This window comes from Accipiter gentilis, chromosome 29, assembly GCF_929443795.1.
Source record: "Accipiter gentilis chromosome 29, bAccGen1.1, whole genome shotgun sequence".
NCBI classification, from domain to species: Eukaryota; Metazoa; Chordata; class Aves; order Accipitriformes; family Accipitridae; genus Astur; species Astur gentilis.
Window position 1 is genome coordinate 5094578 of NC_064908.1, and position 68901 is coordinate 5163478.

At 50.7% G+C, this 68901-nt stretch overlaps 4 protein-coding genes across 9 annotated transcripts in view; 1 reads left to right on the forward strand and 3 right to left on the reverse strand.

The window, feature by feature from the left end:
- Positions 1-2914: 2914 nt before the first annotated feature.
- On the reverse strand, positions 2915-36225 carry NUDT3 (nudix hydrolase 3). 3 transcript variants are annotated; one of them, XR_007509884.1, is made up of 6 exons: positions 35402-35520; positions 21331-21441; positions 13377-13421; positions 12514-12598; positions 10220-11573; positions 2915-4411 (listed from the first exon to the last, which is right to left on the reverse strand). XR_007509884.1 is itself a non-coding variant. In XM_049831752.1 (6 exons), the coding sequence occupies exons 1-6, from the start codon at positions 36190-36192 to the stop codon at positions 11547-11549; spliced, it is 591 nt and encodes a 196-aa protein (XP_049687709.1). In that variant the 5' UTR covers positions 36193-36225; the 3' UTR covers positions 11418-11546. The 3 variants fall into 3 exon arrangements, 2 of the variants coding, with proteins under 2 accessions (XP_049687710.1, XP_049687709.1); XM_049831752.1 differs by lacking the exons at positions 2915-4411; positions 13377-13421 and adding exons at positions 13488-13546; positions 36003-36225 and having other exon boundaries at positions 11418-11573; XM_049831753.1 differs by lacking the exon at positions 2915-4411 and having other exon boundaries at positions 9833-11573; positions 35402-35976.
- A 2112-nt stretch (positions 36226-38337) lies between these two features.
- On the reverse strand, positions 38338-44864 carry RPS10 (ribosomal protein S10). Of its 2 annotated transcripts, none has more exons than XM_049831756.1 (6): positions 44788-44864; positions 43547-43696; positions 42905-43076; positions 39447-39524; positions 38995-39050; positions 38338-38426 (listed from the first exon to the last, which is right to left on the reverse strand). In XM_049831756.1, the coding sequence occupies exons 2-6, from the start codon at positions 43694-43696 to the stop codon at positions 38385-38387; spliced, it is 498 nt and encodes a 165-aa protein (XP_049687713.1). In that variant the 5' UTR covers positions 44788-44864; the 3' UTR covers positions 38338-38384. The 2 variants fall into 2 exon arrangements, with proteins under 2 accessions (XP_049687713.1, XP_049687712.1); XM_049831755.1 differs by lacking the exon at positions 44788-44864 and adding an exon at positions 44051-44388.
- Positions 44865-46156: 1292 nt separating this feature from the next.
- Positions 46157-64141, forward strand: PACSIN1 (protein kinase C and casein kinase substrate in neurons 1). 3 transcript variants are annotated; one of them, XM_049831726.1, is made up of 10 exons: positions 46157-46408; positions 58936-59068; positions 59475-59631; positions 59777-60012; positions 60172-60327; positions 60678-60853; positions 61178-61298; positions 61382-61506; positions 61823-62016; positions 62372-64141. In XM_049831726.1, exons 2-10 carry the CDS (start codon positions 59006-59008, stop codon positions 62479-62481), a joined length of 1338 nt encoding a protein of 445 aa, XP_049687683.1. In that variant the 5' UTR covers positions 46157-46408; positions 58936-59005; the 3' UTR covers positions 62482-64141. The 3 variants fall into 3 exon arrangements, with proteins under 3 accessions (XP_049687683.1, XP_049687685.1, XP_049687684.1); XM_049831728.1 differs by lacking the exon at positions 46157-46408 and adding an exon at positions 52381-52479; XM_049831727.1 differs by lacking the exon at positions 46157-46408 and adding an exon at positions 58466-58684.
- A 1049-nt stretch (positions 64142-65190) lies between these two features.
- The window catches only part of SPDEF (SAM pointed domain containing ETS transcription factor), a 6004-nt gene continuing 2293 nt past the window's right edge, over positions 65191-68901 (reverse strand). The window contains exons 4-7 of the mRNA XM_049832909.1: positions 68210-68407; positions 68058-68105; positions 67457-67597; positions 65191-67361 (exon numbers count right to left, since the gene is read on the reverse strand). Of these exons, the coding sequence (XP_049688866.1) occupies positions 67183-67361; positions 67457-67597; positions 68058-68105; positions 68210-68407 (566 nt within the window). The 3' untranslated portion in view covers positions 65191-67182. The remainder of the gene's footprint in view (positions 67362-67456; positions 67598-68057; positions 68106-68209; positions 68408-68901) is intronic.

Here is a 68901-nt window from a genome sequence, read left to right on the forward strand (position 1 = left end):
ATAGCTAAAAAAAATAACAATCAAGTAACACAAGGCGAGAAAGAGGAGCCTGGAAATGGTGGATCTGGGGAGGGACACAGTCCCCAGTGCCCGGGCTGGTGGCGAGACGGGGCTCGGTGTCACCGCAGAGCACCAAGAGCATCCTGAGCCAGCGGGATGGCAGTGTCGGGGAAAAGCAGCTCCCGCTCTGCAGCCCCCGGGGTGAACCTGCCCAGCGAGAGGCCAACTAGCCGTACAGCTGAGGTCCTCCTCCTCCTGCCTGTACCACCTGCTCTCACCCCCTACCCAGCCCACGCCGTGTGATTTTTTTTGCCTCCTTGTCCCTGCACCAGCCCAGGGATGGGACTCAGGGACCATGCTGATGCAGCGTGGCCACCGGGGACTCTGGGACACAGGAGCAGAGATGCCCTTGGCCAGGCACGGTGTGGAGCAGGGGATGCCAGGACCCTTCCTGGAGGGTGGGAAGGGGTTGGGGTGTCTCACCCGCATGCTGGAGGGATCCCCCAGCCCAGAAAAGGGCACCAGCTGTCCTGAAAGCGCCCGATGCCTGCTGTCCCCAGTGTCCCGTTGTCCCCAGCGGTCCCCCTGGCCCTAGCAGCCCTGCTGTCCACAGCACCCTCACTGACCCCACTGTCCCCAGTGGTCACACTGGTCCCAGTGTCCATGTTGACCCTCCCTGCCCCATACAGTCTTCCCAAACCAGCCACAGCCTCAGCCCTCCCAGTCCCCCCACATTCCCCAAACGCATCCCGGAGGACCATCACCTCCATCCCAGCACCCATCTCGCAGTGGAAGCCGGGGCTTCGGTAGCACCAGGGGAGGCAGATCCAGGGGGGTCAGCGCTGGCAAGAGGGGTCTGGGGGAGCCTCGCACCCTGAGCGGGACATCACCCCTGCGTGAGCCGCAGCAGCTCTCCTCGGAGCCCATCTTCATGCCCGAAGCGCCCAGGATCCAGCCAGCACCGCTGCAATGGGGGAAACACATGGCAGGGCTGGACCCCCGCAGTCCCTCGCTGCCGGGGCAGGAGCCACATGAGGCAGTGGGAGCACATCAACACGGCGTGGGCCTCCCACTCCATCGCTGCCCATCCCCTCCCAGCCCAGGCGCTGCAGTACCGCGGCTAAAAATAAAGCCAGCAATTTCTAGGAAAGTTCCTTGGAGAGAGCAAGCGAGCGGGAGCGAGCGTGGGCTGGTGGGAGCGCAGGGCCAGCCCAGCCCAGCGTGTGGGGTCCTGGGGGAAGCAGGTTGCCTTGGGAGCAGACCAGGGAGGGTCACCAAGCCCCTCTGCATGGCCAGAGGTAGCCCTGGACACTCACATTATCCCCAAATTCTGGGCAAATATTTTTTCCCCATTCACCACTGCCCAGATCATCCGGATGAGTGGAGGCTGGGGCAGTGCAGGGGCTGCTCCTCCCTGGGGAAATCTCCCCATTACTTACCCCCAGCGTGGGGGAAGGATGCTGGGGGGCTGAGAGCAGCATCACCACTCATCCTGGGGACATGGCACCTTCATGAGCAGGGTGGGAGGGGTGTCAGACAAGGTGGCAAATTTTTAGCAGGCAATGAGAGCTAGAATAATCACACAGAGTATTTCTGCTCCAAAACTCGCTGTGAGAGACATCAGCCCCCTCTTCTCCACTGCTCAGCCCCCAGCAGATAATTGGGGACAGCTTTGCTGAGCTGCTAAGCTCCCATTTAAGCAGCTAAGCACGAGTGGCCGGATTTCCAGCCAGTGCATCCCTCCGGCTGCTCACCCGGCCAGAAATACCGGGGTGGGGGGAAAACACTGCTGCCCATCCCCACGGGGGCACAGCCATGAAGGCGTTAACTCCACCGTCAGCAGAGATTAATTTTGCCCTCGGCTCCGCTCTGCAGCTGCGAACGTGAGGGCGTTATGCATGAGCCCGTGTGTTTTCCCTCATTGCGATAATGCAGTGCAGGAGGAGCCCAGTTGCATTCAGATCCCAAAGGAAATTTGCAAAAGGGGGGGCGGGTAAGAGATGGATCTCCAAATCAGGATACATTCACTTTGCAGATAAACCTTAAGAGCTCCCATGGTTGTATTTACAGCTGTGATGGGGCTGCACATTAGCAGATCCTGCCCAGCATTTTGTTTCACATCCCAAAAGAGGGAGAAACCTCCACCCTGGCTGAGCGAGGTCCAGACCGGAGCCCTGGGAGTTGCATGAAGCCGCTTCACTCTTCCCCAGCCCCAAGGCAAGTCTGCTGCACTGGGGCTTCTGCAGAGCCCAGCCCCCAAACTGGGGGGAAACGGGGGCATTTGGGGTAAGGGACAGCTCCGAGGGGCCACACTGGGCACCCAAGGGAAAGTTTTAGGAAAGTGGTCAGACTTCAGTAAGAGCGTTTGTGCTCGCACACACGTGTAGAGCACAAACACTGCAGGTATTTGCAAGAATGGGGTCTGAAGCGGCTGACGTTATTTTTCCTTGACCTACGCTGGCACCTCTGAACACGTTTCTCACAGTCTCCAGCTCTCGCTGCCCCCCACAGCGCGCTCTGCCGAAGGCCGTCACCGCCAGCTCCTGGTGGGTGCTGGTGCTCTCGGTGCAGGCGGCACCCAGCCTCTCCCACAGCAAGGGGCTATTTCCACATGAAGGGCTCTTGGTAAGGACTTGAAACATCTGAGTGAGACTATGCCATGCCTTAAAATTCACCCCAGTTTTATTGCAGGGTGCCCTCCCCACTCAGACGAGCCCGTCTCAACACCAGGTTGTTGGTGACATCCCTCCAAATTTTCTCCTCCAGACTGTGAATGTACCAAGGCACTTTAGGGAGGGCTTTCTCCTCCGGTGACACTTCATTGCCCAGTCTCCAAGAGCGTGAAGTTCACATACATGGGTAACAGCGCTGGGAAGAAGAGACCACGCAGCAAGCAGAGCCGTGTGTGAAATACTGGCGTGTTTATTGGTTGGCACTAGATTACAGCCTACACTCTTGTCAAACTTGCATCCACAAATTTTTTTTTAAAATTTTTTTTTTTTAAATCTTTTAAAGACAGTGACGACCTCCCCCTCGCACACAATTCAAACAGAGGAAACACTTTGAGAATGGAACCAGACCGCCAGCTGCCATCCATCAGCACAGCTTCACACCGTCTCAACATCTGGCTCCAAACACACCCAGACTCATTGCGGAAGAGGGACGGGGGTTTGTAATGACACCAGAGCTGAGCATGGAGTGGATAGAGAGCCCTCTGGTCTTTCTGGAAATGCTATGGATGAAAAGGTCAAAATTATGTAGGTATACGCTATACCTGCCAGCCAAGACTAAGCAGGAGCAAGAGAGCACCTGCGTTATTCATAGGCTCAAACTAAGATCTGAGCCTCAAGGAAAACAGAATGTGTTTTCTACTGAATGCATTTGACTTTGAACAAATGTGTCGTAAGTAAGAACAAGTCCAAGCCAGTAACAAAAAGCATCATCTGAAATGCTAGATTTCCAAAGTGCCCTTGTAGTTGTAAAGTGTTTTTGCAAACCGTTTCAACCTAATATATCATTAAAAAAAAAAACAAAAACACGTTAACTTTACCAGAAGATTAGAAACACAAAGCACTGGAGTGAGGAACAGAAGTCTGCAGCCAGAAAAATAAACCAAAACAGATGACAGGAATTACAAGTCCAAAACCATCTAGAATTCACAGAGAATTGAGTATTTAACTTATGATTCATTGAAAATCACTGAAAATCTCAAGCTTGTTTTAATTCTAGTAAGTTAGCAAGTTTGTTCTCTACATCAGTTTTCCTCCTCCAAACTCACTGACATTTCCATGTGAAAGCTGGGCAGGCAGCAGAGCTTCCACTGAGATATCCCAACCAACACCACCACATCACACAGGAGCAGGAAACCCCAGGACATCACTCACCGCGTGCTGCTGCTGCCATCGTTCCCCCCACCCCAGGCCTGGACACCTGAATGACTCAGAAAAGTATCTGTAAGGTTTAAAAAAAAACAACAAACAAAACACAACACCCCCCCCCCCCCCCCCAAAAAAAAAAAAAAAAACCAACCCAAAAACATTTTCCATAGGGACTGCTCACGCTGGCGCTGCCAAGCAGGAGAGGTTGGTGCAGGTCAGTACCTGGATCGGTATCAAAGTCTTATCCTTGGTCACAAAGGTGAGTTCGAACGTACCAGCTCAGACATGAACAGAAGAGACAGTCAAAGCCCCGCAGCTTTGATCTCGGAGGTATCTCGGTTCGATAAGGAATGGAAAAGCCTAAGGCAGACAGGCTCATACCCACAGACATCCAGCTCGTGCCGCTCGCAGGGTGATGTACCCTGTTTTTTTATCCCACTGCCAGGCACACGCTCTGATGGGGTCTGGGATCCTGCTCTCCCAGCTCAGGGGTGCTGCCAGGGAGTCTCAGGTACAGAGAGTTCTTGAAAAGACTGAGCAGAAAATGCAAAGTGATCGTTGCAGGTCTTCTGATTTAATAAATATAAAATAGGACACACAGGAAGTTCAGCAAACACTCTTGGACCTCCCAAGGTTAATTTCTGAGGCAATTCTAGAGCCAATTTCTCAAGTATAACTTCAAAATTCTCACTTTCCCACCAAAAAAAAAAAAAGAAAAAAGAAAAAAAACCCCCTATCAACTAGCACCAAAAAGAGATTTTACAAATCTCCTAAATACATCTTCAATCCAGTTAAGTTTTTTCACCCATCTACACCTCTCTCAATTATGTACAGACCTCGTGACACTATACCCAGTAAAACACTACACGTATCTACACACCACCTTCCACCACTGAAGCCGAGTCCTCTCTAACTGTATTAAATTCATTCTAACATTGAGAAAAGTGAGGATATATATATATGTATATATGTACGTTATAGTCTCTAACACTGAGACATGATGAGAGCGTACACCAGAAGCAAGGTCACCTGCATCCCCAGGCTGTGATGTAGCCACTAGATGATGCTATCTTATTAAGCAGGAAGAACAGAGCCAGGAGGGAAAACCGAGTCATTTAAAAGCAGGACCAGAGCAGTCGGTGAATTATACACTGTTGTTGAGTATCTTTATAAGATAAAAGCTCTTCACACCTACAAGCGTCTGCAACAACTTCATTTCTTGGTGCAAGTTTGGCTAAAGAGACCGACAGATTTCAATCTTCTCCCGAGAATCGGCATAAGCCATAGCTTCCACTCCAAGAAAGTTTAATATTCAAACCCATCTTTCACAAACTCCCAGATCACCCACACTTGCGTTTACTGGATGCTCTGCACAGGTACAAACATTGCATCTGGCTGTCTATGCTAGATCTGGGAAGGGAACTGAGGATTCCTGACATTCCCTACCCACATTTTTAGCCACTGAATACTTCATGTCTGCACAAGGGAAAAAGCAACACTAGCAGATTCCAATCCCTTTTAATTTTTTATAGTTTGCTTTAAGGCACATTCAAGATCACACTGAATTAAACTGCCTTCTTGCTCAACAGAAATCTGGGAAATGCACCCAATGTCCATCTGCCAAGTAAAAAAGCTGATGTGAATGCTACAATTGCAGCTCCTTTCCAGCCCCCGAACCAGAGCTCTTACCTTCCTCCACAGCAGCGAGACTGAAGGCCACCATCAGAGGAGATGCAGCAGGTTGTTTGGGTGCAGCCCTCCACAGCCACCCATGGGTGAAGGAGCTCTGAAGGACAAGCCCCACCCCCCCCCCCGGTAAGGCTCTGCCCCTTCCCCACCAGCATCACTCAGCATTTTTATTTCACAGCACAGCCCTTAGAAGAACACACCCACCTTGCTAAGCTGGAACCAAATCAACCTAAGAAAGAACCGTGTCCCCAGAACAGAAGAAAAAGGAAACAAATCCTAAAGGATGTATTTTAAAGAGATGCAGAGACAGCACATGCATTCACCTGTCCATGCCACCTTCCTACAGCAAAGCAAGGCAAGAGATGTTATCTGAGGAGAGCCCTGGCTGGGCTCCCTTCACCTGTAAATCTAATAGTTTCTTGTAGTGTGACATACACAGAACTCAGTTAAATCACAGCAGGCTTACTACCAAGAACCAACGGCCACTCCCAAGTACTTCTTGCATCTTACCGTACTGAATGTACTGAACAAGGGATGGGGGGAATAGCAAGACTTCAATGAGCCAGATACATTATCCCCACCTGATCCACACAGCAGCTTAAAAAACTCACTATGAAGTGCCCCTCCATTAAAGCCCATATTTTTATGCCCTTCTATTCAGTTTTAATTACAGTTACTGGCTAATGGAGTTTATCAGTAATGCCAGTCTATGACTTCAGCTCTGTTCAACAGCATTAAACACAAGTGAGCTGACCATTAGCAACTTCTGAATTATCTTTTTGCTACAGGTAATGCAACTGCCCTACATTTACTGAACAGCCTCATTCCGACACTCTCTCTTTGGTAGATTCATCTCAAGATTACTTCAGTTGTAAAACCACTCAGAAGAGGTTACGTGCCTTGTTCTGAGAGTTCAAAATCACGAGTAAGTAATATTTACCCTCTCCAGTGCTCATGGCACAGCAGCCAGTGAGAATGACTGCCATCATGTTCCGCACCCTCTCAGCTGTCACTGCCTCAGTCCTAAAGAGTTTTTACAGTTCAAAGTCTAACGCATTTTCAATTTGAAAAAATATTTCTTTTTCAGTTTGCAAAGTAGCCATTAACTCAAAGGAATGTCTTGCCAAATGATATACCTGGAGAGGCAAATGCCAAACACTCGTACTTCTAAGAAGTCACTGCAGTTCTGAGCAAGGCTTTGCTGAGCTCTGCCAGAGAAGCTCTGGCTAACCCTAAGAAAGCACGAAACAGCTCGGCCAGTGCTGGTAAGTGGAAATGCTGTGCAAAGATAAAGGAGGTACAAACCTCCCCTGCCTTTGTAACAATACCGAGTTTCTCTATCACCAATAAACTATTGTCTAGAATTAAACAATCTATCTTTGTGAAGAAACCAAGACATCTTTGTGAAGAAACCAAGACATCTTTGTGAAGAAACCAAGACATCTTTGTGAAGCGACCAAAAGTACTTTAACAGCATTGAATACCAGATTTCAGTGAGAATGGGAAAAAAACCCCCTTCTTTCACTCTTCTCTAGGCATCTCCGAGGAAAAGGAGTCACCAGCAGTGTCACATCACAGCCTCTCACAGCCAGGCAGGAATACCAGCATGCACAGCCATGTGGCACACCTATTAAATACTGTGGGAAAGCTTCACCAAACAGAAAATGATGTCTTTTAACTGAAAAAAGGTTCTTCCTTTCGAAATGTGCCTTTGAAAAGCCTCAACATAAGCAAAGTCACATTTGAAACCCCAAAACCATCTTAGAGTAACCACTTCAAGACAAAGGTGCTGTACGTTTTCTACCGCACGCAATTTCTAAGCTGACATTAACTAATGCATCAAAATCCCTGCTCCACCACACAAAAACCTCATTTGAAAGAGACTTTCTAGAGCTTGATACATACGATTTCAGCTCCACTAAGTTTAATTACACTTGGCACTCTTCTGCAGAGGGATGTCCACCTGCATCTTGAGTTTCACACATCATTTAAGATCACCAGAAAGGTTCAGGATCTGTCTGACAAATCCTGCTAGAAGAATCAAGCAGCAGTTGCTGGAGACATTTGTACCCCAGGGGTGTCTTTTTTTCCTGCTCCCATGCTGGAGTCAACAAATGCCAGTATACCCTCTACCCAGCATCGGCTTAAACCACCAGCTAACATTTTCCTGCCACAGCAGTAATCTGAGCTGGTCTGTCAAATGCTTCCAGTGACAGGGATCCAGATTTTTAAAGTATTTTGAGGTTTAAAAGATCATCGTGCTAAGCAGTGATATCTAAGCGCTAAATGCACTTCTCTTCTCCCATTAAGGTCTCAAATACATTTAAAAATCCAGATGGCAGGATGCAACTCTGCTATACGAGGATTTCTAATTTTGACAATACCAGAGGAAGTGAATCAATGTTGAAGAGTGGGAACTGCTCAGAGAACCTCCCTGTGCTGAGCAGCGGGTCTCCCTCTTCCTCTATCACTCACCATCTTGCAATCCTGAGGTGACACTTAGGTGCATAGAGAAATCCAGTACTTGAGTGTTTCAAGGGCCAATAATTTTCCTCCTCTTCCTTGCTGCAGGCAGACTTGCTTCTTGATATATCAAGAGTGAGGTGTCCTTCTATATACCATGAATACATGCATGAAGAGTGGCAAGGGAAAAAGTAATCTTATTAGCGAAATTACCCCTAAGAAGTTGCAGAGGACACTGGAAGTTTTTCACGAGACCCCAGGGTTCAGAAGTGTGCCAAAAGGTAATCAACAGTAGCCCCTCTGAGCTGGAGGCTGTGCATCATCAACACGCCCGTCATTTATCCCACGCTGGATTTCAGAGAACCCAGACAAGCGTCTGAGACCTGCAACTTGAGGGTGACTTGACAAATTTGTTGCAAACTTGCAGGATGTCTAAATGAAGCATTGGTATTCCTCTGTTTTACCTACGAATACACCAGTGCCAAGTAAGATGGAAGCTATGTTGAAAGCCAAACTAAGAACACTATTCTTCAATAGGAAGCCAAGACACATTGTAATGCTCGATTTAAGGGATCAGGCTAGACACTACATCGTTTGAGGTAAGAATCACACTATCTCCAACACTAGCTCAATATAGCACCAGTTTTAGCAACGCTAGAAGTCCAAGTCTAATCCTACAGGGTTTTTTAGCAGTTGGTCATGACAGCAGCCCTAAGCAGTTTAATCAAGCAGGCACTAGCCTGTACTGCGAAACCCAGAGTGCACGCCGCCCTTTGAACAACTCTTTTGTCACTAATAAAGGTAGTTTGATTGTCGGTCCCAAACCAATTTAACATCATTTTGCATAAAATCGCTTAAACTGCTAGGGCACGCAGCTATACGAGTTACTAGAGAAGAACCTCAGATGCTGAGGAAGATGGTGCAGGGAGAGACTCAGGTAGCACAGGACTAAGGCCTGTTTTGAAATTCGCATCTGTTGAATAAAGGCTATTTCTACCCCAGGAGCTATTTCCAGTTAAGAAGATGTACTATCAGCCACTCGATGTTACTGTGTTAACAGCATCAATCATGCCACATTAAAACACTTTCTTGGCACAATTTATTTTTCTGACCCAAACAAATAAGCCATTAGCAAGTCATTAACAATATTCTACCCTAAATTGTCAGTTTAACAGCCCTGTAAAAACATTTTTAGTTTAAAAACAAAAGTGTGCATGCTGTTGATATTAAAACTGCAGTTACTCTTTCAGGAGTACCAGCTGTTTTGTTGCAAAGCATTTTCAACATACTAATCTGTACAATAAAGACAAAAACTCAATTGAAGGCAGTAGATGGCTGTGTTAGGTGCCACTCACGGCTTGGTAACGGCGGACTGTCTGAACTTCTTGTACACTTCCAGATACAATATTCAAGCCCTTTTAAGAGTTTGGTTCAGGCCGATCAGCACAGAGTAAGAAAGTATTGTACATTCGTCTCTAAGTTGAAGTGAACTGAACTGGTGTAATTTAGGCTCAATTCCAGATGCTTGGTTTCAAGCTACTTCTTGAATAATGCCTCTCAGCTTTTTCTTATGCATGGTTTTTCATGTTAGCGATCACTGGCACTGCTTTTGGCCTTGCTACTCCACACTGATGAAAGCAAGGAGAACAAGTAAAGGAACAGAATAGGATCTTAAAATGAACAGCTTCTTGCCAAACCAGCAAGGATACCATTCCCCCTTGTCCCAGGCTCCATGGATATTTCTATCAGATTTTCATATTGTAAGTGCTTCTCGGGAAGAGAGAAAACTCTGGAACAGTGAGTATTTATTAGAATATTTTTTGTTAAATAAAGAGGAGGGGGGGGAGAGAAAAAAAAAGAGAGTACTGCAGATTTAATTTCACATCTTGGCTATGCTCTGACAAAGGAGAAGTTACTGAATTCAGCAACTACTTCTTGTCCCAAGCCAGGGATTAATGCCCCTCCCAAAACTTGTACCTGTCCCAACCCACCCCCCAGCCCCAACCTTTCCCATTTTATTTCCCAACTAGACAACACTGTTGGCAAATCAAGACAGCATGAAACTTACATCAATAAAAACAACAACAACAACAAAAAAAAAAAGTGAAGTGTGCCAATGCATCAGGGGAACTATCCTATTAAACAGTGTACTTCTCCAACTAGCAATTCTGCTCGGGAGTCAGCTGTACCTTTCACAGAGGGAGAGTTCAAACATTTTGAGCATGCTCCATGGTGCAATTCTAAGTGCTGCAGAACCACAGGACAAGAGATTGAACACCTGAATTTTTCCCCCAGGACTTCTTTTCAGGGACACACATGGTTATCCAACCGAGGGCTCGTGCAGTAACACTCAGTAAGTACAATCCAATGCTTCAGCACAAATTACAAGTATCCAGTTCAGCATGGTATAAGGCATGTGGACAAGAAGAGACATCAGCAGAACGCAGCAGGATCAGCAGAACAGCATTGGTGATTGACGCTCCAGTTTGTCAGACTTTGACCCCACTTTGAATCCCTGATTCCTACCACAGACAATGAAATTCAGTTTCTATCGTAGCATTTCTGAGGCTATTTATTTTTGGCCAAGTGTTAAAAGACCAACTCCTTTTTGTTTCATTTTGATGTAAATGCAGAAACATTGGCAGAAGCTGTAGGAAAAGCAACGGAGCAGCAGGGATGTCTGCAGGTGATCAAAACTCTGCCCTCAACTTCAATTGTCACTGCACTAAATCAGGAGATACTGAACGGGGAGTAAACCGGCCCAGCCACTAGCACTGTCACAGAACGTGTATTTCTTAAAAAACAGAACAAAAGGCAAACAGATTAATTATGAACCCTTCTTTTCAGAAGCAGACCAGGATTAAAAAAATTCCTGCAAAATTAAAATGTTAGATTCTCCACCTAAAAAAAGTTTATACATACGTGCTGAAAGTGACCACCACACAGGTCTGAACAGCACCTTACAGTACAGACTAAGACTTAAAGAGCTGATCTCACATTTGAAGTCTTTTAATTAAAAAAAAAAAAAAAAAAAAAGTGGCTATGGCTGGGATGACACAAATGGGACACTTCAGAACACAAGGCAGAGGCGAAACTGGCAGCCTCGCTTGCCAGGCCATGGAAGCGGTGTAACGGGAAAGGGGCACTTCATGCACAAAATGTATTTTACAAAATACATATCCAAAAAAGCAAAAAAAGCCAACAAAAAAAAAATCCCACCTTGCACTAAATTGCAGCACTCTTAACACTTGCTCTGCCACAGGCTGCTGCCCATGCCTTGTTTGATAGAGGAGGCATGTGAAAAAGGGGAGGGGGGAGGGAAATCCACGTTTCAGTCTATTTTTCAAGATTTGTCTCACAGGGACGTCTTCAGTCATCTGATGTCAGACACAGAGCTCTCAGAGTACGTCGTGGTCATGACAGGAGTGCCGTTGTTTGCCAAACAACCTTGCCTCAAGGTTTCAAAATACGAGGCCTGCACTGGTTTATGATACTGCAGAACTTTTATGGCATCTTCTATCTTAAACCATTCCCTTTTCCTTCCTGTGGGTAAAAAGAAAAATCAGTAGATGCAGCAAAATGATGTTATCCTTTCCATGTTTAAATGTTACTGTTGATTAGCTTTCAATCGTTATCATGTGCACTAATGCTGCAAGAATAATTCCACTATGTGGCAAAGCATCAGTTTGAAAGACACAGGGAAATTTTCTCTCAGGATTCTCCGATCTCGAGGGCCACCTAGTCCAAACACCACACTGATGGCTCCTCTATCCCCACGACACATATCTGTTTACGGCAGTACATCCACTATGCAAACATTTGGTCTTGCATTTCCCAATTAAAAAAAAGAAAACAAACCCACAAACCAAACACATTTATTTTGCTATTTCTGCAATTGCTATTCAAGTCAGATACTCGTTTTAGGACAGCCCACATCGACACACACCATCACCCAATTTCCATCGATTTGTCTACCTCAATTTTTGGTAGACAGCATTCATTTCTTACTCTTTCCATAAAACCTCTTCTGAACACAGCCTCAGGAAAGTCAAGTTACAGGTGCTACAGTGCTACTGATAAACCTCATGCAGAACACCACATTCATTTTCATTTGGGAATCCAATTTAAACACAAAGATTTCAAAAGATAATGGGGAATGATTAATCCACACTGCCCACATATATTTTCTTCTAGTCTTAGAAAGGACAGCTCTTCATGCTCTTTGCTTAGTATCTTAAAGTGCAAGAAATAAATACAAAATTGCTGTAGAGGCAGCTGTACAGCTGAATTGACTTCTCTTGGGCCACAGAGGTTACAAAAGCATCAATTTAACCGCAATTTTTCTTCCCAAGCAACCAATGGACACACCACTGCAACTTTTCTCAACAACTCTCACAAGGATTCCAGCTCCCAGAGGGATGCTAAGCTGACGTGTTTTTGTCTGCATCCAACCAGTTAATGCTAGCAAGCACAAAGAGCTTACCAATATTGACAGAGTCCTCCCAGTCTTCCAACACTTCTGTGACAATAAGTACGTAAACATAAGTCCTGTGTTTCCTGTCCCGATTCTAGAAGGCAAAGGGAACAGAATAACAACAAAGCTATCAAGGGAAAAAAGGCAGGTAAGCACATGGCGACTACAAGTTGCAAGCTGCTTCACTATGATGCTGCAGTACCTTATGCGCAGTTTCTCTCACATTATAGCTCATTCTTAGCTATTAAACATTGTTGCGTTTTAAATGAGAGGTCTGAAAGTATTAATAGGGATTGCAGCCAAAAAGTCTAGTCCAGTAAGGCAGCATTTGGTGGATGGATATGCTTATAAATCAGTTCCTCAGCTGGAAAAAACAGCACAGGAAAGATTTTTATGTATTTCACGCAACTCTGAAATAGTGAAAAAACAACCACAAAAAGAGCTGTGTCTGGTACCTGTTGACTGCATCTCACTAGTACTCATCAGGTGTTACTGCACTCCTAATAGGAGCGCAGACGCTTCACCATATTGCAGAGGCCGGTTTGGCAACGGGTGACAGCAGGTGCTAAAGAACAAAGGAGAGCCACTGCTCCCCAGCTGGTGGGTGGCCTTTTCTAGCAGCAAGAAAGGTATGAAGGCACTGAGTATATTCACTGCTACGCTGGCTTATCACTCATGTTTTCAACAGAAGTGGAAATTGCAGATGATCAATATCACTGAAAGGATCAGCATGCATTTTTATTTAAATGGGGAGTTCCAAGTTTTCCTTCAAACAAGTTATCTAGCTTACTGCACAACAAATTAGGAAGTGATTTTTACTCTGAGACAATTTTTTGCATCAAAATTTCAAAGCCTCAATATCTGAAACTTACCTCAAAAATTCCCACTAATCTTCCTAATGTCCCTTTCACTCCAGCCTATGAAAAGTTCAAAGAGAAAAAAAAAAACACACTTTAACAACAGGTCAGTACTTATTTCCTTACTTGTTACGCAGGAGCAGTTCCTTTAGAACAGGAAGCAAATGCTGTAAAATTCTGTTAATCTGAAAACAACAAGAAAAATGACACAAACATATCACGAACTCTAACCATACATGCATTCCCAGGAATTTTTTCTTCTTTTTCTATATTGAAACCATTTTTTATTCGATCTGGAGGAAAAAATTATTCATTGAGTCACTAATTGCGTACCAATATACCCTGAATGACCAGAATCTCCTCTAAAGGTTATTATAGTCTAAGCATGGATAAAATTTGCTTTGGGGTTTAGCAGTTTTACCTTGTTAATATTATAGCTTAAGAAAATAACTTTAAAGTGTGTATAAAACATCCACTCACACCATCAAAGCAACATGACAGCTACCAGGTATTTCAGGGATGTCTTGCAAACATTTGAAGGAAGCTAATATAAACATAAAATACTTCCAATGTTGCAAAGTGGCCTCCGCAACAGGAACAAGACTATTTTTGATATAACACAAAACGCAGATGAGCACTGAAAGAAGACTTATGAATCAAGCACAGACACAAATCAAGAGAAGATCTAAGCGACAGTTTTGTCTTCAATTTGAATACTACTGAGGATCTACCCACTTTATCTCATTTGCTGTCACTTTTTATACATCCACTCATCGCTGTGGCTCAGTCACTTTCTCAAAGTGCTGTTTCTCGCCTCTGCTCTCTGGTGTTGCATCATGCATGCATGCAAAATGCCATCCCACTCTCCTGCCCCCAGACCCCTCCCTTTTTCCCAATAATTTACATTCCCTTCTTTTTACGACTGTAAATGGTTGGAATTCAAGTGCTACAGACAAGATGAGATTTTGCTCCATGACTTAATTGGTCTGAAACAACACACAGAATCTGGCATACAACCCAGCCACGTTTGGAAGGTAAATTCGGCTGCCGTCTCTGGCAGCTGGAACACATCCTAAACAGTTCAGGAAAATAGTGCCTCTGTTCTTGCAGCTGAGATATATAGATCTGATTATGTCAGGCTTTTTTTTTTTTTTTTTCCTTTTTTTCAAATGTTTGGGTGAGGCCAACTAAATATTTCATGGCAAGACAAATTCTCTGTCCTGAGTGGCTGAGATACAGTTTCCCCGCTTGCTCAGCTACTAACCAGTTGCTGTACAGTCATATGCTTTTAGAAAGGAAGAGCTTTTATTAATTAAAATATTTTACTGGTTAAGTTCCCAGCCTACTAAGTGAACACACACACAGATACCAAACAACACAGCCAGAGCACACCTCACTATTGCTTCTAATGATAGCTGATGGTAGAACTGCCCCAAGAGAAAAGGATTTGTAGCTCCCCCTACTACAAGCATTCACAGAAATCTATTTCTTTCTGTAACATGCTCCCTGACCTCTACTTCTAGGAAGGAGCTTTTCAACTGAATCTTTTATGTTGGTTTTGGATGCAAAATTTATTGTCTCATCAGTATTTCTGACATTCTGCTCAGTCCATAGGTGGACCACTGACTATTAACCACAAGGCTATTTCTGGAGTCAAATAGCAATTCCATGAAGGTCAATGTACGCGTGTATGCGCACACCAGCATGGCTAGGACAGATAACTGGTTTTGACCTTTGCAGATGAGCGATTTTACCTCATCTGCAAAACTGTTGCTGCTAACCCGGACTAATCTCTCTCAGAAGTGAGCTGGAAGGCAAATACTTCAGATAAATTTCATTCAAAGAACTCCTTCAGCAGCCTCGAACAGTGGGCTGCTTCTTTTTTTTTTTTTTTTGATAAGCAACCATATCAATCAGCCAGCAATAACAAACACAAGGCTTCCACCTTCACAACATGCATAAATATATTAAAAGGTGAAGTGTAATCAAATGTTTCAGACAAATAATTGTCTTAAGCCAATTTTCTTCTCTTGCTCCTGGAGAAGGCTATTGAATTTCTGCTCTCCTTACTTACCTACAGAGGCACTGAATCAAAAGCCAGGGATGTTGTTGTGATGGTTTAGCGAACTCTCAAGCCTGACTAGAAACAAATTTATCTCCAGGCAACTAGCCAGCCTGGAAACTAAGCATGAATACTGCACGACCAGCCTTCCAAGCAGTTTATCCCCAGCTCTAAAATTGTGCTTGAAATAATACAGACAGGTGAGGAGCCTTTCCTTCTGTTCTGGTTAAACACAGGCGATGGAAATAAGGCTCTGTCTGCAAACTAGGATCCTTCTTTGTTCTGCCTAGTCTTATTCACCCAAAAAGGCACAACAAGCGATGCCAAGACAAACATGCACTGTAGGAAAATCACATTGAATTATCATCAGACAACTCGAAAAAGTGCTAAGGTTTTCTTCACATATTAATTTATCACATGCAGTAGTAAATGGTGACATAAATTAATGGTTTGATTCAAACAAATATTGAGCTGATTTTATAAAGCAAAGCACAACCACCATTACATCCTGGAGTCTGATGGCGCTCTCATCCTATTTTACTGGTATAGTGGATTTTAAAGACAACATATAGGACATCCAACACATCAACTGGATTGTTATACACCTATTTTTGATAAAGCACTTAATTTACACACAAATAGGAAAGTCATAGTCTCTGTACAATCATGTACTTTGTTTGATGGAACAAACAAATGTGGAAGTGGAATTCAGTCTCACACAAGTTTCTAACATAAAAGTTGCCCAAGACATCCAAGAAAATAATCTATAGCTGTTATCACTAACAAAACAAGGAGATAACAAGCAACAAAACCACCAGGCTCCTCTCTGGGCAAGCTCCATACCTCTTGCTTTCCTGTGGGCCAACCACTCAGCACCCTCCTGACTCATCCTCACTGCAGGACAGTGAGCATTTTCTTGGAAAGTTAAAAGCACAGTCACGGGCTCATCCAGGATTGAAGCTGGATCTAAATCTTAATTTGCACCAGATGACTCAGGAATTTTCTCCTTGGTAGTAAATGGATTGAGAATCCTCCGCCCTCATGGACCACAATAGTAAGTGTCTGGCAGAGACAGCACAATTTATTTGGGCACATGTTCCCCCACCAAGCATTAGAAGTGCTGCACAGGGAGCCTGTACTGCAATCCTCAAAATACATGCATGTCCTAGAAGGACGCTATTAAACCCATCTACAAGGGGTAGGAGAGCACCAGCACCAACCGTTCCATCTGCAGGTGTGAAAATAAAGCAAATCAATCAAACGACAGTATTTCCCAGGAAGAGGCACACGCAAGCATAAAAGAGGACAGACGGAGCTTGCAAAATTTTCACTGCTCTGCAGATCCAAACCAGTTTCCAATGTCCGAGGTAGTCCTCGCTGGAGGAAAAGATGGATCTGGCAAGAGTGCATCAATGTCACAGCAACAGCCAGCTGCCCCAAAACAGCACACAACTTCAAACCGCTGCCGCACGCCCGGAGGGGTGGGCTGGGCGTTCAGGACAAGGAACAAGAATCTGGAGGAAATGAAGCTTTACTAGTTCTGCTGCTCATGGAACAACTTGTTTTAATAAAGAAAAATTACTGAAGACATCCAAGAACAGCAGGTTCAGGTTTCAAAGCTGAAAATAAGTTCGGGTCAGATGCAAAAAGCAGCCTGCAGCAACACCATCTGTTCCTAGGGACAGCTTTTATTTCCTTCCATCTGAGCTAAGGAAAATGTGGGTTGGAATTTCAGCTATTTTACTTTGCTCTATTAGGCTCAAAGCCTGCATCTACTACAGATTACTGCTGGGCAAGAGGACTGTGGTAGAACACCCAAATCTTTGCTCTAATACTTGCAGTACTGAAGGTAGTAAATCACACCCATGAAGACTGCTAGCTTAGACAAGTTCTAAAGACGTCAATTACAGACCTGCTAGGCAAATTTTCTTGCTGTCTCTACTGTGTCTCAAAGAGGGTTATACTTATTCATCTAATTCTTTACTGCATTACAACCAATACATGCTTTTACATTTGTGAAATAGAAATGAAATACCATGACAGAGCAAAGAACTTCAAGACATTGCACTCATTTTTATGGAGTACACAGGGTAACAGATAGTAGTGAACTTGGTCCACTATTTGCGCTGAATATTACTAAATCTAGGAAGAGTTCAACACCATCATCTCAATCATTCATCCATAGTCCCTGCAATATTTAAAAAAAAAAAGTCTTCCTATTTTAGCACTGAAGATATCAATATTCATATCCTAAATCACTAACAAAATATGTGAAACAGAAAAGATTATTTATAAAGCATGTTTAAGAGGGGAAAAGAAAAAAAAAAAGAGAGGTCTAGCAACCAGATCAAAGTACTATCACAATGGACTATTTTTGATATTGGCATCAATTGCCTCTTTGATCACAGATCAAGCACAACTTATCTGGCTTTTGACTCCCATGAAGAAAGCACGACTAACACTCCCTTAATTTTATAGAACTTGACATTTACTAAGTATTTAAAGGTCAGGATGTGAAAGATGTTCTAAGTGCAAAATGAAATGCCTTTGGGTTTAACAGATGAGCGTGGAGGCTTTTTTTCAAAGTCACTCTATAATAAGTTTAATTTAAGGCATCTATTTCTAAAACATGTTCTTCACCAGTTGCTCACACCCATAAAAAACCCCTTATTTCTAACATAAAATTAATTTGTGGGAGAAAATGCAACAGCAAAAAAATTCCAAGAATGAAGAAGCAAAAAAACCCCCCTAAATTGGTGCTAATGACTGTTTCAAAAGGGCACAACGTTTTTCTAGAAGGTGAACCTTAGAACGTACCTGGAGTTTACAGCTGTGTAAGACTGACTACATCATTTTTCAACAAACTGTCAGAAATAAGCAGTTTTATTCTGAAAAGGCTGCTCTCCTTCAGAGCTAACATGCTTGCCTACTGCTACTTTGCCTCAAAACAATGCCCAAGAACTCAAGTCACTTCAAATTTTATGCAGACAACAGCAAGCATGACAAGTGTTGGTACCTGTCTACTTTAATACTTCTGCTGGTACAGATTAATATAGATAAGGACTATCTCAAACTAGGACAAGGACTTCTAACTCAAACTGGGACAGATGGATCACAGGTTTCACTCAGAATCAGCATTTCCTTTTCGTAACAGTCTTCTAAAATTTTGAAAATCGGAAAGAGGGAGAAGTCAGATTTCTTTACGTGACAATTATTCCAGCAATAACATGGATAAAAACTCAAAACACATATGTGGTAAAATTAACACAGTGAATACAGAAGTTAAAAAATCTTAGTTTAGGGAAGTATAGTTTAAAAAGAAAATGCATACCATGCAAAAAAGAATGAATTGAGAAAAATGAGCCTATTGTCATCTTCAAAGACCACAAGCAACTGAAAGGGTAATGAGCCCTTACAGCTCTTCCAACTGTCTCTTATTAAAATGGAAAAGGCATACCAAAGTCAGCAAAAGTAAGTCCACATATTTCTTCCACAACTTTGACCACCACGCAAACCACCTTCTTTTAGGACAAAACCTACTTTGTGCTCATTGACATGGAGGAAACCGGATTTCTCCCTCTCCCAACACAAGCAGCAGACTCTACCTGCTCAGCTAACCTCTTGTTTCCTTGCAAGTGAAAGACATGCCTCTCCCAGGAGAGAAGCAAAGACATCAAACCTACTCAGAAATCAGCCTCAGCTACAACCTACCTGAAAAAGCTCAGATTCACATGAAAGGATGAACAAGGATTACCAGCTAGCACGCACACCACTTGCTCAGCAGTCTCCTAAAACACCTCCTCTGCCGAATCAATAGCACAAGCCAGGAAACTGGATGCACAAGTCCTTTACAGCTGTAATATAACAAACATTCCCCTCCCGCATGCACATTCCCCAGCAGCATTTTACAGTAAACAGCTCGCTGGGCTCAAGACAGTTGATGTACATTACAATTTTGTATGCAGATCGTAAGCAGTGTACTGGAACACAAACCTATTTGAGGAAGGCCTCACACACCTAAAAGCACACTTGTGTTTTCCACCTGTGTCAGCTAGCAGCTACCTGTGTAGAACCACTTAAGTAATTTTATCCACATGACAGGCTGCTCTTCTGCAGACGGCTTTCAGGAAAGCCTTTATCATAACAGCATCTGATAGCTCCATTTCAGATTCCCACCCTGCATTCGCATCAAATGCTATTAGGTGTCCTCGAGGTTAGCTGTTGGGGTAATCCTGCTGCTTTTGGAGTTCTTGATGTTTACTGTTTGTTGAGCGGCATTCAAGCAGATAGGTGCTTCGCTGGGAATGACTCAACCCTGCCAGGCTGCCACAGTTTGAATTACATTCTCATTCGGCACCGGTCCACGTGAGCGAGGGAACACCAGCTGAGCGAGAGGGGATTATCTCAGCCAGCCCAAACCAGTTTCTTCACTGCAGACTGAGCCCATGCCAAGGCTTCCTTTCAGCCACCGAGCTGTCATGGAAAGAGAGCGACTCTTCCAAGGCGCTGTGCTGCCCGAGGAAGGGAGGGTCGATACAGATTTATTTTAAGGATTTGAAAGGCAAAGCCATGCATCTCCTGAATGAACCCTTGACTTCTGCATCAAATAACTTAATTATTAATAACGATTGGGTTGTAAAGCAGGAGTCTGCAGCTAAAAATATTTCTATTGTTCTGGTTAAACTCACTTTGGCTTGTAATGTGTTTGAAAGATCACCGAGTTACTAAAAAAGCAGGAGCTGTATTACAAGCTGAAAACAAAATTTGCAAGCAGCAATCCCCAGTACTAGAGGGACCTAAAGACACTTTTAAAAAAAGCTTTGACTGTATAATCTTTCATCTCTTTCTGATAAACTGCTAGGTTATAAAAACATCCGAAGAGAAACACACAACTCAGGAACTGCCACATTAGATTAGTCCAAAGGCCCAAACATTCAGCATTTTGTTAGACAACAACAAGTACGTCCAAATACTTCAGAGAAAAACCTTCATAAACCAGACAAAGCAACTACTGCAGAAACTTCCTCCGAAGTCACATCAATTAGCTCTTGATTTCTGTTCTGCAGCACAAAGATTTATAACCCTCTTGAAAGCATTTTTAATCCTGCCTTATATAACTGTGAACCTACTTGGTCATCCATATATAATCATTTATGAATCCAAGCATCTCTCCAATTTGATACTATTCAGAAGTGAATTCTAAAGACATGCTTTATATACAGTGTAGCCAACTGCCATTTGCTTTCTTTAAATTCCTTATGAAGAATAAAATTGCTCTTCCAACTTCAAGAGAAAAACATGCCTCCTCCATACAGATCATCAATCTGTGTTTGATCTGCTGTTTGATCTCCTTTCTGAAATAGCTTCAAGTAACAGAAACACGAACATATTAGGAATTATTGCTTCTAACTCTCACAATCAATTTCTTATTCACATAAAACTCAAAACATGTACTAGACCAAAACATATTGAGGTCCCTATATTTGGAGTGTCTTTAGTGGCTCATAAGGTCTTATTTCTACCTCCTACTAAAGTATTAGATAGATCCACAGAAGCACAGCTGTTTGGTTTTTTTTAAGTTCCCTTAAGAAACTGCTCTTCATACAGAGAGAACAAAACAGAAAGTATCGCCTTATGTACTGAAATGACTATAGCTTAATTTTACCTATTTTCAGTTAAAGGTATCAGGCGAGGAAAAGTTCATTCCAACTGAAAGCCTTAATTACATTCCTATGCTATCTTTATTTAGGACTCCAGTTTCCCTCCCACATATGATGGGGATATCACTAGTGACCCTACATTCCTCTTCACCTTAAGGAAAACAGCAAGAGCGATGAAAACAAATTCACAAAGCCTTTGCTAACAATCAGTAGTGAAGCTCCAGAAGCTCCCATTCGTGTCACTCACCTCTTCACAGACTTCTCGCACAGCGGCCACATTGGGCTCCTCCTCAGGCTCCATGCCACCCCCAGGGACAATCCATCGATCAGGATGACGACTACTGCTAACCAGCAGCACCTGCAGAGAGTAGAGCACAGCTGATGTATAAACTCAAGGCAACACTCCTTTTTGGAGCCCAGCTGAAGAGAAGTTGTCCTGGTATCTCTCACACCTCCAAACATGACCAATCCAACACAAATCCTCGAGAATATTCTGCTTTTTCCAAGACAATTCCCTTAGCCCCTTTCAGACAGCTGTGCAAACTACATTATCAGTGACACCAAGGCACTCCAACACTCCGAATTATTTCAGCCATTACCTTCTCACTGCTCCGATGCACTGTAGGATAAATTATGCCTCTGCATGCCAAAACAACGATCTGCTATTTGATACAGCATCACAATACTTACAGTGTAAGAGTTCACTGCTGTACTCAAAGTGACTACGTAGTCTTGACAGCTTGGGATACACATCATGCACACGCAAGATGGCACAGAAGCTGCTCAGCACCTTCACCCTTTGCAGTAGTAGCTTGATTTAACTTTACTGGTACCTTTGGCCTTGTCTGCCTCTGCAGTTACACTAACAACATATAAAAGTCAGGTGACTGCCCACTAAAATATTTATGTGCCATTGTTTTAACAGAGATTTTCAACTTCCCTGTTCGCCTCTTCTTTTGCAGCAGGCACCAAAGAGTTCAGCTCTGGAGCCAGTACCTGGTTCTTTGGTTTTAGATGAGGTTGTTCAGTGAGATATAAGGAAAATATAAGCCTACATTAAACCACTTAAAAACCCTAGGAAAAGGCTACATAGAAGGACAGATTTTTTTGAATCAGGAAAATGGTTCAACCATTTTCACAGGAGTAATTTTTTCATAAGCATGCTTTATGGCAGTTTTTCTTGAAACACATTTTATTCCAGTGTAATTCTGCTCTGTACAAGTTCAGTTTTTGTTTTGTCGTCTTCTAGAAACAAAAAAGCTAACTGAAAATCTCAACTGGCTAAAAATTTTCCGAAAGAATATGGAGACACTGTGCTTATTAAATCTACTTGCAATACATCCATGAGCAGAGATGGAAACTAAAAACAAAACTAATACTGTTTTTCAGCTCTCTAAACAAAGCTTGTTCATTAGAGTCATCATGCTATACTTCATCATTTCACTGGCACAAAGCTTAGAGCCAAAGCAACTTGCTCCAGAAACTTTCCAACATACCAGTCCAATTAGGTTACAGGCCAGCTGTAACAGTTTCAATCAGACGTTTTGAAGTTACACTGTGCGAGACACTACAATCCCAGGCTTTACTGTGTAAATGTTGATTTACCAGTAGGATATGAAAAGCTTTGCGCTGATTATCAAGAGGAAACCTACCTACAGAATTCAAAATTAAACTTCTGAAACAAAAGCAAGCATAAGATTTCCAGGGTTTCCTAGTTCTTTTATGTTTTGAAAATTTTCATCTGCCAACTGACCACCCTGCAAAGTGATTTTTCATTTTCCAGGGCCACCCAGACCACACTGACTCAGCACAGGGAAAAGAGAGGGGGCCAACAAACTAGAACACACAGGGTGAGGAGACAAGGGTCAGTTGTGGGGTCCAAAACACAGCTCTCAAATCAGGAGTAGCAAAGCATAAGGCAGAAACTGAAGAGGGGTCACAACAAACATTTTGGCAACTGCTGGTCTAACCTTTCCTAAGTCTGGCACTAAACTTGGTGTTCTCAAGTGTCAGTACTCCTCTAATCAGCAATTTTCTGTGGATCCCACCAATAATAATGTCTCAAAGCCTCCTCTTCCTGCTTCAGCAGAACCCATGCCTCTGTCCTGCAATGCGCGAAGAAGCATCATTTATCAAAAAAAAACATTTAAATCCCTGAGCACTCCCCAATCTGCCTATTTAATTAAGACAAATGCATACTAGAAATGAATTATGCTGAATGGGCTCCTTAATTCTGCAGTTTCCTAATGGAGATGCTTACTACCTGACCTGTCTTCTGGCTCAGGTTGCAAAGGAGCAGCATTTACTTTATAGTAACATCCCGTGGTGTTTGGCTTTCTTCAAGAGGAAGACAGAATTCCTTTACCCCAAACATCCAATCCATATAAAAGCGATCAGTAAGCCCTGCCTAAATAGGGAATGTAAACTTCATTCACCCTCAGAGCCTTCAAGGCTCGGGACAGCAGCCAGGTACCATGGGCTGGGACTGCAAAGCCATCACCAGCCACCACCTCTGCTTTGCTAATATTTGGCCACTGCAGGCTCAGCACACAAAGCACTCCACTGGCCTGTGCCATCTTACCATGGTACTTTTTCCTATTACGTTATAGGACTTTTATTTCATCTTGACTCATTACCAGTATTGTAGACAGAAGAGCTTGGACTGAAATTCCTAACCTCAGGTCAGCAGGTGATTCTGAGGACAAAGTTAAAAGGAAAGTAACAGACATTGAAAGTACAAGTTTTCTTGCCAGGTAAGGAAGCATCACCTTTGCCATTTCCAATTTCAATTTGGAGTTCCAGCTTAAAAAAAAAAAAAAAAAAAAAAAAAAAGGCTGCAGAAACAGATCTTTTAAACTCAGCACAGCACACTTCATACCATTGAACTCCTGGCACCTTCCACTTGTGAGAAAAAGTATCTGCTAAGAAAAGCCCTGTACAAAGACTTCTACAGGAAAGCCTGCTGGACTGCTCAGACTAAGACAATGCTTTAACAACACACTAGTAGGAACTTTTAGGTGTAAACAACAGTTTTAGGCAAAGTAAATTAACTTCAGCTGCTATGGTAGTTGAGCATTTTCTGAATAGGATTAACACGAACAACCCTCACTGGGAAGGAAAAACCTGTCATTCTCACACTTTTATGTAATCAGACTATTTCCTGTTTAATAAAAAGGAAATCCCATCAAGAGAGAGCAGGAAACATGCCCTACAAGGTCATTCTTTTAAAACAACTTTAAACAGGATATTGCTACCAATGAGCTCTCCCAAGACAAAGGGGCCTAGTTCAAAATGAGGGTGAGACAGTTTTGTTTTAAAAAACTACACATCTAAAAAAGTCCTGTGTCCAAATACATGCAACGTATTCAATGGGATCAAGTGAAAAAGTCATTATAATCCAAATCACAGAATAATAGTTTGGGTTGGAAGGGGCCTTTAAAGGTCATCTAGTCCAACCCGCCTGCCATAAGCAGGGACATCTTCAACTAGATCAGGTTGCTCAGAGCCCCATCCAACCTGACCTTGAACGGTTCCAGGGATGGGGCATCCACAACCTCTCTGGGCAACTTGTTCCAGTGTTTCACCACCCTCACTGTAAAAAAATTTCTTCCTTATATCTAGTCCAAATCTACCCTCTTTTAGTTTAAAATTGTTACCCCTTGACCTATCACAACAGGCCTTACTAAAAAAAGTCTGTCCCCATCTTTCTTATAAGCCCCCTTCAAGTACTGAAAGGCCGCAATAAGGTCTCCCTGGAGCCATCTCTTCTCCAGCCTGAGTAACCTCAACTCTCTCAGCCTGCCTTCATAAAAGAGGTGCTCCAGCCCTCTGATCATTTTTGTGGCCCTCCTCTGGACCTGCTCCAACAGGTCTGTGTCTTTTCTGTGCCAAGGACCCCAGAGCTGGACGCAGTACTGCAGGTGGGGTCTCACCAGAGCAGAGCAGAGGGACAGAATCACCTCCCTCAACCTGCTGGCCACGCTGCTTTTGATGCAGCCCAGGATACAGTTGGCTTTCTGGGCTGCAAGCAGTAATGTCCAGCTTTTCATCCACCAGTACCCCCAAGTTCTTCTCGGCAGGGCTGCTCTCAATCCCTTCATTCCGCAGTCTGTATTGATACGGGGGGATGCCCCAACCCACGTGCAGGACCTCACACTTGGCCTTGTTGAACCTCCTGAGGTTCACATGCACCCACCTCTCCAGCTTGTCGCGGTCCCTCTGGATGGCATTCCATCCCTCAGGCATGTCAACTGCACCGCTCAGCTTGGTGTCATCTGCAAACTTGCTGAGGGTACACTCAATCCCACTATGTCATCGATGAAAATATTAAACAGTACTGGTCCCAGTATGGACCCCTGAGGGACGCTACGTGTCACTGATCTCCATCTGGACATTGAGCCATTGACCACTGTCCTCTGGATGAGATCATCCAACCAATTCCTCATCCACTGAACAGTCTACCCATCAAATCCATATCTCTCTGATTTAGAGAGAAGGATGTTGTGGGGGACCGTGTCAAAGGCCTTACAGAAGTCCAACTAGATGACATCCATAGCTCTTCCCTTGTCCACTGATGTAGTCACTCCATCACAGAAGGCCACTAGGTTGGTCAGGCAGGACTTGCCCTTGGTGAAGCCATGCTGGCCGTCTCGAATCACCTCTCTGTCCTCCATGTGCCTTAGCATAGCTTTTAGGAGGATCTGTTCCATGATCTTCCCAGGCACAGAGGTGAAGCTGACAGGTCGGTAGTGCCCAGGGTCCTTCTTTCTACCCCTTTTAAAAATGGGTGCAGTGTTTCCCTTTTTCCAGTTACCAGGGACTTCACCTGACTGCTGTGACTTTTCAAATGTCATGGAGAGTGGCTTGGCAACTACATCAGCTAGTTCCCTCAGGACTCTCAGATGCATGGACACGACCCTGATCTTCTCACAAGGCATAGTTTCACAAGACAACATTATTCAAATATTTTACAAACTGCCCCAAAGCCAGTAAAATACGATCTGCTGAAAAACAACCTCTCTGAAAACCATTAATATTTGGGTGGAACAGCCCAAATGCTGTTTCCAAGAAAAGCATACCCCTGCAGAAACCTTTCCCCTGACAGCTGGATGGGTGAACATAAAATACCTGGGGAAGTGCAGATACCAGCTGAACAGGTTGCAGAAGAAAGATGTAATAGTTTGTCTTTCTGCCATAACAAGGTCAGAATTATTTTCTAAGTTTCAGAATAAATGTGATATAGCATAAGGCTAACTTACACCAAAATGCCAAGACAGAGAACAACAACTATACATTCATTTTACAACATAATACAACAAAATATGTTATTCAATTGCCCAATTAGACTGAACATTTTCCAATACAACCGAATTCTACAAAATAAAGAGTACAGTTTTTTTAAAGGACTACCTTGTATGTCCTTGATACCTAAATTTTTGCTCGTTCACTTCTTTATTACATAAAAACATTCATTTGAATATATACTGAAGAGGATATTTTAATCAAAATAGTTGTAAAAAATATACCAAAAATTCCTTATTTTATTCTTTTACATCAGGCCAAAACACAAAGGAAGGTTGACATTCCCATTTTATTCTTGTCAGGCAACTGTGTTTAAGATGGCTACTGAGACTCTTGACCTACTAGGCATTTTGGAGCCAAGTCTTGCAGTCTTTTGGAAAAGCATTTGCAGGTATCATGTCACATGGCCAAGTTCTGTTTTCCAGGATTTGAAAGACAATTATGTCATTTCAAAGCAGGGAAATGAGCAACACAAGCCTCTTTGGCAATGCACAAGGCAGCCCTCAAGTAGCTCTCACACACAATCAATGAAATAAGAGAAAGGTTAGAAAAATAAGCAAAGTTTGAAGTCTACAGCAGGGGCTCCTAAACAGTGCTAGATTGTAGCCCTCATGGTAAGCAACCTTCAAAGCAGCATGCAAACAAAAAATCCAAACAAATCTAGAGCAGCCTAACAACTTTCCCCTGGAGGAGACAGGAAACATGCTGAGACATCTAAGGCTGCCTGGACTGCCACATGCAGAGCTAGGAGCTCCATGGGAAAAGGGGAAAAGAGTTTGTCACCAGGATAAATCTGGGAGTCCCTGATACACAATGCTGACCTTAAAACAACCTAATTACATACAAATCTGTTGTATTCACATCAGGGGTTTGTTTTGTTTTGTTTTTTTCCCCCCAGCAATAATGGTGCTCTGCAAAGCGAAAACTAGGCAACCAAAATAAGGCAGAGAATTAATTCCCAGTTAAGAGAACAGAGATTGAGGGATTCCCAGGTTCTTTCATGCTATGGTGGGTTTAAAAAACAGCCACCACCACCTATCAATAAAACAAGAGTAGCTACACTGTAAGGAACACAATTCCTAGAAAGAGGCTCCACAGAAGTATTACAGCAAACACAAAAAGGGCTACAGCATTATTAGAAGCTGGGCTACAACATTAGTAGAAAATGAGCTGTGAACCTTCCAGACTTCCAGGAAAAGACAGTCCTACCCACACGCGCCAGCCTAAGGACAATCAAGCTGGCAGACTTAATAAGAAACAGCAGACAAGATGTTAAATACGTGGTTTTAGGCCCAGACAGCATTCTGCTGCCAGAAGCCAATCTATAGCTACTGGCTACTGAAACAGCCTCTGCACTTTCTTTCACGCTTTCTATCAATATTAAGCCACAAAATCACATATTTTGCAGACTAAATCACAAACCTTCCAACATTTAAACTCATTTCACACTTTAGCGTTATTTATCAGAACATAGACTGCAAGAAAATAACATGTCTCACAACATGCTGCAGTGAGGCTGGTGGAGAAGATGGCTGACTTCAATGATTTTTGCCTGTACAATCTGTCTTTGTTTGAAAATTTCAATTTAATAAGAGTCTCTGTATTCAGGAGTTTAGAGTTTAGCTGTGCTAGCGACTCTCCAATTTGCCTATGACCAGGCAGGATATCGTAGCCAGTGCAGCTCTGTGTCCAGCATAATAAAGACCTTTCATGCTTTACTCAAAGTTAACAAATGTTCTCACAATCCCAATATGTTATTGTTACTGTACTTCATGCTTTTATATCTGACAAAACTGGGATCTCATTTTGACCACATCAAACGACCTTTAAACACTAACAACAGCATACGCTGACAGATGGAGTTCAAGAGGAGCAGGAGAGGAGAAGAGACACTGTAGTTAGCAAAGCCATGCAAAAATTAATTTAACCAGCAGAAACACAGCCTCAATTACACTACAACAAAACATGCATTTTGCCAAACTACTAACGCAGGATGGTCTAAACATGCATGCCAAGGCTTACAGGAGGGCTTCTCCTACCCTCTTGCTATTCAGGGCACGTTATGAAGTTAGCACATAACAAGTACGGCCTGTGGTCAGAAAGGCTACAGCTGGCTTTAAACATGACAATGTCTTCAGCTAAGACAGGAATACACACAACCTCAACAGCAAGCCACAGAAAAACCCTCTCCTGACCATAACAGCATGTCCTCGCAGGAGCATTACTGTTCCTCAACAGCATACATTTCCTTAGACAAGTGTTATTTTTGCACACACACCTTGCTCTGTGGCATAATGCGATTTAACCTACAATACAGTACCTAGAAACTGGAGGCAGGAAATTAACAGCAGAAAGCTAGCAAGGGAAAAGTATTCACACTACAGAACTTGACAAAAGTAAAGCACAAGTCTTGAAAAAGGAGTAAGAGGTGAACTGGAAGAAGTTCAAGTCACTTCAAGCGTTTGGATCACACCTACAGTACTATAAACATAGGGGAAAAAAATAAAGAAAATTCTGTTGGTTTTTAGACTACTTCTTAGAATAACAATAATAAATCATCACGTACTGCACTGCTACTCTGGCTTCAAAATACCAAGGGTCATATTACTGTTACTACAGTTTTCTTGTGACTTTAGAGTGACTGCTTACTCTTACCCAGGAAGACCACAATCTGGAGTCCTCTCCCTCCATCAAAATTATGTTTTAGATAACCACAAAAATTACATGTTTTAGATAACCACAAAAATTATATGTTTTAGATAACCACAAAAATTATCTGCAACATGCCTTTCACAGCAGGCACAGGCCAGAGGAAACAGCTGAAATGCCTGAACCAGCAGCCGCTTGTTTCAGAAGCAAAGGGCTGATAAGGGAGGCACTCCCAGCAAAAGACCCCAAAACTGATAACCTATTTCTGCCTGTCAAAACTAGTTTGTTGATCACTTGGTACTTACACAACTTGTCCAGGAGGACTTCTTCCAGAAGGAATGCTAGCTTGTAAACTACCTTTTCTTATAAGGAAAAAAGTATAACAAAAAAAAAAAAGAAATCAAAGGAGTATTTTGGCCTTTTACACAGACCAAATGACTCTGGATGTCAGCAGTTGCATATGTATACACTTACTGTTTTGATTAGCAAGTCCTATTCATAAAATAAAGCATGCAAAAACCCTACAGCCATGAAAACTCTTGAGAAACTTTTCAAATATAAGTAGTTAATTCTACGCATAATGTCAGTATGTTATTTACACAAGAAAAAGTAACCACCCAAGTCAATATGAATGAAAATAACATTCAAACCATCTGAAGCATCTTAAAAAAAAATAAAAATCTACCCAGCAGGTAATTGTATCCCTCTGAATTTTACATGTTAACGTGAAATTTCTGAGAGCAAAGAGTTAGTGTGCATCATCCACTGCACAACAGACAGCTAAAGAGACACAATTTTTGATATAAATACGCACAAAATTTGAACAATCCTTGACTAGTCTGTGCAGTCAGTCTCTCAGTTGGACCAAAAAAGAACTACTGTTTAAAGAAACTGAATACCTGTTTCCCAACTGCTAGATATTATATACAGCATCTGAACACTGATGTTTACTAATCACACAGTAGAGTTGAGAGTTTCTTAATTTTGTTCTATCAATTTTCCTGGGTGATCCCATCACAGAGGTATGCAAACTGGGCTAACTTTCTCTATTTAAAAGAAAAAAAAAAAAGATAAAATCCAAGCACATGATCATTTTCCTTTAACTGAGAAGGGAAAGAGTTGTTTTTCCAGACCTTGAGAGACCATGCATGGAAAGATTAGGTCCTTTGGCAGCAGTCCCAGCTGGGTACACCCCCCAACTGCTTGTACCTGCCTCAATGCTTTGGTAGCTTGTCTGAAGGGTGCTGAGATGCATCAAGTCAGGAAACTGATCATGAGTAAAAAAAAGGGGGGGAACGGGACACAAAGAGCGAGGAAAGAAAGCTAGGAGAACCAGCAACAGCCTCTGGTCAGGCAATAAATGAATCTGAGATGAAAGACATTTCAGAGAAGCGTTATGCAGAGAAGAGACAGCAGCCACCACTGTTGGGCCCTTCTCAACAAACCTAGGGGTGGAATACACTCTCCTCTTTCCATATTCATTACTTTCCCTGAGTTGCAGCAGAACAAAACTGACAATCAATTCTTCAGTTTCACAACAGCTTACAGAGCTTCCAGTAAATTAAGTGAAAATTTAACAATTTTCATTCTTTTGTAGTTTGGGAAAGTACAAGAGACCATGGAACTGCTTGTAAAATTGTTTATGAAAGCTGCCTTTATGAAAAGGCTAAACACTTTTAAAGATGAATGCTAGGTTTTACAGAGGTTTACACTCTTGCTCTTGGAGAAAACTAGCTACAGGCACAGCTGAAAGGGACAGGAGAAGCACAAGCAACAAAACTATTTCTAAACTGGCCTATATCCTATTGGAGATGTGGTAATGTGTTAGCAACAGACGGGGAGAACTTTATTCACTTTCAACCACAACCCTTTTATGTAGCTGAAGGGAACGTACAGAGTCAAGCCGAGCCATCAGAACAGAGATTCTGAGACTACATTCCATGAAAAGTACAATGATCATATGATGCTGGGCTCCCTTTATGTCCCAACAGTGAAGTACTCCAAGTGCTTTTAGCTATTATTGTTTTTATATTGAAGCAAAGGCACAAAGGATGGCCCAGGAACACTATGTGATCATCAATGTAGTCTACAGTTAAAATCTGAGAACTGCTGTCTTACATCATAGCTTGGTTTAAAACTGACCCAGGAGAAGCAAGAAGAAAAAGGGTTAGTTTGCATTCAAATTACTTTCCCCAACCAAGGCTGTTGTGGGGCTACATAAACGTAGCTTTTGGTGACTGTATTGGCTTGGCGCGCTCATAGGGCAGCAGAGCCAGGGCGCTTACCAGACGCTGTGTGAAAGTTCTGTTTTCTCATCTCAATTTAGACTTCATTCACAATTAAGAAAAGACGACCAATCCTGGATCCTATTCTTCCCAAAGCATTTCCTCCAAAAGTCTTTAAAAATACCAGTTGTTAATGAGCAGCTTGTCCTTTCACCAGATACAATGCAGGCATGCTTAAACCTGTAGCTACACCAGTGCAGGACTTAAAGCCAAATGGTTCCTTTTTATTTCTGTTAAAATATAACACAGAGATGCTGCCATTGAGCAGGCTTCCATCTGCTTCTTACTATTAAGACATTAGTGAAATTTTCTGGACAGCTGCTCTACATGAAAAATACTTGTGTTATTTAAAAATAACACCATAATAGCAATACTGCGAGGCACTGACATCATGAGCAACAAAATGAGTGATTTCAGAGGTAGCACAAGACTTGGGATCTCTTGATCTGCACACTCTCCTTCCCTACTTTTGCAGAAGCAGCAAATATCAAGAGAGTTTACTCCATTTGAAAAGATGAAAATAGCAGAGTCCTGGCATTTGGTTGCCGAAAGGTCCTTTGAAGTCTGTTCACACTCTTTGAATTAATCCTGTTGATTCCCTTGTTCTCCCTCCTGCCCAAAGAGACATCACTCTGCGGTGGCTCACTGTTTACGAAACAACACAGATACAGATTTTTTTCCACACAGCCCAATTAAGAAATGTATTTTTTTGCTCCATTTGAGATCCACGTTTAAATGAATTCTCCCTGTACTGCTTTTTAAAGGAATATGTAACAAAGACATCTTTTCAGCCAACGTTTGGTCTTTCAAAAATGTTCCAGAGCTTTTTTTCATGTCCAAAAGTAGTAGCTTCCAAATGCAATACAGAGAAAATGTGCAACCTCGAGCAGCATAAGGAAAAAATAAATCATTTAAAAACTAAAAAAGAAACAAAGTATTGTTAAGACTCTTTATTTGCAAATTTAATGCCTAATCAAAGACATGCTGTTTTAGCAATCTCCACAATTGCTAAGATTTTAAAGAAAATTACATCAATGAACTGAAGAATTAGGGGGTAAACACCTAAAAAGAAAAAAAGTAGCCTCCTTTGTAAGTGTAATCACAATTTTTCTTATTTCTTCTTGTTCATTGACAAAACTGTTTAATTCAGGAACTAACTTAGGGTTCAAAAAAGAAAAAAACTTGTTTTTGTCAATTTGTAGCAGGAAATGAAGAAGACATATGAGAGCTAAGATCTACTATTTCTTAAGTGCTTAAAAGAAACAGTAACCAGAAACAGCCAGTCCTAGAAAAAAATAATACTTTAATACAGCAAGTTTAAATTATTTATCAAAACATGCCTTCCCCCCGCCCTCTTCAAACAGTAAGCTTTTAATATATCCTTAACTAACATACTTTAGTTCTGCGTTTGCCCCTCGCCCTTCTTGGAGAGGCCTTTTAAACAAACCTCAATTTCCATTTAAATAGAAGTAATCTATAATAAAATATGTCAGTAGCACAAAAAAAATAACAATAGTATTATCCAAGAGAAAAACAAGAAATCTTTCACAGATATGGTAAACTATATAAATGCATACAGATAACACCTTTCTTGTTATCAAAAAAGTGCAAGTAGCAATAAGATTAGACAAGGAGACTTCTCTCAAATTAAAGTTTAAATAAACACCAACAAATAAGAATTAACCTAAGAAATAATTAGAAAGAGAAATTAATAAAAATCAAGGTTCCCTGCTTGCTGATTTCAATAATCAATACAAGCGTAATTTAAATGGCTTCTAGGCCTTTTGACTAAGATCAAGAGCAGTATCTGTGAAAGGAGTCCATTCTGGTGCGTATGCGTTTAGTATGGTGTGACTCGATAATAACTTTCCTAAATGCATTTGTTGAAAAAGTTCACTTCATGACTGGCTATTGCAGTAGGTATGCAATAGATGAGAACACAGGATGCAGTTTCAGCTCTGCGTTAAATACATAGATACCATAAATAAATATGGTGTTTGAAAGGCTGTGTGATGTCCTCAGGAGACCAATTCAAAATAGAACAAAACTGTAATTCATTGCTTCACTATTTCTGTGGCTCACTTACAAAAAAGCACACACATACACATACTTGAGGAAATCAATCCACATCCCATGCTGCATCATTTACAAAGCAATTAGTGCTCCTTAAAGTGTTCACAGAACAGTACAATGCACCTGATTTTACTGGGGAAGTTGGAGACAAGGCCAAACACTAACAGTGACCAAAGCTCAAGCGAACGATGCTCATGTGAGAACCCCTGTTGCCCCGATACACAAGAAGTTTCCCAGAGCTTCACTCACTGCCTTCATAACAGACCCATAGAAATGACAAGGCACAATTAGCACAGGGCGACGGCTATCCACATCTGAACTCCTGCCTTTGAAACTGAAAACAGATTTTTCTACTCGAGGTCTTACCTACAAACTAACGCCTGAAATCGTACCAGTTTAAATTAAATGAGATTTTCAATCCACTGAAAGTTATTGCAAACCCCAACACAGACACAACTTTGACATACAAATGGCTTTAAAGCTCAACCTTAAACAAATCTAACCAGCTTAACCTACACTGAAAGAAATTTGTCACAAGTTAGCATGCCTCTAGAACGAGTTTACTTTTCCTTCTTCAACCATCTCGGGTCAGTATTGTGAAACCGCCATGTTAACACACATTTGTTTCACCAATGCCGTAACAGCTCTGGACACCAGTTCTCACTGGCCAGGAGATGTAACAGACCACCACCGTGGGGTAAGCTGGAGCCCCTGTGACACTGCAAATTGAAGGGTTGTAAAATAAAGCCTAACAACCAGTCAAAAGCTGATTGCATCAGGTAGGTGGTAAAATTACATTTCTATCCTCAGCCACACTGTAAATCAAACATGGTCAAGCATCTAACTCTTGAGAAGAATTGCCACACTTGCCTCACAAATTGTGTAAAATTGCATCAGGGAACTCAGATGCCTTCAACCACCCATGCTGATTAGCCCCAGCATCATTACACAACACGATTACGTTTTTTTTCATAGTTAGTTCAAAGCATCATAAATTTCCTGAAAGTCAGTGGGAAGGAAAGCTACGATGAACGCTTCACCAAAACATACTGTTTTCATTTCAGACCATTTATGCTTGAAATGTTGACACTTCACCATGACAGCACAGCTACAAAGGGTTCGTCAAGCCTCCTTCACCATGTTAAATAATAACTGAACGGTATGCTAATTTACTTTCCTCCAGTGAACTGTCTGCATTCCCTTCCGATTTCCTGTAGCTACAAATATGATAATCAGGAGAACAAAGACTTTAGCACAGCCACTCAGGAACCAGTAAATGAAATGAAGTATGCTTGACTCTAAAAAAAGACCTGCAGCCTAGCTTATCCCGAGTACCCCAAGCCCACGTTAAGAAGATACTAGAAGAGAATAGCGAAAAATTGCACATCTGAGCAAAGTTTCTCTTTTTTAACTTCACGGACAACACGACCACTTAGCAACACGGCTGTTCTTAAACTAACCAATCTACCTTTAATTCCCACTTCCTCCCAAGCCTCTCTGGACAGCAACTTCTGGCACTCCATCAGTCCCCTTTTATCCCAGTTTCTTTTTATAAATCCAAGGTCAGGTTTCCTCTCCCATCTCATGTGATGTGCTGGACTGAAGTTCTGCCAGCGTGGTCGGTCCACTCAACTGCCAAATCCCATCCCGTGCCACAACACTCCTTACCAGACTGTTCCACCACCCCACGATACACAACCCTTCATTCTGGGCATTCTCCTCATGTTTAGCGCAGAGAAATAAAGAAAAGAGGGGAAACACCAACTTTCCCACCGACGCTTAATTGCACCCTACCAAAAAAAAAAAAAAAAGCCAAACCCGCTGCAACCCAGTCACACCCGGGCGGCTCCGGGGCCGCAGGGTGCTGCATGGGGGGGGTGGGGTGGGGGGGGTGTTTCCCCTGCGGGACCCGGCTTCGCCCCCATCCCTGCCCCCAGGGCACACGGACGGACATGTTACGGACGGACATGCCCCCGGACGGCCGCAGCCCCCCCCCCCCCCGGCCCTCACCTCCTCCTCGCTCTCGCTGCGGAAGCACAGGCAGGCCGCCCGCTTCTTGTAGCCGTCCCCGTCGTAGGTGCGCGTCTGGTTGGACTTGAGCTTCATCATCCTCCGCTCCGAGGGGGCGGCTGGGGTGGGAGGGGGGGTGAGGAAGGGACGGGGGGGAAGGGGGGCGGAGGACGGCGAGGCCCGCGGCCTAGAGGACGGGGGCGGGCAGGGTGGCGGCGCCGGGAAGGACCCGCCGGGGCTCCCGCGAGGGGCGGGCGGGCGGGGAAGGACGGGGGGGACGGAGGGGGACCGCCTCCCCGCGACAGTCTCTTTCTCGGTCTACGCTCTGTCTCCCGCAGGCCGGGAGCCGCCCGCTACGCGCTGCCGCCTTTCGCCCGCCTCATCCCTCCCTTCACTTCCAGCCGCTCCGCCGCCACCGCCAGCGCTCCGGCCACCGCCAACGACGACGACCGCGACGCCATCTTGGGAAACGCTACGCAAACGGCGTAGAGCCGCCGGGCGGAGGAGGGGGCGGCTGCCCCCTGCCGCCTCACGGCGCGCCCGCCACGCAGACAGCGCAGCCCGCCTTCCAGAATCGCCCCCCACACACACACACACACACCCGGCACAGGCGGCGCCACCACGCCTCCGCCTCCTTCTCTCCGCCTGGACGCGAGCCCCCTGCGCCAGCGGCCGCCTTCGAGAATAAGGCGGCTGTTCGTAAGCCGCCGGGCGGCTGCGTGCTGGGGCGCCCTGGCAGTTACGCAAAAAGCGCCGAGGCAGGGCCGGCCCCCAGCGCCCGCCGGGCACATGGCTCCGCTTTGACAGCGGCTCTACGCAAAGCGCGCAGACGCCGGGGAGGGAAGAATGCCCATCTTACGCAAGGCGGGGGGGGGGCGGCGGCTTACGCCAGTGGCGGAGGGCGGTTGCGGGGGTCCCATTGTACCCCGCGGGCGGGAGCGGAACAAAAGGGGGGGACGGGGACAACACGGCGGGGCAGGGGCTCTGCACCCCGCGGCGAGGAGCCGGGGGGGTGGGGGTCGTCTTCAAACCGGGTGGCCTCAGCCCGGGAGGCAGCAGCATGGAGTCACCCAGGGGGTGCACTTGCAGCCCCTCCCCCCCCCCCCCCCTTGCAGTCGCTTCTTGCTTCCCACGGCCCTTTCGTGGGCATTTTTAGGCTTCAGCCTAAGGGCAAAACTCCAGTTCAGCCTGTAAGCCCCCAAATTGCACCCCAGGAGCAGCTAACATCAGCATCGTCCCGCTGCAAAGACAGCCACGTTTTGTCTCTGCTCCGCAACAGGAGTCAAAACCAGAGGGTAAAGCCAAGCCACTCCGTGCACGGGTGGAATAAAAGGCTCTTTGCCAGGTGTGGATCCCACTAGAGAGCACCCAGGGGGGACACCATCCAGAAAGAAGGCACCATTAACAGCCGTGCCTCTCAAATCCCCGTCCATCTGCTCAGGCGGCTGAATGCTAAAAAGCTTGGAGGGCAAGGAGGGATCCGTTCTCTGCCTCAGAGCTCCTGTCCCACGCTGGACAGACTGGTGGGTCAGGAGACTAGCAGGAAATTAAAAACGTGGAGGTAATACTTCCCTTGTGGAAGAGTCTATTTAGACTGGGGTTTTTCACCCCAAAACAAAAGCATTTTTTACTTGCTCATTTGGATTGCCCCTCTAAACCTTCCCTTTAATGAGTCAAATATTCTTTTACAAGAAAATATTTACCATTTCATACCAATTACTAAACACTGAAATACTCCAAGTGATCTGAAACAGTTGCTTAATTTTGCATGAGCTAAACATTTTGCTGAACACAACACCACTTCCCAAACTGAATCACAACTATATACGCATAGTAGCAAGTGTAAACATTAGCACTACACTGTAGGATAAAATAAGCAGAAACTTAACAAAAAGCCCCAGTAGACCTGGACAACCCAGAGGCTCAACTAGCAAAGTTGGAAAAAAAAAACAACAAACCCAAAACAAAACCAAAAGAGCTTCATTAATGCATATTCCCATTAAAAGCTAGGCTGTAAAGTGCATTCTGGTTAAATCCAGTCACCTGGGATTCAGCAGGTTAATCTGGACTAGGTTTAGTTATATCATAACCTAAAAACTTCAACAGAGGCAGACAGATCAGTTAAAGATTTGAAACACCTAGTCTCTCCCTACAGTGCCAACTCCCTCAGAAATAAACAAATAAATTAATAAATAATCTCATGCCCACCATTTCTCCCACCCCAAACCAGGACTGGAATGAACAACCTTCTCCCTGGGTTAGTGTCTAGCACTTCTGTGGTATTAAGGCTGCCCTGAACAAGATACCATTTACCAGGCTACAGAAACCCATTCCCAATTAGCACTATCCCATCATTAGATGGCGAGTGACATCTACTGGTCAGCTTCACACTGCAGGGGACCCCGGCCTGCGCCTCCCTGCCCCAGCTCTGCTCAGCTCCAGACAGCAGGTGCTGTCACAAACACCCCATCTTTCTTAAGCCAGAGTTAATTAACCCAGTGATTTCAGAACTGGGATAAAGAAATGCTCACCTGCCTGCATGGGCTGTGTCGGATTCACAGAGGGCCTCAGGCTGACACAGCTGAACTTGCCGAATTTTCTGTCTGCAAAACAGAATTGTCTCTCAGCCCAGCTTTACTGCATTACTGGGAATTACTAGAAATTAGTGTTTTCCTGGGCAGAGAAGAAAAACTGCCTCCAGCACTTCTGCACTGCCATGAACCAATGCTCCTCATTCCTCCATAAGAATCACCTCTACACATTAGCGAAACCCTATGTCACCAACAACCAAACCTACAAAGTTCCTCTTCTACAACCTGTTTTCTAATCACAAGTTACTCCACTACTGCTGTTACACATGCCAAAGATTTGAGTCACCTCTGCTACGTGAGCTCTAGATTTATGCACTTAAAAATGACACAATGATGCAACCCAGGTGGCATTTTCACCTATTTTATTATACACAAAACATGAGCAGGAAGTTCTACTGAGGAGGCTGACCACGTCCACGACCAAATCCACCTCTCTGCAACAGAAAAGGAAGAGCATTAGAAGTCACCGTATTAAGCAAGTGACAGCAGCAAATACACAGCAGCAAGAACCACCAACATCATAAAAGAGCTAGCCTTCTTTCCCCAACTTTGCATTACTTTGGTAAGCACCCCCTGCTCCAAGCATAGCCTAACTCTGATCTGTTTTGAGACTAGCCACCTGACACAGGTTAACCAGATGAGTGATACCAAGAACAAAATCAACCCACCCTAGCCAGCTCTGTGGATCAGGTCTAAAGCTCTTCTATTTCTGACGTATAAAATCATGCATTCCCTCCAGAGAGCTCAGCTTGCTTCTCAAATGTGTCACTAGCTTCCCATCACAGCAACAAGGCTATCACGTAGTTTCCCCAACAGGAATGCAGTGAGCTGGGCGTAAGGGGTAACAGTCACCAGCCTCTGTTACACAGTCAGAGCCAAATACCTAACCCCAGCTGGCATACCTGAGAAGCACCACACTGAAGAGCATGCAGATATGACCTATCCGCTTTTTCCTAATCAAACCCTCAATAAAGGCAGCAAATCTCGTACGCAAATACTCACAAACTGGAATTCAGTGGCTGCTCCAGCACCAGCCTCAGCCTTCTTGTCAGCGCCAGCTGAAGAGAGAGAATAATGAGTTACTAACCAAAGAATCTACTCCCCAAGTACAGCGCACTCCTGCTTGGAATCAAAGGTTTACAATCAAAGATGACTAAAACTGAGGCAAAATACAGCAAAGTGAAATAGCCATTACTGAGACTGTTGGAAAGTTACTGAACCAATGCCAGAGAAAATCCCACAGTCCAGCTTGACAAGATTCAAGAAAAGAATCATATCCATCAGCAGATACAGATGAACTCTATTGCTTAAATACCTCAGCTACGCCAAGAGTCTAATTTTCCCCTTTTCTTCTTGAAAGGAGGCCAATGCTGAAGACAATTCTCCCAAAGAGATAAACTGCACAAAGAGCAAGGTTGGCCTGATATTCATACAGCAACATGACAGACACTCACGTGGAACGGCACTGCGTCTGTATGTATCCCTGTCAGCTTCTCCCCGAGTAAGACGTGCGGGGCGTTCACCTTCCAGACCTGAAAGTGAAAAAAGCAACATCAAATACATTGCTTACCCAGGGCACAAACAACTCATTCCATGGGTGACCCTGCATCTCAAGGCAGAAAAGAGCCCTCCAGTTAAGCATTGCATCTACCAGCAGAGCTGCACCTTAGACAGCTCAGCGTATATAAACCCGAACAAAAAAGTGTTACAAGGAAAACATCACTTTAAGGGTGAAATCTGCTTAAGTGCACCAGCTTGTGCTTGGGTTGAAGTTAAATAACGTGAAAAATGGATTTACAGCATCATCTCAACAGTCTCCTGGCCTTCAGCAGAGCCAAAAATCAACAATAATAAAAAAATCAGAAATACAGGGAATCCGTCATGTCCGACAAGCTTGTTCGTAGCTAAGTCACAAACTGCATAACACGCTGATCCCAATCTAAAATACAGCTACGCTATCAGTATCACAAATCCTCCACAATGGAATAGATTAATAAAATTAAGAGCAGATTATCTATGTAACAGCAGATTAGTATCAGACAGAACACCTGCAGGAAAGAAACAGATGTGGTGGAACTGCCAGCCTTTGCACCACTCTTACGGGGTTCGCCCTGAGCATCAAAGACGAAATATGCTCCCACAGCACCAGGCCAAGGTCTTCATGCCCAGGCAGTAAGACACATTTAAGGGAAGTTGCTGCCTGATGCACCACACTGTACTACTAGCAGTCTCAAGCATGCTGCAGGAAAACACGAATCACGCACTTCTACAGGCTTGATTTATACTACAGGCACTAGTCTTCTCATACAAAAAACAGTTCTTACAATAGATGCTTTTATTACAAACAGAAACACTACCCACTGATGTGCAAACAGATTAACTTATCCTACAAGTGCTACTATCTCCTTCCCATCTGTCAGGTTAAACCATTATATCCTCTGGCCAACGTTTTATTTTTTTCAGACTTTATATCTGTCCAGCCTTAATTTCTAACAGTTCAATTACATCTGTAACAGAGACACAAACTTCAAATATCAAATACACAGTAGTCCAAAACCTGCTTTAGACTAACTGTTCCAGCTTTTGTATCAAGCCTTACTTGAGAGTCAGTAGCACTGCACAAAAGTACCAGAAAAGGCACCAAAACCCCAAGAGGTCAAGCAAGACACATAAGCTTGGGATTCTGCACCACCATCCACACACACCTCTGCAACTCCTAGTCTGCTGCAGCCTAAGGCAGGTAAACCACAGAAAAACAGCACAGAAACTGACAATTTGTGCAGCCCTACCAGCTAACCCTGCCAAGGTGCGGACTGAATGAGGTCACTGGCACTGCACTGAAAAGGGCTGTGATGCTGCAAAGTGAAGCTATCTCACCGCAGAAACCCTGAACAGATTTTAGCCAGGAACTGTAAGCCCCACCCTCCCATTACATATGCAGTTTCTTCAGCTTGCTGGATAAACACAGCATCTAAAGAATAAATTTGATAACATCCAATGCTACTCAGAGATCAAGGAAACCATCATCTTCCTAGTTTCAATGCAATTCTTTCCTTTGAAGCAGATGATGCTACAGTTTTGTTAGGCTAAAAAACAAGTTGCAGGAGATGCAGGTGAACTCCTTGGCACCCCACAGCTGCCGTCCCCAGTCCTTGGGGATGGGATATGATGCAGCTCACAAGCAGAAGAGTGGACTCCTACCATCTACCAGAAAGAGCTTTGTCATGCAGGACTCCTCCTTCACAGAGCAAGATCTGGTTTAAGGGCAGGACAACATCTGTAACATTATTCTTGGTAAACACAAGAGGCAACTCCACACAAGGCAGAAGACCCACCATGTCCTGCCTTGAGGGAGAAGAAACCATTTCTTGCCCTGAGAGACCAGGCAATACTGTTCTGCCGACCACAGCTGCAGTAACTTTCTCCCTTCTAAGTTTCCAGAAGTTTTTATCTCCCCAAAGATCTTCTGGGCAATTCTACAATCTGCATTCTGCACTGTGGTGTTTCTTCTCTATTACTAGACCAGAAACCAGGAAAATCAAGCAGAAGGGATTTTGCAGAGCATTTCCAAATACATACAAGCAACATAACCATCCTTCTCATTCTGAATTATTAGCTTGGAACACAGTAACCTTTTCAGAACTGAACCAAGGGGCATGGTGGCTTCAGCACATTCACCTCAGGTTTATTTATACTGCACTATTATATGACTTTGCTCACCACAAAGGCTATCAAAATGGTTCACAAGACATTCACAGGCCAACTCCAAGCACCCACAAGGAAAAAGCGTAGCTTCTGCCTTGTGTGGACTAGAAAGGCAGGTCTGCAACCCAAACTTCATTATTTAACATTGCTATTTGCAACCAGAGAATAATGCCTTCTGGAAATACGTTTCAGCCATCTGCAGGTGGGTCTATAAGACATATTGCAGGGAGGCACCTGTGCAGAGGCAGCTGTGGGCAATCTGAGAGGTCAGCATCAGCAGCACATATGTTTGCATGACCAGTATCTCCTTCACTTTGGATTATGAAAAACCCACCAAGAAAAAAATCAGAATAATGAGCCCAACATACCACACATATTTGTTGTAAATCTTTATAAAAGCGAAGGCAGCTTTAATAATCTGACTTGCTTAACAGCGTGTTAAGTGTATGTGATAAAGCCAGAACTGTGGTTATCCAACTTGACTGCAGGTACCACAGTTGAACCCCCATGTGAAGCACAGCCAGCACCCAAGCTTACCTTTTGCTTTTAGTCATCAAATCCTGTGCCTGCATGCTACACCCAAACTCGAGTTTGCTCCCTATCTCAGCAATCCTAGCCAAGGCCACTCAACTTCCATTCAACAACCTCCCAGGTAGTTGTTCTAAGGATAACTCAGCCAGAGACAAGGTTCTCTGTACCTGCTGGACTAGACCAGCACCATCTTCCTGAGGAAGAACTGCAGCAGGCTCTTCCCAAAAGACAAGAACAGTTTTTGAAAAGCCCCGGCAGCTACAGACATCCTCCATCTCAGACCTCAGCCATGTCTGGGCACCAACTGGTACCTCGATCCACAGCATGCGGTTTCAGCGTGCCTGCCCTCAGCAATTCCAGGCACCTGCATTACCAGAGAAAGCCAAGTCCCACACTGAAAGCGTTTCTCCCAGTCAGTCTTTCTTTAGCCCTCTGCAACTTTTCAGTAGGCCAGCAGCCATCAAACTAGCGCCAAATACAAAAGCAATAAACCTACACACATCTCCTTGATCTACTCCTGTTTATACCTCCAAAAAATCACAGCAACTCACATCAGTCCGTGCCGGAAGCTGGCATTCATCTGACTGTCCACTACACCTGCACTGTCTTAACACGCTTAACTTCGTGCCCTGCTTCTTCTTGCTGACTCGGCCGTCACCTCTCAACCACCGCTTACCTTTGGGCCGTGGTCTGCCAGTCTCTGGGCGGCTCCGGCGCAAGGTTGCGGGGACGATCTCGGGGGGGAGGTGAAGGTAATCGCGCAGGTACTGGATGCCCTCATTGGTCAGATACCAGTAGAAATGCCTCCACGCAAACTGCTCTTTCACATAACCACGGGATTTCAGAGACTAGAGAGAGAACTCTCAATTATTTCATGTATGATCCTTATCATCACTCAACATCTCTGATCAGTACCCTCACCAGATGCTTTTATGAACACAAGAGCTTAACTGGGGTTATGGGGGGAATAGAAATTTAGGAACAGATAAACGTTCACATGCACAGGACAAAATTACAGCATCATTCCCATTCTGTGAGAAAATACAAGGCTACTCCACACAGAGGTATCACAGCTTCAAAAATTGAGCTAGAGACATGGATCCACAAAAGAATAACCTGCTACAGTCTGTGGGGAACAATAACTCAAAGAGGAAATAGCAAAAATCAGGAAAATGGGAAAATAACTGTAACACAAAAGAAATGGCAAATGCAAGGCAACGTTTATTTGATAATGGCTGACGATGTTTATTCATAAGCACACAACAATCTCATGTGCCCAGACCCCACCTGGCTGGCAGCCCGGCCCTCGCCTCCATACCTGCATGGCTTTCATGACGTGGAGGTTGGGCACGTTCTTGTCAACGAGCTCGGGGTGCTTCGGCATGTGGACATCTTTCTTGGCCACCATCACTCCCTCCTTAAAAAGGAGTTCGTAGATGGCAATTCGGTTCTTCTTGGGCATCAACATCTAAACAAGAGATAAGTGGCAGATGGTAAATACAGGTGATTTAAAATAGATGCATTCAGGAGTCTACCAAAGTAATAAAATAACAACAGTGCTGGTTTGTACAAAAAGCCTAACACATAAGTTACACCCCCCAGGTTCCTGTCTCCCAGAAGAACTTTCTGAACTACTTTTCAACACCTGAGCTGCTGGGCATCCCTTCCCATTCCTTTCCTGTGAAGGAAAAGTAAGCAATCCATACTTTTGATCATTAACTCACATCACCATAGTAAAGACTGTAAACTAGCTGATGTCAGTGAAAACAAGAAACAAGGGTTGACACAGGCAGGGCAGAGACACAGCTCAGTGTAAAGGCACCTTTCGGCTCTACCACCAGTGCCAGGGGCCTTAGGACACTTGTACTACTGTTGTTAATGCACACTTGACTCAGAAGCCGAGGAAGCCTCTTGCACTCCCTCCTCAGAGCTGGGAGCTGATCCTGGCAGCACAGGACCGCGCCCGAGGCCCATAAGCCCGCACCAGAACCGCGCTGCTGCCATCGCACCCCAACGAGGGAACGCTCGACTCCGGGTGATGCTTCCCGACATGTCGGGCCCGGGAGCGGGACTCTCTGGCCCGAGCAGCAAGGAACCGCAGAGCTCCTGGTACTCGGGGCACTACAGCACGCATGAAGCTGCTGAGCGGTTGGGCACCCTCGCCAGCCGTAGCCCCGCGCCAGCCCCGAACAGGGCAGATCCCGCGGCCGGTCCAGGACCTCCACCACGGGAGCCTCTCGGAGTGGAATGCCCCGGTCTCACCGGTGGGACCTGAAGGGAACTTCCCCTACAGCCTGCGGGGGGGAGCCTGGGGCAGCCGCTCCACCCCAGGGCCCTCCAGCCCGAGCCCTGGCCCCCCGGTAACGGGACCTCCCCGCGGCCTAGTGACCGCCGGTCCCTCCCGCCCCGCAAACTCGGGCCTAGATCCCCCCCATCCCGGAAATCCCCCCGCGGGGGGCCGGGCGAGGGCTCCCCACGACTGCCAAGCAGCGGCCCCCAGGACGTCGCCCCGGGATGGCGCCGATACGAGACCGATACGGGCCCAGAGCGCGGCCTCACCGTGGCGGCGGCGGCGGGCCCAAGAGCGGAAAGGAGTGCGCACGCGTCGCGCTGCCGCTTCCGGCCTCCCGAAGGCCCCCCCTCCTTGCTGTCGTGGGTGGCCGCGGCGCTGCCTGAGCGGGAAGCGAAGGTCCCCTCCAGCCTGACCGTGGGGGTGCCCGTTGCGGTGCCTGATGGGAAATGTCACCGCCACCTCGGGCGGCGCCAGCGGCGTCCCCGGCCCCGAGACCCCCCACGTCTCCCCCCAGTGCCGCCCCTCCGCGTCCCAGCCACAGACGTGCCCCTCCACGTCCCCACTCGTGACATCCCTTCCATGTCCCCACTCGTGTCACCCCTTACACGTCCCCACTCGTGTCAGACACCCCCCCCCACTCGTGTCATGCCCCCACCCCAGCGTGGCCATGGGGACCGACACCCGCGCTAACCCCGACAACCCCCCCCCATTTTGGAGGGAAAGGGGCTCTGTGGGTGGGTGGGGAGCCCAGGCCTGTGTCCATGCTGGGGCACGAGTGACATCCCCACACGGCCCGAGCAATGGCCGGGCTGTCCCCAGCCGTGGGACACTTTCTGATCCTACCCCGGGAGGTACCAGGGTGAAGACACCCCCCCCCTCAGTTCCCCCAAGCATGGTTTCCTTCCTCCCTGCCCCAGGCACCGGCGGCCATTTTGGGTGGGGGGTCCCACTCCCCTGCTTTGACGCCGGGAGAGTGGCAGGGAGCCCGGGACCACCGGTGCCCGGTGCTCTGCCGTGGCATCCCAGCCGTCACCGCAGCCCGTCCCGCCGGCAGCGCCCTTTGGAGCTGGGCTGTAAAGCCCTGGCTGGGGTCCCGGGGGAGACACGTCCCCCACCCCCGGGCTGCTCCCCGCCGGGCTCACACACCCGAGCAAAGGGCTCAGCATTCACTGGAGGCACACAAAGTCCTCTTTGCGCCCCAAAACGCCTGGCCAGGAGATGGGGGGGACACCACCTGCAGCCCCCCTGCCTGCAGCCCCTCCAGACTGGTTTGGGGGGGGGGGGTGCGGTGGTCCCGGGCAGGGTGCAATGGGGGGGACTGGAGCTGTGTTCCCGTAGGGCCACCCTGTGCAATGTCCCCCCCAGAGACCAGGGCTGCTCCTGCCCTTTTTGGAGGTTTGAATGCTCCAAGAGCGACAGAAGCTGGCTCCCGCGGCCAGCGGAGGGGAGACGTCCCCCGCAAACACCCTGGACCCAGGGGGGCTTTGCCACATGGCACCCCCCGACCCCCTTCTCGATGGGGAGAGGGGAGAGGAAGGGAGGCTGCGAGCAAACGCTTGTAGGGGAAGGGAAGAGAAGAGCAGGAGGGGACGAAAGCGCACGGAGGAGGACGGGGAGGCTGGGGACCCCCCACCACCGCCGCCAGCCAGGCCACGCGGGGCTCCCGGCTTATTCCCATCCGTCTCCGCAGTCGTGTGTTTTCACCTTGTGCGGCCAAGGAGTCGTTACGCCGGGACGGCGATTGGTTGGCTAAAAATGCCTCCCTAATCTCCGTGCTGATCTTTACCCCCCTCCTCCCCATCTGCCGTGACCTTCCAGCCGATGTGCAGAGCCAGCCCCGGCGAGAGGCAGCCAGCCCCGCTCCGCCAGCGTCCCCACGTCCCAAAGGTACCGCCGTGCGGCTCCCGGCAGATTTGGGGCTGACCTGGCTCCCGGCGAGGCGGGAGGTTGGCGTGGGTGGGTTGGCTGGGGCTTGCCGCCGCGAGGGTTGCCAGCATACGGCAGGTGACGGTGGCGATGTCCCCAGGTGGCAGATGGGATGCTCGAGGCTCGGTGCGCCGTGACAGTGCCGTCACCCCCAGTCCCCTCCGGTGGTCCCTGGCTGGTGGTGGGTTTCAAATGGGGGTCGTCCTCCCCCCCACCGTGCCGGTGGTTGCTTGCTGGGAAATGAAACCCACGTTGGCAGAGCAGCTCCCTGACCCATTTTAAACAATTTCCAACTTCTGCCAGATTGTGCTGAGTGGGGCTCGCCATCTGCCTTGGGTTCCCCCCCCCCCCCAGTTTCGGGTTCACCTGTTTTTCCCGGCCTTGCGGCGTCTCTGGCAGGGTGGGAAGGCAGTCTGGGTCCCGCAGGTCACTGCCCAGCTGCCTGCACCTCCTGGGGGAGCTGGGGTCTGGTGTAAAATGGCAGCAAGGCGCAGGGCTCTGGCAGGGGTCTGAGCAGGGGTCTGGGCAGGGGTCTGGCAGAGGGCAGGTCTTAGGGGGGCTCACGAGATGTGACACCGTAGGGCTGGTGGGATGCAGCTGCACCAACCAGCCCTTGCACGGCCCCGCTCTGCACGCTGTGCTTATTGCCCCCATAGCAAACTCAGGCACCCACTGCACCCAGGGTGCCCGGGGGGCTTCCATGGGGGGGGCTGCTGGCCCCACAGGCTGACCGCAGGGCCAGGGATGCACCAGGGCCACGCTTGCCCTGCCATGCTGGGGGCTGGCACCGCTGCTCTCAGCTCTGGGTGCGGGGTCCCTCCAGCCCCCCGTGGATGCACAAGGGAGGGCTGGGACCCCAGCTGGGACAGCCTGTGGCCGGGGGGGCTGGCAGCAATTGTGCTTGTCTTTCCCCCCCTGCCACCTCCCTGAGACATGTTTGGCAACATCTTACCCGGCAAGAAACACAGGCTCCTGCTCCAAGCCCTGCGGCCGAAGGGGTTCAGCCCCTGCCCAGCTCCCCGGGTGCTCTAGAGCTGAGTTCATGGCAGAGCCCCCCATGGAGCTCCCTAATCCCGTCAGCCGCAGGCCCAGGCACCGCGATGCCCGAGCAGCTGGCAGGGAGCTGAGGCTCTGCAAGGCAGCTTAGGCTGAGCCCAGGCACTGCCGGGGGGTTCTGCCTTCCCAGCTGCAGGCAGGGGCCAGTGCTTGCCCCCCCCCTCCTAGCCCACATTTGCCCCCAGGGTGTGAGCTCGGAAGGCACATGAGGCAATAGAACTGTGATTTTGGGGTTGCGCTAGGTTGAGCAGGGTGGTCGGAGGGACCACTGCCTGCCCTGGGAAGCCGGAGGGAGCAGCGGGGGTCCCTGCAGGGTGCACAGGGCTGGGGGAGGCTCGCACCCACCCGGGGGTTGTGCCTGTGCGTTTTGGGCGTTTCAGGCTGCCCGGGCAGAGCTGGAGGCTGGTGCAGCCCTAGGGCAGGAGGGGCTGATGGATGCAGCACATCCCAAGGCACCTGGAGCTGCTTGATGCCATGCTGGGGCTTTAATACCATTTTATCACCTTGTTTCTTCCTCTCTGGGAGAGGAGGAATGGAGCTGGGGGGAGGACAGCCCCCCCCCCCCCCCCCGCCCTGTCCAGGGCAGCCCCTGGGATGCTGCAACAATTGCAGCAACTCCCAGGAGAAATGCATCTCCCAGCTTGTCCTACGGAGCAGGAGAGCTGTCCTTGCCCGCCTCATCCTGCCGCACTGCCCACCTCTGCCTACCTCTCCTCTTTGCTGCTCTTGCGCCTGCCTTGGAAATGGCAAAGCAAGCACTTTGCTAAACGGATTAGAGCTTCCCCAGCAGCCTCTTGGGCTGCTCCTGCTTCTCTCGGCCCCCGCACCACCTTCCCCAGGCAAACCCGATCCCTAAGCCAAATATTTGGGGCAAGGCCATCGCCACAGCACTGCTGTACCGGCCGGGGGACTGCACCGCTGGCCCCAGACAAGGACTCGGTGCCACACTGTGGCTCCCACCATGCCTGACCCCAAAACCCCGGCTGAAGCCCTGAGGGTCCTTCCTACCTCCCAGGATTTTGTGTTCCTATTGCAGGAGCCCAGAGAAAACTGGGGAATTCATCAGCCACTGGCTCGGCCACTGCTGAAGGTGCTGACCCTGCCCCGGGGTCTGCACCGATCCATGACCACCCCGTGGCTGGCGCTGGCCCCCTCCTCTCCCACCTCTCCCCAGGGTGTGCGGCTGCCGAAGGGGCTGCAGCAGGACGGGAGCTGGATTTAACTGTAAAAGGATTGAGGAAGGCAAGCCCGGGCAGCTGTCAAGCATCGATTAGTGACGTGCACAGGGGCAGGGCGAGAAAGGGAAGAGAACATCAGCGCCGGCAAAGTGCGTCTGCACTGGGGCCACGTCCTGCAGCGAGCCAGAGCCTGGGTTGGCTCCATGTGGGATCCCCCTTGCTGGAAATCCCATGTCCCCAACTTGCTGGTCCCCCTGGCTGTGCTGGGAGGCAATGCTGCCAGGGCCGTGACGGAGCTGGGATGGAGCTGGGCTCCGCCGGCACAGTTTGGCCGGAGGAGGAGACCTCTGCGAGCGGCTCTGCTCAGGGACAGACTTTGTCCCCGCAGGGCAGCCAGCCCGGCTGGTGTTTGTGCAACACCTTGAAGGCAAACACAGGACCCTGCCGTGTTTCTGCAGATGAGTTTTGGAGAAGGAGAGGCCACATCCAGCCAGCAGCTTTTCGGAGGGGCCGAGATGGCATCTGTCTGCCCTCGGCATGGCACAGCATGGGGGGGGGAAGGAGGCAGCGAGGCCCCAGCACTGCCATCACTGTGGCCATGGGCAATACGTATGGGGTCCTCCCAGGCAGCTGCCTGCACCAAGCTCCACGCAGTTCCCCAGGAAAAATGCAGCCTTTATGTCCTGTCCCTGGCCCCTTCCTCGGAAGGGCTCGGAGGATGCCCCCAGGGCCCGTTATGAGCAGACAAGAAGGGGATTGTTTTGGTGGGAGCTGGGTTTCTGGCAGCACCTGCCCCGCGCCAGGGCCCTCCACAATGGCTGCCTTTCTACGTAACTGCTGCAGAGCGGCCAATTATCCTCTGCTGCTAATTAGAGATGCAAAATAGCCCTGCACTTGCATTCTCCCAGCAAGCCTGAGAGGGCTCCTGGGACCGGCAGCACATCCGCGGCGGGAGCACAGCCTGGGCATGGGGCAAGCACAGGGGCACTGGTCCCATCCGGCTCCACAAGCTCCAGCTCAGGCTCCTCTCTGCTCCCAGCATCAAGTGGGAAGGAGCAGCAGGAGGCCAGGAATGGGCTCGGGAAGAGCAGGATGCCAGGATCCCTCTCTGCCCTCATACCCAATCAGCCTGCCCTGGAGCACCCATGGGCTGGGGGCTCTCCCAGTGCTCCCAGTACCAGCCAGCTCAGCAGAGAGCACCATAACAGGGGGCTCTGCCATGATTTAGAAAATGCATTTTCCTTTCCTTGCTAGGGAGGCAGATGGGAGCAGGCCACGCTTGAAAATCCCCCCCTTATTCATGCAAAGGCTGGCACTCGTGGCTGGGTGATGGGCAGAGCGGCTGATAGCTAGTGGCATTTCTCTCCTCTCCTGCCCGCACTCGCTGCACAGGCAGGCTGCTGGCAGCCGCGATAGCACGGTGTGGGCTAATTTGCTTTTCTTCTCAGTTTGCTGTGGTGCTCGAAGAGCCATAATTTCAGAGCGGCAAGTGGCCCAATAAATCAGGGCTTATTTCCTGCCAATACTGGCTGCTGCTTCCCACAAGGAAACTCATTTTACAGGAGGGGAAATTTCTTACCACGGGAAATAGTAAGCAGTGGGATGGCGAGAGCCAGAGAAAAGTTTGTTGTGGCCAAATTTTTGGTGAAGGAACCGGCTGACACTCATTGCGGGAGCCTTGTGCTGTGGAGTCAAGGCTCCTGCCTGCTACCAGCACCGAGCAGCCTGAGCTGCCAGGGAAGGAGACATGGGTCAGTCCTATCTGCACGGACCACATCTGCCACAAAGCTGGTGGCCATAGGCTGTTAGCACTGGGAACGCCCCCCAAGTCATTGAGGTTCCCCCCTCCCCGGTCACCCTCCCGCAGAGCGTTTGTCACCCAGTGCTTAATGCCAAGAGCATTTGCTCCTCTGCAGCGTGGATGCCGTCAGGGCAGAAGGCAGCCGGGACAACCCGGTGGCGCCTGCAGCGACCCTGCGCTGAGAACTGCCAACTCGTTGCATGCAAGGATAATGCCCAGTTAAACAGCACCCTCCAGTTCCTCGCCCTGAAACACCAACAGGCAAAGTTCCCCCAGCACCTGCAGGAACCGCAGTCCATCCCCGCTCCTATGTCACGATTGGGGAGCATTAGATCGCTTGGGTCTCGCACGCCGCTGCCAGCTGCAGCCGGGCATGAAATATTTCGGGGGGCCTTTCTGTCTGGCCATGAGGTGGGAAGACACGCTTGGATGGCACGAAGCTGGAAGGAGCCGGAAGGTGGGCAGGATGGAGAGCCCCACGGAGCTTCATTAAGCAGTCGAAGGTGCTCATTAGGGGAAAGCTGAGCCGGTGTCGGAGGCCAGCAGAGCCTCCCGGGACCGGGTCGCATTCTCCGGGCAACTCGATCCCGGCGGCAGCGGCCCGACAGCCTCATTACTGCAGGTTCTGCGGGCGGCTTCGGTTACTCGGCTGGAAGCGCTCATCTCCTGCTGGCTTTTAATTTCCCTGACATCACCCGTGAGCTGGGGGAAATGCAGGCGCGCTGCATTCGGGCGGTTGAGGGGGGACAGCCTATCGCCACCCCCACCTGCATCCTCTGGGCTCCCCGACAGCCCCGGCCGGCGGCTCCAGCCCGGGACCCGCATCTTGTGACGAGCTCTGGTGACCCTGGGCACAAACCCCCGGGCTCTGGAGGAGGCAGATGGCAGTGGGGAGGGAGCTGCCCTGCTCCCTGGCCTCAAAGAAGCCTTAGGGGGGTGCAGCTCCCGTCACCCCCTTTCCCAGCCCCGCTTTCCCCAGCCCTACCAGGTGGGAAGGACTGTTTCTGCTTCTCCCGCCAGCCTGTTCCCAGCTGGCACATTTGGCAAGGAGGCGGCACCGGCTGCCTCTCTGAAGGCATTTTGGGGTGTTTGTTTTTGCAAAAGCTGCGGCTCAGCCCTAAAAACCTCCTTGCAGCCCCTTCCCAGGACCCACGGAGGTGGCAGAGCACCCGGGGGAGGAGAGGAGAGATCACATTGCTCCGTCCCGTCCTGTGCAGGAGGGACAAGGACCCAAGAAGCAGCAGGATGAGGACCCCCTGGGTACCCCCACTCACCTCCCCAAAGACCCTCCCCAGCAGCACAGCCCGGGGTGGGGGGGAAGGATCTCGTTCGTGGCCCTAACGAAGCCCCGCAGCTACAAACAGCGTTGCTGGGGCCGGACACCCCCCACGCACCCACCCGCAGACCCCTGGCACCCACCGCCTCCCCCAGCCCCCTGCCGCAGCACCCCATGCAGCGGGGTAGCCCCTGTCCCCTGGGTGCTGAGCACCCACCTGGCACCGGGGACAAGGTGACTGGGGACCGTGCCTTGGGTGAGGGTCTCAGTGTGGCCCCGGGGGGGGACAGCAGCGGGGGGGGGGGGGGTGGTGTGAAGCTGGCAGCAATGTAGCACCCTTGGGTGGGTGCAGACCCGGGGGGGCAGCAGGCCAAGGCGGCGGGGTGGGGGGGGGAGGGATATGGGGGGGGGTGTCCATCCCCTGGAGAGGATTTTTGCAACCTTTGCAGGCAGAAGCTCCATCCCCCCCCCCCCCCCCCCCATGGTTGCCACGGCAACGGGCGGCTGCAGGCAGGGCGCGTTCCCGCGGCCGTGCGCGCCGCCGCTGCTGCACGGCTGGTGCGGAGCGCAGCGCAGCGCAGCGCAGCGCAGCGCAACCCCCCCCCCCCCCCCCAAAAAAAAAAAAAAAAAAAAAAACCAAACCAAACAAACCCACCCCCGTTCCGGGGTTCCCGTGGCCGGGTCCCGTTCCCCCCCCCCTCCCCGCCCCCGCCCGACCCAGGTAAGCGCTAACCCCTGCGGGGGCTTTGCTGGGGGTAACCTGGGAAGGGAGAGTTGGTGCCCGGGTCCTTTGTGGGGATGGGGGTTTTGGGGGGGGACGACGACTTTTGCGCGGGTGGGGATGGAGGGTGGGATGCCTGGGTGCCTTGTGGGGATGGGGGGTGGGCGCGGGGGGGATGTTGTGCAAGGAGCGGGCAGTACGGCGTGGGTTTGCATCCCTCCCCCTTCCCCAAGCCACGGGCAGGACACAGTGTCCCCCGATCCATTCTGCAAGCCAGGGAGGCCGGGGGGGATATGACCTTCACCCCCCGAGTGCGTCCGATGGGGTGCCGGGGCAAGGGACACCCCCTCTGCGACGCTGCCATGCTCCCGGGTTTGTGCCTCAGTTTCCCCGACTGCAAATGGTGGGGGGGACTTGTGCGGTCCATGTCATCTCTGTCCCCCTGCCCAAATGAGCGCCTCACCCCATCACTGAAGCCCCTCCTTTTGCCGTTGTCCCCCCAGCTTCCCCCTTGCTCTCCCCCCCCCCCCCCCCGAGCTTTCCTACCCCCTCTCTGAGCCCCCTCCGGCTCCAAGTCTCCTTCCCTCACCACCGACAGCTAAAATCGGGCTGTCCCTCCACATCACCCTGCTCCCGGCAGCCCCATTCACCTCCTGTCACCGCCAGCCCCGGGTCTGTCCTGCCAAGGTACAGGGGACAGGACCCCCTCCCCGTGCCAGCGCGTGATGCTCTGGTTTCCCCCCTCCCTGATGCGGAAGCGAGGGGATGGCACCGCCGTATCCTCCACCACCGTTGTTTGCTACTTCTCGGTTTAATTGCAAACCTCATATTTGGATTTCTGCCTAAACCCCGCTCCTGGGACCACAAAAATCCCTGCTCGAGAGTCCGAGCATCCTTGTTTACAGCGGCAAGCTAAGGCGGCAGGCTGAGGAAAGCTGCAGAGCTGGAAGGCAAGTCGAAACCCCACAAGCTGAGGCTCAGCCCCATCTCCCTTCCCCAGGCCTGAGCACATGCATGGGGTTGAACAATCCTGCTTCTGCACCTCGCCATGGTGCCTGTCCACACTCCTCGCACATCTGCTGTACCCGAGCTGGGCTGCGAGGTCCCCTGGAGAGAAAGACTTGCGTTACCTGCAAATGGCACGCATATTTCCAGAAATCTTTGCACAAGGCTTGTAAAATCCCTAGGAGACTTTGATGGGTGTCCTGCGCTCTGAGCAGGGTAACTTTGGGGAGCACGGAGGAAGGTGAAGGGTTTCTGCAGAGCGCGCACAACGTGCAAAGCTGTTTGTTGCCAGGGCTTGGAGCAGACGCATCTCTCCTGGCTACCGCAACCCAGCAGCACCTATGGCACGTGGCCCCCAGCCCAGCCAGCAAGGTGGGCATCCTCCTGTCCGCACATGGGACACGTGGCTCCCGGTAACATTCCTGGATCATTGAACCTACTTTGCAAACGCTCCAGTTTTGGGGAACCTGCAAGCCCTGATCTGCCAGGGTCCAGCAAGTCCCTGTTGCAGCCAGACCCCCCCAATCCTCAGACCCCCCCATGCCAATGCAGATGACCCCGGCTGAAACAAGGCGGCTGCCACAAGCGCATCTTGCACAGGATTCACTGGAAAAGTGGCTCCCAGAAGTTTCCCACCGTTACCTACGGGCCACCTCCAGGGACCTGCTGCCCTCGCAGCCACCTCGTGCACCGCTCAAGCAACCGTGTGTACCGGGTCCAAGCCAGCCCCACGGCACTGTCCTGGCCTAAATCCCACAGAGTAGCACCCTCCATATGGGGGACACCCGTCCCCTCCAGTCTGGCCATGGTTCTGGCCACACTTTGGCTGTTTGCCCCAGAGCTGCAACCCTGCTCATGTTGCAGCCAGAGGGGTTTTGCCAGGGGATGCAGGATGGAGCCCTGACATGAGCTTTTTGCAGCCTGCTATGGGTCTGGCGGCTTGGGAAGGGCCCAGGCTCACCTCCCGCCTGGCCTTGGGCTCGGTTTGATAACGAGGGGGGGAGGATGCTTTTTCAGGCCACTCATACCCCTCCAGGCTGCTAAGCGCTGGGGTCGGCTCTGCTCCTGCCTCCTCACCCAGTGCCTGGTGCGGAGCTGCCAGCGTGAATCAGCAGCACCCGCTTAACCGTTTCCTTCCAGAGTCCATGTTGGCTCTGGGGGGGGTGTGGAACAGCTCAGTCATGCCACAGCCAAACGCCTCTGCACCCCCCCTCGCTCCCTGGGCTGCGACCCTCGCCAGCCCCGTGGATTGCACGGACCAGCCCTGTGCCGGTGGGAAACCCACAGCCACCCAGCTGGGTGAAAGCTGAGCTCCTGCAGCTGCAAAGCCTCTGGTGAAGCTCATCAGCATCACCAGCTTTGCCCGAGGACCTGCCATCGTGCCGGGTGGATCTCACCCCCCCCACACTTGGCCATAGCGGGAGCAGCACGTGGGCATGGGTACCCACGGTGGATGCGGTCCTGAGGATGGGTACCGCCGGCGGCCGATGCAGCTGTGTGGCAGCCCCGGAGCTGCTGCTGTGTGGTGAGAGATGCTGCTGCTGGGCTCCCCTGGGCTTCCTCGGCCATTTCTAGTCCATTTGTCTCTGCCACGAGTGGTTTTCATGTGGTGATAGTTGTGGTGCGTCACGGTGGCATTTGGTGCTGCACCCCCCCGACAGACCCTCGACCAGCCTCGTGCTGAGATAAGGGAGAGCAAATGACCTTCCCCGTGGCCAAAAACCTGAGCCCCAGCCTGACTCCCTCTCCCTAAACTCCTGCACTCATCCTCGGCCTTGTGTGCTTACAAAAGGAGCCAAAATGTAGCAAATATTTCACATTGCAGCCCATAGACAGTTTGATTAGACAGGCCAGGTCAGTCCTAGCATTTAATTGCAATAAAACTGGCTCAGACCATTGGGTCCTTTCCAATTGCTGAGCTTCAGCTTTACTGCCGGGAGTCCCCGGGTAACTACAAGGCAACAGCGTGCAGCAAATTACTGTCCCGTCCCCAGCTCACGTGCTTCAGCAAGCAAGGGTCCTCGGTGCCCTCGGCTCGGGTGGCACCGGCCGGGCTGGACCACGGCTCCGTGTCAGGATGCTGCAGGTGCAGAAGGGGTTTCCACCAGGGAAACGTCGTGCGTTGCATCGGTTTGTGCTCGGGTTTGGTGTCTGGGAGCTCCCTGCTTGCCCTGATCCCTGCAGATTGAGCGCAGCTCCCAGCATGGCTTCCCCCTTCCCTGGATGGTTTCACCACTAATTAGTCACTGACTCCCCTCCCAGCCCTGTTAGCGCTCGCACCCCCACAGCAGGGCTGACACCCGGCCCCCTCCCGTTTACCATGAGTGGGAACCTCCTGCCTCGGGGGTCAGGATGGGGACAGGGATGGGGACACAGGCTGGCTCTCTGCTCTCCTTCCCTCCTTGCAGCGCATCTGCCACCATCCTGCCTTTGCAAAGGGCTCTTTGCAGCAGGAGAACCCGCACCGCGAGGGTCTGCAGCCCCTCCTGGTCCCTGGTCCCCACCGGGCTCAGCCGATGTGGAAGGAGGCAGGATGGGGACACGTGCAGGCAGCTGCCTGTTCCTTGTATCGTGTCCCCATCACCTGCTTTTTGGCTGCAGCAGAGGTGCTGGGGCCAAGGCAGCCAAAAAACATGGAGGCAGAGCAACCTGCTGCCTGAACAGAGCCTCCCTGGGGCTGGGGCTGGTGCCTGGCACCTTACCGGGGACCCCAGAGCCCAGGATGGGGCACCCCCATTTGACCGCGCACCCCAAGGCCGCTGTACTGGGGGGTTTGCGCATTTAATGGTGGTGTTACAGCAAAGGCAAAGCTCTGGCAAAGGCAAAGAGAGCAGGGAGAGTCAGTGGCCCAGCTGGCCCCCCCCGGGGTACCCAGCTTGTCCCTCTCGTCCTTCCCGGGCCCTGGGGAGCCGGAGGAGGCAGGGAGGCAGCCAGCACGGATGCTGGAGCAGCGCTGACCCAAAGCTCTGCAGCCCTTCCATGCCCCAGGCACCCAGGCTCTTCTGCCAGGGGCAGGGGACAGCAAAACCGGGCTGCCTCTGCCTGCGTGGGGGGGACAGGGCACTGCCGGCGAGGGCTGCCGGCTGTGGGAGTACGGGCAGCTGCCCGTGCCCGCGGCGTCGGCAGCGCCAGCCCTCTGCATTGCAGCAGCCTCCCGCCTGCATAAGGGTCGGCGGCCGCGTCCCCGGCCCCCGCGGAGGGCAGAGACCCCTCTGCAACACCGGCAGCGGCAGGAGCTGCCCGGTGGGTGAGGCGAGTTGCGGCAGTTCTCAGCGCCAAGTGGGCTGACGGGGAGAGAGAGATGCGGGGGGGGGGGGCCAGCTGCTGTGGGAGCAACCCAAGGGCACGCAGGGGCAGGAGCCAGGACACCCTTCACCGTCGCTCGATGCCAAACGCTTTGCGGCTTCTCTCCGGTGGCTTCGTGGAAACGTAGGGCCGGGGGTAAGGGGGGAGCGAAGCGGAGCCCCTTCGGCCGAGGGTGCCCAAGCGGCAGCACGTGGCTGGGGCTGGCAGCTCGCCACGCCGCGGCTCGGCCGCCGGCACTGCGGGCGCCGGGCATCACCGCCAGCCGCCTTGATGCGAAGCGATGGGCTGCGCCGGCGGGGCCGGGGCGGCGGGCGAGGGGTTGGCACACGCTGTGCTGGCAGCCGGGGCGGCCCAGCGTGGCGGGGGGGCACAGGCTTGTGCGTGGGCGTGCGAGGATGGTCGCGCATGGGGGGTGGTGGTACGTGGCAGGAGAGTGGCACGAAGGCGGCAGCGTTAGCTGGGAAGTGATGCAGAGCCAAAAATAACCCCCAGGGCCGCGGCTGAGACCAGGTAACGGCGAGGAGCAGGAGCTGCGGCAGCCACGTCCCGCAGTGCCCCACGGCCTCGGCTCTGCCGGCTTGGTGGGGACGGCTGGGGACGGCTTACGTGCCCGTGGGTCCCGGAGTACCCCCAGCCACGGGTGTGCTCCCTCCCCAGGGTCCCTGTCCCAGTCCCGGGCTGGGGCTGTCACCCCAAGGGTGCCCTTGCCGTGCCAGCACAGCCTCTGCAACAAAACGAAAAACCAGAGACCAGGGGCACAAGCAAAGACCCCGGCCGCTGAGCGCTGCACCGTGCCCGGGGCTTGCAGGAGGGACGGCCACGCGTGGCACCCTGCGGGCTCGGGGTCCCTCGGGGGTTTGTGCCACCGGGTGCTCTGCCACCGCTGTGGGTGCACTGGGGCAGCTTGTGGGTGTTGGGGTCGGGCACTTTCACGGGTGGGGAGGGTGGTGGGTGCCAGGCAGGCGCGGGCGCCACGTGCTGCCGGCTGCGGGGGGACGGTGCTGGCTGCGCCGCGGTCCCCCATCCATCTGCGTCTCGGCGGCTGAGCGAGGGACAGTCATGCGTTTATTTTTAACTGGCTGGGGAGGGCGGCGGGGATTGGTGCCTCCCTGGTTATATCACTAAATCCCTGCCAGGCCCTGTTAGTTCCAGCACAACGAGCCCTGCGTCGCGCTCTAGTAACTGTTTCGGTCCCCTGTCCTCGTGGGGCCATGCCTTGCCCCAGCCTGTGGGCTCGTCGGGCCCAGCTGTGCACACAGCTGGAGAGCGTGGGCACCCACCAAACTGTTCCCCATGGGTGGGCACCAGGGCACCAGGACCCCACACCCCCCAGCCCTGCCTTCCCACCCCATCACCCTCTCCCAGGTGCAGGGTGGGATGCAGGTCTCCCGCTGCCTGCTCCATCTCCCCGGGTGAAGTGATGGTGCACAGGGACCACGGCCACATCCCACTCCCACAGCCCTTTTGGGGACGTGGCAAGAGGAAACTGGGGCAGTTCATGGCCTCTTTGTCCCCATCCTGGGGCAGATGCCATGTGGGACAGGCTCAGCGCTTTCCTGTGGAAGAACTGTCCAGATCTGGGGCAGGATGGGGATGATGAGGATGCTCACGGCCACTGCGGTCCCCTCTCCATCCCCATCCAATGCCACCCACCAGCCCCCAGCCCCATCCCCAGCTGCGGCTCTCGGCAAAGCGGCAAAGGGTTAAGCCATGCAGTGGGGCCACGTGACTCTCCGGGGATGCCGTTTTTCTGAAGATCAGGACGGATTAGGGTGGAATATTGGGTCGAGAATTTCTTTGGGCAGTGCATCCCCCAACCCTGGTCCTGCCACGGCCTCTCGCCCCACGCCGTGGCTCCCCAGGGTCGCGTGGTGCTGAGCCAGGCCCCTGGCCGGTGAGCTCCCCGCCGTGCTGCTCCCCCCGATTCTCTCTCCCAGCACAGCCACCTTTGGGGGGTTTGGATGGCACCGAGCAAGTGGCGTGTGGCAGGCACTGGAAGGGTCTGTGAGTCCAGAGCTGGAATGGGCATCATCCCCATCCCCGTCCTCTGCAGATGGATGCTTGTCCTGCAGTGCTGTGGGCAGGAGGGATGGGGGTCCCCTGCTCACCCCCCCCCGCCATGACTCCCCCCTCTTCTCCCCTCAGTGCATGAGGCTGGTGTTTGCCCGAGAGTCACCCAGCGCCCGCACTGACGCCCAAGGCAGCGCCGGGAGCCATGTCGGGTTCCTACGACGAGTCGGCAGCGGCTGCGGAGGAAACAACCGACAGCTTCTGGGAGGTGAGTCCCGGCCGCCCTCTCCTCCCGCAGAGCCCCCGCCACTGTCACTGCATCCCAGGGTGTCCCTTGGGCTGGGGGGGGACAGTGCTGCCCTCCCCTCCTGCAGCAAGCCCTACCTCCAGGCATCCCTGCTGCGGTGGCTCCAGTGTTCGAGCCAGCTCTGTTGGAGGTCTCCAACTTGGCTGACCCCTAGGGGCACAGAGTGTTGGAGGGGACCGAAAGGAGTGGGGTTTGAGCAGCCCCAAAGCAACAGTTCCATACCTGCACCCCCAAAGTGCCCAGTGCCTCCCCCATCCCCAGCTGGGGCTGAGCCAGGCAGCCTGGCCACAGCTCCCATGCCTGCTTGTCCTTGTCCCCGTCCCCATCCCCATCCCCATCCCCATCCCCATCCCCATCCTCCTCCCAGGTGGGGAACTACAAGCGCACGGTGAAGCGGATCGACGACGGGCACCGGCTCTGCAATGACCTCATGAACTGCGTGCACGAGCGGGCCAAGATCGAGAAGTCCTACGCCCAGCAGCTCACCGACTGGTCCAAGCGGTGGAGGCAGCTCATTGAGAAAGGTACTGTGGCTTGCCCAGGGGGAGTCCACCCCCCCCAGGACACCTGGGTCCCATGGGTCCCCGTGCACCATCACAACTTCACCTGGTAGAGGTGGCGGGGGTAAGGGCTGTGGAGTGACACTCAGCTGTCCCCTCTGCCCCCCAGGTCCCCAGTACGGCAGCCTGGAGAAGGCATGGGGTGCCATCATGACGGAGGCGGACAAGGTGAGCGAGCTGCACCAGGAGGTGAAGAACAGCCTGCTAAATGACGACTTCGAGAAGGTCAAGAACTGGCAGAAGGATGCCTACCACAAGCAGATCATGGGAGGCTTCAAGGAGGCCAAGGAAGCTGAGGATGGATTCCGGAAAGCCCAGAAGCCCTGGGCCAAGAAGCTCAAGGAGGTGAGAGAAGAAGTGCAGTGTGCCCTGGGACACCCGTGCCATCTCCCAGCTCCAGCTCTGAGTGCCTGGTCCTGGCTGGGAGAGCTGGATGGCACCTCCCTGCAGGCAGAGGGATGCTGTGACTGCTACTCTGATGTCTTTTCTTTCTCCTCTCTGCAGCTGGAGACAGCCAAGAAAGCCTACCACCTGGCATGCAAGGAAGAGAAGCTGGCGATGACCCGGGAAGCCAACAGCAAGGCAGAGCAGTCCAATACCCCCGAGCAGCAGAAGAAGCTCCAGGACAAAGTGGAAAAGTGCAAGCAAGATGTGCAAAAGGTGCGAGCCGCTGCCCTGCTCCAGGCTCACGAGTCATCAGGCAGGGAAAACCAGTGGAAATGGCCACCACACCCCTTTCCCACCCATTCATTCCCATTTCCCATCCCTATGCTCCTGTAGAAGGGTGAGGACTTGCAGGCAGTGCTCAGAGGAGTGTGAGCAGGGCAAAGATTTACCCCTTTTACTGGGGCAAAATTTCTCTGGCAACCAGACTGATTTCACCCATAGAGGCTCTTGCCTCAGTCTGGGCTCCCCACCATGGTGACCCACAAACCATAACCTCTCAGCACCCACAAAGGGCCTCTGAGGTGCTCGAGGTATAACCAAGGTACCCTCCTGCACCTTCACAGACTCAGGAGAAGTACGAGAAGGTGCTGGACGAGCTGAACAAGTGCACCCCGCAGTACATCGAGAGCATGGAGCAGGTCTTTGAGCAGTGCCAGCAGTTCGAGGAGAAGAGGCTCAGCTTCCTCAAGGAAGTGCTGCTGGACATCAAGAGGCACCTGAACCTGGCCGAGAGCAGCAGGTAGGTGCCTCCTGCGCTGGCTGGGCAGAAAGTACCTACGCAAGGTCTCCTCGTGCTGCCTGGAAAGCAAACCAAGCCCTGGAGGGACCGAGTGCTTCCAGGACAACCCATACCCTGCAATACAAGGCAGAGGGGTTTCTGGCCAACGTGATGGTCCCTAAGGGGTACCAGAGCGGCCCGAGGGCTGTGCGGGAGTCTGGTGTCCCCCAGTGCCTTGTAGGAGGTGACATGACCTAGGCATGTCCCCATCCCACCCTGTCCCTGGGGCACCCCACTGGGGTCCACCCCCGCCTGCAGCACCCTGACCCACATCTCTCCTCGCAGCTACGCCAATGTCTACCGGGAGCTGGAGCAGACCATCCGCCTCTCAGATGCGCAGGAAGATCTCCGGTGGTTCCGCAGCACCAGTGGCCCCGGGATGCCCATGAACTGGCCCCAGTTCGAGGTGAGGCTGGGCATCCCAGTTGGGGTGCAGGCAGCCAAGCAGGGCAGCCAGGCGCTCAGGCGCCGGTTGTTCTGTGCTTGCAGGAGTGGAACCCAGACTTGACGCACACGATAACGCGGAAGGAGAAGCAGAAGAAGGGTGAGGGAGTGACCCTGACCAACGCCGGCAGCACGGGAGAGACGGGGGCACCGGCGGGCGAGCGTGGGAGGTGAGAGCCAGCGGGGAGGGGAGATGCCGTGGGAAAGGCACGGCGTTTGCCCATGCAAACATTGCCAGTGCTGTGGGGACACGCAAGGGGACATGGGATGGTCTCAGTGACAGCCGCCACTCTTCTCTGTCCTCCCTCCATGACTTGTTGGATGTGTCATTAGCTGGGAGTCCTGCTCACTGCAGCCCCCAGACCCTTGTAACCTCGGGGAAGCTGCAGCATCATCCCAGATGCCGGCAGCACACGGTGCCTGCCCACCCCCCCAATCCCCCTGCCCGCTCTGACGGCCCCTCTCCCCCTTTCTCCCCCACCCCAGCGTGAGCAGCCACGACCGTGGGCAGACCTACAGCGCCGAGTGGTCCGATGATGAAGGCAGCAACTCCTTCAACACCAGCGAGGCCAATGGCGGCACCAACCCCTTCGACGAGGAGTCGGCGGGGAAGGGCGTGCGGGTGCGGGCTCTGTATGATTACGACGGGCAGGAGCAGGATGAGCTCAGCTTCAAAGCAGGTACCGTCCATCACTGGTGCCAGGTCAGCTGGGGCTCGTCTGCCGGAGCTGCGGGTCCCCCACATTTTGGTGTGAAATCCCTCAAATAATTTCTGAGTTATCCCAGCCCTTCAAAAAGTTGAGCTGGCAGAAAGGGGAAGGCACAAGCTGAGCCCAGACCCAGCTGGGACCAGAGAGACGGTGGGACAGGGCACATGAGGTCTCATGGGTCACCCCTTGCCTTTCTACCCTACAAACCAGCATGCTCAGGATCAGTCCTAGAAAACCCCAGCAGCTCCAGCCAGGGGAGAAACAGGGTGGCAGAAGAAGCTCCAACAGCTGCAATGATATCTCCCCTTTCTGCCTTCCTCTCCAGGTGATGAACTAACCAAACTTGGTGAAGAAGACGAGCAAGGATGGTGCAAAGGGCGCTTGGACAACGGGCAGCTAGGTCTCTACCCCGCCAACTACGTGGAGGCAATCTAAGTCTTGTGGTGTGCTCCTCGTCGCCGTCAGCAGATAAATCCACCCTCTGTTGTCTCCATCTCTCCACCAGCCAACCAGCCATTTTGCCGTCTGGTCCTTCACTCCTCACAGTTAGAGATTCAGACATATTTTCCGACCAAGCTTTTATTTTTTTAAGAGTTGTCTCTGAAGAGTATTTTGCATAGTCGCTTTCTTCTTCTTCTAAGATAACGTGAAGCGAAAGATGACGTTGTCCGTTCGTCTACGTTAGTTGATTTTTTTTCCGAGCGAAAAGCTGATACCTCAAGATCTTAAAGCCCAACCAGTGAGAGCTCCTGATTGGTTGGTTTTTAAAGATACTGAAATCATGAGCCGCCTTCTGATTGGCTGGAACTGTTCCAAAATGCACGGCGCTGAAGCTCCTGGGACCAATCAAATTCACCCCCCAAAAGGCGAGAGGGATTGGAGTCTGACTCCATTTTTTTTTTGGTGTTTCCGCATTGTTCTCCCCGGTTCATCCTCCCTCCCCGAAGGAAGGAGATGAATGTCCCCTCCTGCCCTGCAGCCACCTGGCCCCATCCTTGGGCATGTCCCTGCTCACAGGCAGGGCTGGTGGCAGATTGATGCCCAGGCAAGGTGGGACCAGCCCTACCATGGAGCTTCCTCCTCCTCCTCACGACCAGGCTGTCAACATGTCTGGCGTGGGTGGAGGTTCCCGAGCCGATGGTCCGCATGCGCTACAGGGAGCAGCATCGCCCTTTGCGAGGGCAGTTATCCAGCGCACACCAGATCCAGGGTGAGATGGCCCTAAAATGCTGTTCAGAGAAGGACCCACCCCAGCCTGATGCTGCTGGAAGCACCTTCACGCCCAGCCTGGGATAGCGGGGACCAGTTTGGATGCTGCTGGGGACGGTCCCCATCCAACTCCCTTCCTGAAGAGAGGCAGGAGCAGAGCAGGGGTGGGGGATAAACGACTTCCAGCCTCGCACATTGCCGGCAGGAGCTGCAGCCAGCCGGAGGATGAGGAGAGCTCGGTGCGGGCAGCAGACCCCAGCCTGGGTAGCAAAGCAGCTGCCCGGCAAAGACGGCGAAGAACAAGTTGCACCAAAGCAGGGGAACAGCCACAGGTTTTGCTCTCTGCTTTTCCCCAAGGGGCTCTACCCTTCCTGTGTTTGGGGTCTGCAACCGGCCACAGCGTGGACAGGACCCCCTCAGCACCCATGGGCGCTGCCACCCTACATGGTGACCCCAACCCCTCTGCCCCAGGCACATTTGCCATCCCAAGCTCTTCCCTACAGGTCATCTCTCAATTTTTTCCATACCATCACCCTCAGCAGCATCCATTATATTCCTGCATGGTCCTCCCGCTTGTCTCCTGCTCCCTCCGTGGGTTCGTGAATTTTTTGGCCCCAGGGCTCAAGTGTTCTCGCGGAGGCAGGAGATGCACCATGTGCCGGGCACGGTGGGCAAGTACCACCCGGCCCCGCGTCCCCTGCCAAGTACGCAAACAGGAAAAAAACCACAAAAAAGTCAGAAAAAACCCAACCAACCACCTGTCTCAGCAATGCACCCTGGTTTTTTGTACATTGATTGTGTAATTTAAGAAGTATATATATAATATATATATATATCGTGATTGTATTACCGTGGATACAACAACAAAAAGCAGCAAGCGAAAATAACTGAGCTCTGTAAGCGTCCTTCGGGTCTGGGTCCTCGTTTGCCTCTGTGCGCCGGTCTCACCCCCCCGTGGAGGTGGCTGTTGGGTTACGGACCCCCCTGCCCGGGGTGGGTGCTTCAGACCCCCAACACCCTGGGGAGCCACAGTCGCAGCCGTTGTACCCCCAAAGTAGGGACGGCTCTATTCTGAGACTTTGGGGTGCAGCGGGATGGGGGGCTCGGCTGCATTGCTGGGGTCCTGGGGGACAAAGGGGCTGTGGGAGCGGGGGAGCAGCCACTGACTTTGGGGACTCCCATGTCAACCTGCCAGGCAAAACCTTGTGAAGCCCATGGGGGGATTCAAGATAAATCAGTTTTGGGGGCCATTGCCAGTGCCAGCAAAAGCAGCAGCCCCCAACCCAGTGCTCCCCAGTACCCTGGGCAGGGGCAGATGGGGATATTCCGACAGGGCAAGTTGATGCTGGCAGAAGGAATAGTGCCCCCCAGGCTGCCTATGAACCTCAAAACCTTAGGAAAACCAACATGCAGGTCACTCACCCGTCTCCCTCCCCAGAGAGCTGGGGAAGCCCCAGGACAGGGCAGTGGCCGAGGGGCACAGGGCAGAGGGAGTGGGACCCTGCAGGGCATGGCGGGGGGCACTCCCTGGGCTCCTGATGGAGAAGGGGCAGAGAAAAGGGATTTCTTTCCCCTTATTTAAGGGCTGGAGCTGCAAGGGGTTTGGGGAGAAACCTGGCTGTGAGTCCTGCGCCGCTGGCTGCCTGTCCTGCTGCAGTGGGCATCTGCTGGGTCAGGTCCCCTCGTCCCTGGGGACACAGTGTCCCTGGGTGCCCCCTCCCCAGCTGGCAGGAGCTTTCCTCGCCATTTAACCCCCTTCCTGCCCACCTTCCCTGCAGGGACATGCAACCACCTGCCTTCACCCACCTCACCAAAGGATCTGTGAGAGGGACACAGGATTTGGGGCACCAGTATCCCCAGCCCATCCTCCTGGTGCTCCCCGCGCTGGCTGCGGGAGCAGTGGTCGCACGCAGGAAATCAGAAGACACATTTTGCTTTTTTTTTTTTCCCACTTTTTTTTTTTTTTTTTCCCCTTTTCCAGAGGCCAAGGCAGTTTTCTTCCTTCCCCTGCTCCTCTCCTCCCTGCAGCCGCCCTCCAGCTGGGATGCTTGCAAGGCTGGCCGAAGTGCATCTGCTCCTCTGCCATGTAAACAGTATGAAACAGGCAGAACAAAAAGAAAAAGGCAGGAGCCGTCACAGGCAGCTATTTTAAGTTAAAAACAGAAGACCAAGAACCAGGTGGTTTTTTTCCTTTTAAACTCCCACAAAGCATCTCGTGGGTACACGGGCCTGTCTACCCTCATCATTTGAACCTAAACCACAACTTGCCACCAGCAAAAACCAAAAAGCAAATAAACAAATAAAAAAATTATAATATAAAAGATCAACATTGCCAGGTAACTTAGACTCTTGTGAAATGTGCAGTTTAAGCAATCCCCAGTTTTCCGTCCCCGTCTGGGCTCGGCGGGTTGTGTTTTGGATTTACGGTCCAGAGGGAAATCGCAAAGCTGCCATCTCCCTTTTCCCAAACTCAGGAATCAGGCAGTCCAAATAAAATCCAAATCAAGGGAAGAGCCCTGTGCCAGGGCCAAGAACCTGGGGGCTTCAGGGGATTCTGGGTGTCCTCGTGCCCAAGGGTGGGGGACCCCCCACTCCTGCAGGGATGCCCCAGCGTGCACAGCCCCACACCCACATTTTCCACCTGCTCCCTTTGCAAAATGCCCATTTTCAGCCCCGAATCCCTGTGGAGAGTTGAAGCTGAGGATATCCCGGAGCGGGAAGCAGGGATGGGGATGCTCTTATCCCAAGGGAATGCCCGTGGTACCCAGGGCACAGTTACCCCGCACCCAGCTCCCATGGCAGGCAGCGTCCCTGGGTGCTGCGGTGCTGCCGGTGCCAGGCGGCTCCCGCACGGGTCGGGTCAGCGCGGACCCAGCCAAGGGCAGCTGCGGGTGCCCTTGTCCCTGCGGGTGCCATTGTCCCTATGGGTGCCATTGTCCCTGCTCATGCCCAGGCTTTGTCCTCCCTGAACAATGGCCAGGGTGAAGCCACCCACAGCCAGCACCCAGGAGGGAGGGGAGGAAGGAGGGACCAGCCTAGCCGCCATCCCCTCTAAAATTCAGGCAGCCTCTTTCTTTGCAGCTGAGGGTTGAGGTGCAGCAAAGGGCAGAGCCCCCCCACCACGCCGCCCCCCACCCCGAACAGGGCTGAGGGCCAGGAGCTGCTTGTCGGGGTAAATCCAGGGCAGCCCCGCTGCAGGGCATGGGGAGCCACTCCTGATGGGCACTGGTCCCACAGCCGGGCCGGTGGTGGCATGGGGACAGGATCTGAGTGGAGGGGAGTATGGCCCCGGTGGAGTCACGTCCCCCCTCAAAGCAGCCCTGGGGCATGATGTCATGGGGATGTTGAAGTCTGCTGGGATGAGCCCTTGGGCCCCGTGTCCTGACGATGCCCTGGGGCTGTGGGGTGAGAGGACAACGTGCCGAGGGGGGGGGGGGGGGGGCCAGTGACCTGGGGGACGGGACTTCTGTGTCCCCCAGCTCCTTCCCTGGGTGACCCCAGCCACTCTCCCACCTTCAATCCCTGCCAAAGGGCACCGAGGTTGTGGGGAGCCCCGCGACAGCCACAGTTCCATCTGCCTTTATCTCACCCCGATCAACCCCACATCTCCTCCGCTGGCCCCAAATTCCATGCCCACCTTCCCCTGGAAGCGCTCGCAGGAGATGAGGGCTCTGCACGGTTCTTGCCCCGCACCAGGGCATGTTGGTGGCGGTCCCTTAGCCGGGGGCTCATCCCTCCCCTCCAAGGCTTGGGGTTGAGGGAGGGGGTCCCCCGGTCCGTTGCCAGCAGGTCCTGGGTGGGATGAGCCTCTCGGCACCCCAGCCGCCGTCCTTAGTGCTGGAAGATGGTTTCTGTGGTTGGGAGGCAGTGGGAGGTGGTGAAGGTCCCCTGCCCCTGCCAGGGCTCAGCCTGTCCCACCGCCACGGCTCAGACCGGGTGGACGAACTGGTAGACGAGGCGCTGGGAGATGTCGGGTTTCCGGATGATGCCTTTCTTGTAATACTGCCGGATGGAGCGGCTCAGCTTGTCGTAGTTCATGGCCGGGCGGTTCTTCCGAATGCCCCACAAACGGGCCACTTGCGCCGAGTCCTCGATCTTGAAGATGCCTGGGAGGGGAGTGGGACACGGGGGGGGTTACCGCCTCGCCTGCCCCCCCCAACACCCACCCCAGGACCGCAGGAGCACCCACCCACCCACTCACCTTTCTCCTTGTTGAGCCAGCGGATGAAGCGACCGTAGTTGTGGGGTTTCAGCAGCAGCTCTTTGAGGAATTGCCAGAGGTGGATGGGTTGGCCGGCGCAGGACGAGTCCACCTCGCTGTCCGCCCAGCTGGCATCGCCTCCTGTCACGGGAAGGGATGGGGATGGGTGAGATGGGGGTGGGGAGAGACCTCTCTGCTTTGCACCGCTCCGGGGAGACCCACACGAGTCCTCGTCCGGGAAATCCCGGCTCGATGCCTGTGGGTCTCTGGAACTCAGCCCAGGCACTGGCAGCGCCGCTTTCTCCTCCTCATCTTGGAGCAGGGAAAACAGCTCGGTCCTGCCCTTGTGCAGCCCCATGGGGATGCACAGGCTGCAGGATGGGGCCGGTGAGGGTCTCGCGGCCATTTCCCCTTTGCTGCACCTCGCAGAGAGCCCAGGGGCTGCTCCGGGGCAGAGAGAGTGCAACCATACGGATGCCGCTGCATCAGCCGCTCCAATGCACCAGATAATTGCAATTAAGCAGGGAGCCACCTCTCAAGTACCCTGGACCTGTCTGAGGCAGAAGCGAGGCCAATGGAGCTGAGTCCGTGCAGAACTCACCGCAGTATCTCATATCTCCTGGGGCGGCTTTTTCCTTCATCCAGGCGGCTGGAAGGGAGGAGCAGGCGGTCAGAGGGGCATCTCCCACTGCACAGCATCACCCACCCTCCCCAGAACCCTCCCTCCCGGTCCCCAACAGATTTCCAGACTACCAGACTTCCAGATGTCGAGGTGGGCGTGCAGGATGTCGCCACCGGCGGGTGAGCGCTGGCAGAACTGTTCCTCAGACATGGCACACAGGTCCTTTCCCGACAGCTCCTGGAAGGACTTCCCGATCTGCGGCAGCCGGTACTGGTGCTCCGTCCACAGGATCCACTTCTGCACGTTGCCGGGGCTCCAGTCCGCGGGGTCTGGAGGCAGAGAGTGAGCACGGCCGGCGACAGCCCAGGCAAAGCCCGGGGGAACTCATCTCACCCCACAGCAGCCCCGGGAACTGACCCCTCCTGCGCTGCTGCAGCATCACCCGCCAGCGTGGGAGCACCTAGCCTGCCCTGGTCCCCCAGGACAAGACTGTCCCCTTGCCAACTCCTTTGCTTTGGGAAGCCTCATCCAGCCTTTTGGAGCCCTGCTTGCTCCCTGCACCATCCCAGGTGACACCAAATGCTTTAAGGGAGCGGGTGGCAGAGCCTGCATAAACAAAAATGCATCCCAAGACTGCTTGTGTCACGGCAGCGATGCCCCGAGGAGAATACCCCAGTGATGCCCAGTGGCAGCAATACCCCAGGGAACTCGATCCTGGGCTGTCCTGTTCCCCTTGCACCCAACTCCATGCCCAGTTTGGGTAACGGCAGCTGGCTCCAGGCTGTCCCCAACCCCACACACTCATCTGCCCAGTCCTAATGTC

Excerpts from the sequence above, each read along its gene's own strand:
- NUDT3 (XM_049831752.1), bottom strand. The coding sequence starts at position 36,192 with ATGTGCCCGGCGGGCGCTGGGGGCCGGCCCTGCCTCGGCGCTTTTTGC. Across the intron at positions 21,442-35,401 it reads GCAGCGAGAGCGAGGAGGAG|GTGCTGCTGGTTAGCAGTAG; the intron begins GTGAGGGCCGGG and ends TACTCTCTGCAG. Across the intron at positions 11,574-12,513 it reads GGAGGACTCTGTCAATATTG|GAAGGAAAAGGGAATGGTTT; the intron begins GTAAGCTCTTTG and ends TTTTACCCACAG.
- PACSIN1 (XM_049831726.1), top strand. The coding sequence starts at position 59,006 with ATGTCGGGTTCCTACGACGAGTCGGCAGCGGCTGCGGAGGAAACAACC. Across the intron at positions 59,632-59,776 it reads GAGGCAGCTCATTGAGAAAG|GTCCCCAGTACGGCAGCCTG; the intron begins GTACTGTGGCTT and ends TCTGCCCCCCAG. Across the intron at positions 60,328-60,677 it reads GCAAGCAAGATGTGCAAAAG|ACTCAGGAGAAGTACGAGAA; the intron begins GTGCGAGCCGCT and ends GCACCTTCACAG.
- RPS10 (XM_049831756.1), bottom strand. The coding sequence starts at position 43,696 with ATGTTGATGCCCAAGAAGAACCGAATTGCCATCTACGAACTCCTTTTT. Across the intron at positions 43,077-43,546 it reads ACGTCATGAAAGCCATGCAG|TCTCTGAAATCCCGTGGTTA; the intron begins GTATGGAGGCGA and ends TTCTCTCTCTAG. Across the intron at positions 38,427-38,994 it reads CAGCCACTGAATTCCAGTTT|AGAGGTGGATTTGGTCGTGG; the intron begins GTGAGTATTTGC and ends TTTCTGTTGCAG.